The sequence below is a fragment of the Lathyrus oleraceus genome, chromosome 3, assembly GCF_024323335.1.
Source record: "Lathyrus oleraceus cultivar Zhongwan6 chromosome 3, CAAS_Psat_ZW6_1.0, whole genome shotgun sequence".
Classification (NCBI taxonomy): Eukaryota; Viridiplantae; Streptophyta; class Magnoliopsida; order Fabales; family Fabaceae; genus Lathyrus; species Lathyrus oleraceus.
In genome coordinates this window covers 382,166,180-382,238,268 of record NC_066581.1, presented here as the reverse complement: position 1 = coordinate 382,238,268, position 72,089 = coordinate 382,166,180, and the positions used below count along the sequence as shown (strand labels likewise).

At 34.7% G+C, this 72,089-nt stretch overlaps 2 protein-coding genes across 2 annotated transcripts; both read left to right on the top strand.

The window, feature by feature from the left end:
- Positions 1–20,822: 20,822 nt before the first annotated feature.
- On the top strand, positions 20,823–62,431 carry LOC127131369 (uncharacterized). The gene is made up of 5 exons (XM_051060296.1): positions 20,823–20,926; positions 38,382–39,063; positions 39,368–39,593; positions 39,693–39,763; positions 62,252–62,431. The coding sequence occupies exons 1-5, from the start codon at positions 20,823–20,825 to the stop codon at positions 62,429–62,431; spliced, it is 1,263 nt and encodes a 420-aa protein (XP_050916253.1).
- A 690-nt stretch (positions 62,432–63,121) lies between these two features.
- LOC127129294 (protein NRT1/ PTR FAMILY 4.2-like) lies at positions 63,122–65,185 on the top strand. Its single transcript, XM_051058523.1, has 4 exons — positions 63,122–63,333; positions 63,436–63,855; positions 63,987–64,093; positions 64,316–65,185. The coding sequence occupies exons 1-4, from the start codon at positions 63,127–63,129 to the stop codon at positions 65,055–65,057; spliced, it is 1,476 nt and encodes a 491-aa protein (XP_050914480.1). The 5' UTR covers positions 63,122–63,126; the 3' UTR covers positions 65,058–65,185.
- Positions 65,186–72,089: the final 6,904 nt, after the last annotated feature.

Genomic DNA, 72,089 nt, shown 5'->3' with positions numbered 1-72,089 from the left:
TACATGGAAGCTCCAACAAAAACTCACTTCAAGGAGGAAAAGAGAATCCTTTGATACATCAAAGATACAACAAACTTTGGCTTGCACTATTACTCTTCTAACAATTATGAGATTGATGTCTATAGTGATAACAATTGGAGTAGAGACTAGGATGATAGAACAAACACTACTGGTTTTTTGTTCTTTATGAGAGATACTGCTTTTAATTCGATTTCAAAGAAGCAATCAATAGTCACACTGTCAACTTGTGAAATTGAGTATGTCATAGCCCTATCATGCATTTGTCATGCAATTTAGTTAAGGAACTTGTTGAAAGAGTTAAAAAGTTCACAAGAAGATCCTATGATAATATGTGTTGACAATAAATCAACACTTTATTTAGCAAATAATCACATCTTTCATGAAATAAGTAAGAATATTGACACCAATTACCATTTCATAAGAGAATTCATCAAGAAGAAGGAGTAGAAGCTGAAGTCTGTAATGTATCAAGATCAAACTACTGACATTTTCACAAAGCCACTCATGTTGGAAACTTTCGTGAAGCTAAGGAGTATGCTTATAGTCACAAATCAAGTTTAAAGGGGGATGTTGAAATATTAAATTTGATTTGAGCCTAACCTTATTATTTTTATTTTTACCTTTTGGGTTTAGGTAATTTTGGATAATGTTTCTAGAAAACTCTTGTAGTGTTTGGAGTGTCTAAATATTTCTTATTGTTGTAATATTTTTTAGAATACTCTTGGGATTTTTAGATTTAAGAACTCTCTAGAATTAATGTGTATAGAGTTCTCCCTATAGTACTATAAATAGGGATGTAATCCTACACTTTTGCATCAAGCAAAAATAAAAAGTTCGCTCTTCCACAAAGAATTATCCTAAACACTTTCTATAAACACAAAAGGCTTTATTTCAACCATGGAGTTCCATCATGTAATGTGAGTTTTATAGTGGCTGAAAAGCGGTGTAGGAGATGGTTTATATCTTTCGATATCGAAACCATAAAGATTGTCTCAAATATTCTTATGTTTAGATGACAGAAAACCAGATCTAGTAGGAGTAAGTTCAACACCCAATAAATAGTGAGGAGTACCCATGTTCTTCAATGATAACTTATTATAGAAATAATTATAAAATGTTTATTTTTTTTATGACTTCCAATGATGATCAAGTCATCAATATACACAAGAAAGCATGCCTTAATCAAATTGCTTCATGGTGAAGAAAGGTTATTGCACTTAGCGAGAGTGGGTTGGGCTAATCAAATTGCATCATAGTATATATACCATTAAAAACATCAAAATGAAGATCTTTTTACCACATGCTACATATTTTACTAATTTTTCAAAGACATAAAAACTTGCTTGAGGAGAAAAATCCAGATTTGGAAGAATTGAAGGTGGATTCGCAAAAATCATCGAGAAATCAAGACTGATGCTCATCCATCTCTATTCTTCTCACTTATACCAAGCTACCACGAGTAGCTAAATCCTTTCTTGGTCGGATTAGACATGGTTAACCGTTATCGTGTGTATCTTTTCTGATCATTGTTGTATGAACTAGTTATGAATCAATATTGATGTTATCTTGATTTACATGTTACTTCTATGGATTTGAATCATTATTGAGAAATACTTTTCAAATCCCGACATCAGATAGTCATCTATTAAAAAATAAATTCTAGAAATAGATTTGGATTTAATATTCACTCCTTATATCGATTCTTAATACTACCATATTGATTAATATGCTTAGAGGTCGTCGATTAAACAATTCGGTAGAACCCACACCATTGTTTAGACATTAACGATGTTGTTAAGCGATAAGTGATAATAGCAATTAATAACTAGGATTCATATAACCAATCACGAGAGTACATGTGATATAGGTGAATGAAATTTAATCCCGACAAGCTTATCTATCTGTTCATTTTCTCAAACATTTACTGTTTTACATTCCTTTACTTTCCGCAATCAAATGTATTGTAAACCCTTCACTTAAAACCCTATTAACCGTTGAACGACAATGATATCACACTAGTCCTTGTGGATACAATACAAACAATACTTACTTTTGATTCTACACATTAAAATGGCGTTGTTGTCGGAAACCGGCGTTAAGATATTACAAGCATATAGACATTTTATATTGTCTTAAGCAATTTTGCAATTGTTAACATTGTGCGAGTGTGCATCTCTCTCTCTCTCTCTCTCTCTCTCTATATATATATATATATATATATATATATATATATATATATATATATATATATAAATATATATATATATATATATATATATATATATATATATATATATATATATATATATATACACACAGTTGCTCATTTGTGTTGTTTAGGTTTGTGAATTCTGTTTATGTGAGGTAAAACACCGACATATCAAATTCTTTTTAATCCCGAGATCAAAAGAAATGCCTGAAGAAACAATAATGAAACCAAAAAATGCAAACAACTAGCCAAGCAAAGGAATCAACAAGAGGGAACTTCTACTTCAATTTCTTCCACATTTACTAAATGAGAGAAAGTTATGGCTGAACACGTTGTGGTTGACCTGTTGGAGAATTGTCATCCAAGGCACAACGGAATTTAAAAAATTTCTCCATTTAGTGATCCTTACGAATGGGCATGATCAGTGATAGAATCGTTACCTCTTGTGGCGATTCAAACCTTTGGTGCAGATTTCTGATAATGATCAAAACCTTTGATACATATCCACGGGGCGATCATGACAGTTGAACGATGACAACGTCTCTACTCAGTCCACACGAACGGATTCCTTCAATCGCAGTGCTAGCTGTTATGAATGAAGGCTTTGAGTGAGAGAGAGATACGAAATTCCAACTCTTCAGTTGTGTTTTTTGTCTCAGTTAGTTCCCATGCTTCTACCCAAGGGGTTCTATTTATAGAACCACTTGTGTGGGCTTCAAGCCAAAAAGCCCACTTAAGTGCGTTTTGGCCCATATCTCATAATATGCCAAAATCACTTAAGTATTTGGTACCTTACCATATTTCGTATTCTACTTAAGTACACCGTACCTTACGATGTTCCTTAATTATTCTATCTCACTGCTACCCAAGTCACGAAAATGTCATGTGATCTAACAAAACCTCCTGTGATAATAATTATGTGTATAATTACCCCTTTGCCCTTATTTCTATATTGAACACAAGGTATAGACCGTGTCACCCTTGTCCAGTTCAATATTGGGCCCATAAACATTTATCCTGTTACGCAGGATGGGAAAATTCCATCTAGGACACTCATGTCCCTCAGCATGCTTTGTGGAGTACCCATCAACTGTCTTTATGGCTATCCAGTTACGGACAACGTTGGATCAGCAACAAAGCACTCGACTCTACATCTAGGATCCATAGTGGTTTCAGGTCGAAGAGTGGTATACACTATTATCACCATGAGAATAACTTATGACACTTTGCATAACTTTCTATATAGTATTCTCATAGCGGGTCAATTCGGTATAAATATTACTCCTAATATTCATACCTATGTTTAAGACTTGATAACTCTTTATCCATGATCCCTGAGATGTGATCATCAGTCTACAAACATAATAGTCTTAATGCTTTAATGTTATCCCACTTCACACTAAAGCTTGACTACGGATACTTTAAGAATAGTGCCCTTATGTTTAATGTGTTCTCATGATTAAGTCACACTTAATACATTAAACGGACTATCTATTCTAGGGACTTTATTAATCAACCATAATAAAGAAAATGCCTTTTATTATTAATAAATAATTCGATACAAGTACCAAAAGTATTGGCCTCTAGGGCTTACACCAACAATCTCCCACTAGCACTAGAGCCAATCAGGCATACCCCGTATGCCCATTGATCTAGTATGGCCATCATGCTTCTGCTGCGCAAGAGGCTTTGTCAGTGGGTCAGCTATATTGTCAAGTGTAGGTACTTTACATATTTTCGCACAACGCCTAAGTATGTGTTTGGATCGTTGGTGAGATCTAGGCTCCTTAGCTTGTGCGATAACACCATTGTTATCATAATAGAGACCAATGGGATCCACAATGCTAGGGACTTTGCCAAGTTTATTGATCCAAACAGCTTCCTTTGCTGCACTTAAGGCAGCAATATACTCGGCCTCAGTTGTAGAGTCAGCAATTGTATCTTACGTTGAACTTTTCAAGCTCACAGTGTCACCATTTAAGCAAAACACATAACCAGATTGGAATCATTCATATTAAAGCGTCTCAGCACTTTGTCTATGTATGTACTCTGACTTAGGCCAAGCAGTTTTGTGATCTATCTCTATAGATTCTGATTCCTAATATATAGGTTGCTTCACCTAAGTCCTTCATAGAAAAGCATTTCCCCAACCAAGACTTTACTTGTTGCAGGGTAGGGATATCGATTCCTATGAGTAATATGTCATCTACATATAATACCAGAAATACGATCATGCTCCCACTAACCTTCTTGTAGACACAAGTCTCATCTTCGTTCTTGATGAATCCATACAGTTTTACTGTTTCATCAAAACGAAGATTCCATGAGTAGGTCACAGGCTCATCTTGATCCATGAGTAATACATCACCTTGATTAGATATCCATATATCTCAGGTAGGTGACGTATCCTGCCTGACCTACGCTGGTCTTGTTCAATTTGAGCAGGTTGCTCTTACATAACTACTTCTGTTTCCTGCTCTAATTCCTCCATAGGTGTATCGATACTTTGTGATTCTTGAATTTCTTCAAGTTTTACTTTCCTCCCACTGATTCCTTTGGAAATAAAATCCCTTTCTAGGAAAACTCAAGTTCGAGCGACAAACACTTTGCCCTCAGAAGGATTGTAGAAATAATATCCTCTTGTTTCTTTAGGATACCCCACAAATAAGCATTTGTCAGATTTGGGCTCAAGCTTAGTTGAAATTTGTCGTTTCACATAAACTTCGCAACCCCAAATCTTCATGTAAGACATATGTGGTCTCTTACCACTCCATATCTCATATGGTGTCTTTTCAACCTTTTGGATGGAACACGGTTAAGTGTGTAAGCTGATGTCAATGGTGTATGTCCTCAAAAGGAGTTTGGAAGATTGGTGTGACTCATCATGGATCGGACCATGTCCAACAGGGTTCGATTTCTTCTCTCTGATACACCCTTCCATTGGGATGTGCCAGGAGGAGTAAGTTGGGATAGGATCCCACACTCTTTCAGATGGTCATCAAACTCTAGGATTAAATACTCACCATTTCGATCTGATCGAAGAGTTTTAATATTCTTACCTAGTTGGTTTTAACTCGTTAGGTTTCACCCTTTTGTATTAATGTTATTAATAGGCATTTCAAGATCAAGGACATATAGTCCATTGTTCATTTGTGCAGTAGCATAGAATATATCATTCAAATAAATTGAGCAACAATTTTTCTTTATTATAAATGAAAAACCAAACTTGTCCAAACAAGCAATGGAAATAATATTCCTGCTAATTGCAGGTACATAATAACAGTTCTCTAACTGAATTATTAAACCACTAGGTAAAGTCAATACAAAAGTTCCTACGGCTAAAGCAGCAACCTTTGCTCCATAGCCAACTCGTAGGTCGACTTCACCTTTTGCCAAATCTCTACTCCTTTTTAGTTCCTGCACATTTGTACAAATGTGAGAAATGCATCCAGTATCTAATACCCATGATGAAGAAGTAGATAAATTAATAACAAAAATACCTGAAGTTGAAGTCTCTACTCCATTCTTCTTATCTTCCAGGTACTTTGGGCAGTTCCTCTTCCAGTGTCCGGTCTTACCGCAATGGAAGCAGGTGCCTTCTTTTGCTATGCCTCCACTAGGCTTCAAAGCAGCAGTGGATCTGGGATTGACAACTTCCTTGCCCTTCCCCTTATCACTCTGCTTAGTGGGCCTTTTGTTCTGTCTCTTTCCATTTCCGATCATCATAATGGACTTCCCTTTTGACTTTAGATTCTGCTCGACAGTTCTTAACATGGCGAGCAGTTCAGGAAGAGATTTGTCCATATCAATCATATTGAAATTTAGGACAAATTGACTGAAACTATCTGGCAACGATTGCAAGATCAAATCAGTTGCAAGTTCCTTTTCGAGGGGAAAACCCAATCTCTCAAGGTTTTCCACATACCCAATCATCTTGAGTACATGGGGACTTACAGGGGCTCCCTCATCTAACTTGCTTTGAAAAAGGGCTTTTGAAACTTCAAATCTCTCATGCCTTGCTTGCTCTTGATAGAGCAACTTCAGGTGTTCGATCATATCGAACACTGACATGTTCTCATGTTGCTTTTGCAATTCTGAGTTCATGGTAGCCAGCATGAGACAAGCAGTTTCATTGGCATCTTCGACATGCTTCTTATAAGCATCTCTTTCTGCCTTAGGTGCAAAACTAGGAGGTTCCTCTTTAGGAACAGGTGTCTCCAAGACATACAGCTTTTTATCATGTTTGAGGACAATCCTCAGGTTTCGGTGCCAATCCAGAAAATTTGTCCCAGACAATTTTTCCTTATCAAGGATTGATCCCAGGATGTTGTTAGAGGTGTTTGCTGTCATGGTAATCTACATAAGGATTAATGAAAATATAAGTATCATTGACATATTCAATTAGGCCTTTAATTGAACATGCTCCCACTATTTTACTCAAAACAAATGACCCTCATCATTTGATTCAGAAAATCCCGTTGGAAGATTTTCTAGTGGGTCGAGATCCATATTTCACTTCGTTCTAAGTCCGCGTAGGCGGATTACACAAAACTAGGTTATTTAGGTAGGAACTCCTTCCAATTGTATCTCATACAACTCTCGAAAATTTCAATTGGGTGAATAACTCCTTATTCCAATCCATCATATGGATCATTCCCAACTCTTGCTTCTAAACATATATATAATCTTATTATAATTTGTTTAGTTAAGTTTGACCCATTGTTTTAACCGTTGGATATTACAATTATCCCATCGCACCTTACTGATATAGAACGTGCACCTTGCGTAGGCGAAACCTACATTATTCGATACTAGTCTTGATGAGTGTTAAAACTTGGAAAGCTTAAAACTTAATATTTATTTTGAGGGAATTGCAATTTTTCTGATCTCACCGGCTTGTTTATCATATAAACCGTCTCTCACATACATCAACATACATTCACATGCATCAACATACATACAAACATAATGAAACAGTTATGGCCCCTAGCGCAATTGTTCTCCCAAGCCAATGAGAGAACCTAAGCTAACCTACAACGATCTAAACTTCTCCAAGCAAGATCTTCAAGGTTGTCCTCCTTTGGCACTGACTTCTTTGATTTCTTCATATCATTACATTACATGAAAGAAACTCGTTTTACATACGAGGGAGTGAGATGAGAAAAGAAGTTACATTTGGGAGATTAAGAGAGAGGCACGACACGCAGGTCGTATTTTAAAAACCCAAAACAAAACAAAGGAAAACTAAGGCCATAACCGATCACCACAAGACAATAATAAACACTTTATTATTATTATTATTAATTCCTTTAATTAATTAAAATCAAATTAAATTTCGACGACCGATCACACTACGCAGAGTTAGCCGGGGGTCCGCTGCCCGGTCAAGGGGGCAGCGCCCCTGCTCGAAAATTTTAATGAACAATTCATTTAAAATTGACGTCGTTTTTCGTATCAACACTTGATACTTCAAAGCACTTTTTCTAGCTGAACGGGTGAATTTTTCCTTGCGTTAACCGGTTAACCATATGCGTTAACCGATTAACACTGTTTGAAAACTTTTAGAAAATTCTTTTCTGCCTTGCGTTAACCGGTTAACCATATGCGTTAACCGGTTAACACTGTTTGAAAATGTCTTGGAAAACTGTTTTCCGCCTTGCGTTAACCGGTTAACGCATATGGTTAACCGGTTAACACTGTTTGAAAATCTCAAAAAAATTATTTCGCATTGCGTTAACCGGTTAACCATATGCGTTAACCGGTTAACACTGTTCCAAAAATGTTTAGAAGGTTGTATTCAGTTTCTCGTTAACCGGTTAACCATACGCATTAACCGGTTAACACTGTTCGGAAAAGTGTTTAGAACGCATAACTCTTGTGCAGTCAAACCCCAATCGCATAACTCTCTAACAACACAACCCTTGTGCCGTCACTAACCCTGATGCACCAATTTCAGACCGTCAAACACATCTCGATTGTTAATTCAGTATGATTGATCAACACGTCATTGCTTCACCATACTAATGTCGGATCCAGAAGCAAACGACCATTGATCGCTCAAAGGAAAACAATCATCGAGGGTTTGAATGAACGAAACGAGAACACTATATCATATATAATGTATTTTGCATCAGGATTACATATATCACATATATGTAACTTGATCGATCTCAATTTAACCTTTGATTCATTCTGTCTTTAATCATATTATTACAAAACAAAAACAGTTATCAGATTCATGGTTTCGTAAGTGGCTCTGATACCACGGTTGCAGAATTGCCATCCAAGGCGCAGCGGAATTTAAAAAATTTCTCCATTTAGTGATCCTTACGAATGGGCATGATCAGTGATAGAATTGTTACCTCTTGTGGCGATTCAAACCTTTGGTGCAGATTTCTGATAATGATCAAAACCTTTGATACAGATCCACGGGGCGATCACGAACGTTGAACGATGACAACGTCTCTACTCAGTCCACACGAACGGATTCCTTCAATCGCAGTGCTAGCTGTTATGAATGAAGGCTTTGAGTGAGAGAGAGATACGAAATTCCAACTCTTCAGTTGTGTTTTCTGTCTCAGTTAGTTCCCATGCTTCAACCCAAGGGGTTCTATTTATAGAACCACTTGTGTGGGCTACAAGCCAAAAAGCCCACTTAAGTGCATTTTGGCCCATATCTCATAATATTCCAAAATCACTTAAGTATTTGGTACCTTACCATATTTCGTAATCTACTTAAGTACACCGTACCTTATGATGTTCCTTAATTATTCTATCTCTCATCAATCTGTCCTTTGTGTGTGACCCTATAGGTTTTCGCGGCGTTGGCAGTTATATTAAATCACGCATTTAACATAATAAACAGTGAGCGGTATCTAGCAACACATCACTGCTACCCAAGTCACGAAAATGTCATGTGATCTGACAAAACCTCCTGTGATAATAATTATGTGTATAATTACCACTTTTCCCTTATGTCTATATTGAACACAAGGTATAGACCGTGTCACCCTTGTCCAGTTCAATATTGGGCCCATAGACATTTATCCTGTTACGCAGGATGGGCAAATTCCATCTAGGACACTCATGTCCCTCAGCATGCTTTGTGGAGTACCCATCAACTGTCTTTATGGTTATCCAGTTATGGACAACGTTGGATCAGCAGCAAAGCACTCGACTCTACATCTAGGATCCATAGTGGTTTCAGGTCGAAGAGTGGTATACACTATTATCACCATGAGAATAACTTATGACACTTTGCATAACTTTCTATATAGTATTCTCATAGCGGGTCAATCCGGTATAAATATTACTCCTAATATTCATACCTATGTTTAAGACTTGATAACTCTTTATCCATGATCCATGAGATGTGATCATCAGTCTACAAACATAATAGTCTTAATGCTTTAATGTTATGCCACTTCACATTAAAGCTCGACTACGGATACTTTAAGAATAGTGCCCTTATGTTTAATGTGTTCTCATGATTAAGTCACACTTAATACATTAAACGGACTATCTATTCTAGGGACTTTATTAATCAACCATAATAAAGAAAATGCCTTTTATTATTAATAAATAATTCGATACAAGTACCAAAAGTATTGGCCTCTAGGGCTTACACCAACATGACCAAGTTGTGGCTGAACAAGTTAGGGCTGAACAGGAAAGGCTAATTTATGCCACCACAACCCAAAACAGTTGGCGCATATTGTTAGATCTCTAATCAATACTGTGATACCCCAATTTTGTCCGGATAAGGAAAATCTTCAACCAACATTTACTACCCAATGTTATAAGACATGGATTGTATCTTAAAGACACGAGTTCTATTTTAAGGTTTCTCAGCCCTTGGTGGCATCAAGTCTTCAATGACATTTTCATCTGTCGAGATCCTTAAGAAGATATCTGATGCATTTGTCTTTTACTGAAGCATGGGAAGGTATGTGCATTTTTGGTTAGCAAGGCCCATTTTGGTTTATCCATGAGAACTTTTTGTTTAAAAAAGGGGTTCATTCACATGATTAATATTGTAAAGTGTGGTGTGAATCTTTTACATTACTAATCCAAAATTCATTTGATTATTAATAAGTATTAAGAGTCATGGGTATTTTCTATAATCATTTGTTATTAAGCATTTCCACATGTTTATGAACTCAAGTTGAATTTTTTAACATGTGTTTTGTTTTAAGCTAAGATGGATCATTGGAAAAGACTAGGGTGATGAATAATATTTTAAACTCACTTTGAAATTGTTTTTTTATGGCTTATGATGCACATTTCTTGCTGCTCATTTAAGTTAACAATAAACATAATTAGAGGAGACCAAATTGAAAATCCAAATTTGATTAATGTGGCCAAATCCATTTTTAATTTGGATTAGATTTTAAGCATTTTAAATAACTCACACAAATGAGATATTAGAATAAATCTTAGAATGTTTCTTTTAAAAGGGATTAATTGCATATTTAATTGTTACAAATAATTCAAAAAGGGGGGGGGGGGGGGGGGGGGGGGCAGTACATGATACAGGAGGTTATACGTTTCAACCCCAATTTTCATATTCAAAGTTCTAATTAAATCCAAATGTTACAAATTACTCCAAAAAAGGCCAAGGCATAATCAAAAGAGTTTAAAATATGCAGATCTTACAAATAATTCAACAGAGGTTACATGATTAGTCCCTAAGGTTACAATCCAAAAGATTTGTTACAGCTAAATAAATTTGAAGAAAAATTGAACAAGTTGAGTATCCAACAGATTGAAGCAGCTTCCAAGACTTTTCCAAAAGCTCTTTTGGAAGCTCCAACGCCCCAATCCCAAGCTGGCACCGCTTCCTTTCCTAATCAACATCACTTCACCTGCAAAAAAAACAATTCAAAGAAAAAGCTTATCAAATAAGCACTTAAAATAAACTGGAAAATAAATGATTAAATAAACAGGTAAGTATGTTGCACGATGAATCAAAGAAAACGCCCAAAAAAACACATTCCAATATCCAAATAAACAACCTTAAATCCACAAAGCAAACATCCCATAAAATCTGGAAACAAGATCCAACAAGTTATCTCACAGAAACCAACATTCATATATAACAAAATCAATTAACAATGAGAGGACACGTTTTTGAGATCCAACAGAACAAGCAAGATATATTTTCTCAAAACCCTAAACAAGAACAACAGAGCAATTCATTTTTTCAAACCCAAACAACAGAGCAATATTTTCTGAAAGTCCTATTAAGTTAACAGCAAAACACACAACAGCAAAGTACAACAGCAAGAACAACAACAACAAGATTTCGAAAAAAAACCCAAAAAACCAAATAGCAAACATCAAACATTTTTTAGAAATCCCAGAGATTAAGAACATCAAATTTCCGAAAAAGCCAGCAAACCATAACACACAAAAAAACTGAAACAGATTTGCCATTTAATCATCAGACGAAACAGACAAAGAAGAAAAGTTGAGGAAGGAAACTTATCCGGAACTGTGACGGGTTGCCGGCGACGGACTCAGATCAAAGCACTCTTCTCCGCCTGAAATCGCCTTTCCATCTCCTCTGTCGTGGTAAGTGAAACAAAATCCCCATTAATTCTCTTAAATCGCCACATGCAAGAACTTAGATTTCGCGGTAAGGGTTTAGAGATCTAGAAGGTTCGAGCATGGTTTAGGAAATTTTGGGTTCAGATTCGACCTCAGAAGGTCGTGTTTAGTAAGCTAGATGGTGTTTTGGGGTAGGGTGACCGGAGAAGGAAGGAGGCGCCGCCTTCGGCCGTCTTCTCCGGGAGAATTTTTTTTAGGGTTTACAGACCCCTTTTTGCGAACGGTTGAAACTAAAGAGAGAGAAAGAATGGGTAAAATGCTGATGTGTTTCCCAAGTTTTCATTTGTTAATAACCGTGTTTGGTTTGGTGAGGTGGCGGTGACAAGTGTCACCAACCCTGGACACTTGTCACCGTTTAAAAGATGAAGCCTCCTGGGTCAACAAGTTTCACCAGACCCTTCATGGGTTTTCCTTTGCTTTTAGGCCCATATTCGTTTTACTGATAACACCCTCAGTTTAGAATAGAATAATGTCTTGATTTATTTATTTTTATTTTCGAAATTATAATTATACCATTGTTAATATTATTTTATTTTATTTTCGAAATTATAATTATACTATTGTTAATATTATTTTATTTTATTTTCGAAACTATAATTATACTATTGTTAATATTATTTTATTTTATTTTCGAATTTTTAATTATACTATTGTTAATATTTTTTTTATATATATACATAGTAAATATGTAATTATATTACTATTATTATTATTATTTTTTAAAAGTAAATACACAATTATATGGTTGTTATCATCATTAATATTTAATTATTTAGTTATATTCATTTTTTTATATTATTACTACTTATTATTTAATTAAAATAAAATAATTTGTTAAACATTCAATTAATTAATTGGTTATAGAATCACAAGTGACCTTCATAACTTAGATGTTTATTTATCTTAAGGAGTGTATGTGCATGATTATTCTTTATCTATTTGTTTATATTGAACCTTGAGTGTACACGAAATGATATGTTATAATTGTGACAAAATCACGTCGCTTTCATTGATTTTAAAATAATCCGAGACGATTTCAAAATAAATCACATACTTCTCGATTCAAAGTCGAGCCCATTTTCAAAATACCTCTGTAAGTCGATCGCTTGTAAAAGCATCGCCATCAACCTCACATGGCTTACTCTTGGGCCTTCTTACAATGAGACCTATTCGGTTTTAATTAGTCGATTAGATGGATTATTCACTAAATAAATTCAATTCATTCACAAGAATGCAATTTTTTTAAACCTCGATCCGACATCGAAAGTCAAATTAAAATACTTAATCACATCTAAACAACACTTCATTTGAAAATGAAAAGGGGGATGGTTTTGAGTTTTCAACTCCTCTCCTCGATTATTTGAATGCGAGTTTTCTTACTCGGTTAGTCAACTGGTCGTCATTTCTAATTCATTTAAGTACAAACAAATCAAATCCTTTTATAACAAGAAACCAAAAGGGAGATAACTTTGAGTCTTCAATTTTTCTCCTCAACTATTTGAATACAAGTTCTCTTACTTGGTTAGTCAAATATTTGTCGTTCCTATACCAACTTCCAAACTCCGATTAAATCTAAATATTTTCACCATAAACTAAATGAAAAGGGAGTTGACTTTGAGTTTTCAACTTCACTCCTCAATTGTTTGAATACAAGTTTTCTTACTCGGTCAGTCAAACAATTGTCATTTTTTACCAACTCATACTTAAATCGAAATATTTTCACAATAAGCTAAATGAAAAAGGAGTTGACTTTGAGTTTTCAATTTCACTCCCCAATTGTTTGAATACGAGTTCTCTTACTCGGTCAGTCGAACAATTGTCATTTTTTACAAACATACCACTTAATCAAATCATTTTCATAACAAACTGTACGAAAAGGGAGATGGTCTTGAGTTTTCAACTCCTCTCCTCAAATGCTTGGATATGAATTGTTTTACTCAGCCATTCAAGTACTTGTCGTTTATTCTAAAAAATACATCAACTATATACAACCTTATTTTCATAAATATTCAAATGAAACAGAAAGTGGTATAGAGTCTTCTATTCCCATTCTCGATTATTAGGATACGAGTTGTCTTACTCGATTATCCGAGTATTCGTCATCCATTCAAAACACCTTAATTATTACCAAATCCTTCAAAAGGATGAAAAGAAGGTGGTCTAGAGTCTTCTATTCCCTTTCCCGATTATTAGGATACGAGTTGTCTTACTCGACTATCCGAGTAATTGTCATCCAACAAAAATGTCTCAACACATCAAATTTATCTGTCCTCGCCCTCGTGCGATCGAAACCAGTTAAACAAAATATCCAACATATTAATCCAGCTTGTCACCCTCGCGTGATCAAAACTCCTTTCAAAAAGAACACTATTTAATCCTTTCTAATGCGCATAACAAACCAGTGCTTAAGCCTCCGCCGAGAGTAGACAAGCCAATGTTTAACCTTTAGGATGCGATCTAAACAGTTGTTCATTAAAAAACACCAACCAACCGTAGTTCCCCGAACTACGAATGCTCTGATTTCCTTATTATACCATAAGGATACGTAGGCAGGAGATTGTTGTATCTTCGCGAGCACACTAATAAAAAACCTCCCCTTTCCCTTTCTGAGGTTCTCATCCATTTCTATTTTTAATAATTTTATAACCCAAAGATAACAAACAAACATAAATTAACACACGAAATTCACATTAGAACTAAAAGGTTCCCGTTGAGTACAACGGACGTAAGGGGTGCTAATACCTTCCCCTTACGTAATCCACTCCCGAACCCGAATATGGTTGCGACGACCATTATTCCATTTCCTAAAGGTTTTATCGATATTTTCCTATCCTTCATTGGGATAAATAAAGTTCGGTGGCGACTCTGTTCGAACAACATTTTTTCGCGACCATCGCGAGGAATCGTATTTTTCGAGATGCGACAGATGGTGACTCTGTTGGGGACTAGTTCCAAGCAAAAGAGAGTGAAGCCTAATTTAGTTCAGTTTCTGTATTGTGTGTTAATCTTGTTTGTTTGTCTGTTATTTTTCTATTATGCTATTATTATTCTGTCATAATTATTATATTGTGATTTATGGACTATGTCTTATTGGGGGTGCTCTGGTTGATGGTACTTTGTGAGATAGGCTCTCCACCCGAGTCTGAGAAAAACCATAAGATTAAGTTGGTGGTTGTGTAGTGGGCGCCCACAAGGAGTCTTCCTTGTTGAGAAGAAACAAAGACCCCGCCTAGAGGAGATTCTCTTGAAATATTATTGCCCGACGAGTTTTCATCACGACGATAGTATTCTCAAGTTGGATCAATGACTCTAGGGACCTTTTAACCTATTATATCTGGTGGTTATGTAGTATTTACCTGAAAAGTCTCAGACTTATTAGGTTAATACGAAAGCCCCAATCAGATGAGATCCCTTGGGCATATTACTACCTTACAGTGGTAATCCCAACCTCGATCTATGACTCTGAGAACCTTATTAGAACCTTGGACTCGAGAGTTGTGTAGTATGGACCCACTAGGAGTTTTCCTCTTTGGGACTATACGAAGGCCTCACCCAAACGAGACTCTGTTTAGGGATGTTATTAGCGGATGAGTTTTCATCATGACAATAACTTTCTCAAACATTGATTGATGACTTTGGGAACTTCTTACCTTTAGCATTCTACCAAAAGGGTTTTGTTTAGAAACCAAGAATACCCGCTCTCATAACCTGTATATCAACCTACATGTGACACGCATAACATCATTCATAGCATAGCATTCATATTATTTTATTTCCAAGGAATCTGAGTATCATGAGTTGCAGGAATTCAAGAAACATGGAATCAAGCAAAAGGAACATTTACTCATTCAAGTTCAAAGATCCCGATCTAAGGAGCTTACGTAGCCTGGTCTCTCAGATGCACTCTGTATACAGAATCAACTTTGGAAAGAACTATGGCAATTTTCTCAGCATCCTCAGTCAACAAGTGGACCATACAGCCTTGATCACTTTAGCCCAATTTTATGACTTACCTTTAAGATGCTTCACATTCCAAGACTTCCAGCTAGCACCAACGTTGGAAGAATTCGAGCGTCTTGTTAGGATCCCTATGAAGGACAAGTCATTATTTGAAGGGACAAATGAATCTTTTCCCCTCGAGGACATTGCTAGTACGCTACACATGGATGAAAAAGAAGCAAAAGACAATTTAGAGACCAAAGGAAATACCAAAGGGTTTTCACTAAGTTTTCTTTTGGAAAGAGCTCATACCCTATTGAAGGCAGAAATTTGGGATGCTTGTTACTCTGCTATTGCATTGGCTATCTATGGCATCGTCCTGTTCCCTAATATGGATGGTTTCGTAGACATGACTGCCATTTGTGTTTTCCTTACTAGGAACCCAGTACCCACTTTGTTAGCCGATGTGTATTATCACATAAGTCATAGGTATACTAAGAAGAAGGGATTGATTGCTTGTTGTGCTCCTTTATTGTATCAGTGGTTTCTAGAACATCTTCCGAAGACAGGTGCTTGGGTTGAACAGTCAGATGTTAGTTGGCCTCAGAGATTGGGATCACTCCGATCTGAAGATCTCTCTTGGTACTCCAAAGAATATATCAACGTAGACATCATATCCAGTTGTGGAGATTTCCCAAATCTACCGTTCATTGGAACTCAAGGATGTGTAAATGCTAATCCAGTTCTATCGCTCAGACAACTTGGCTACCCAATGGAAGGCCCTCCAGAGGCAAATTCTTTGGAAGCTTTCTTGTTACTTGACTTTGGGGTTGAGAATCCTAGCTTATTCCAGCGAATCAAAGAAGCTTGGAAGAATATCAATCGAAAAGGGAAAGCTGAGTTAGGGAGAGCAAATGGGATTACAAAAGAACCATATTTTCAGTGGGTAAAGGAAAGGGTGCAAATAATTAAAATGCCATTTGTCATTCGGACACCTATACCTCTTCCTGAACCTAAGCTCACCCATGTCCCTATTGAAGAAATGGAGGAACTCAAGGCCACCATGGCAAAGCTAGAAAAAGAGAATGAAGAGCTTCAGACAAAACTCCAACAAACCATCAATGAGAAAAATAATATGAAGTGGGAGCTTGAGAGAAAAGAAGCGCAACTTCAAGCTCACGTGGAAAAGTTCAACAAGGAAGAGCATAAGAGAAAGAAGATCAAAGTGGGATTAGAACAGGCTGATCATTGTTTGGATACTCTTAAGGGTCAACTACGACAAGCTTAGAAAGAATGTCAAGACAATGAGCGTTGGTGGCATCTAGCCACAAAGGAGAACAAGACAATAAGGGATGCACTTGGGGCTCAGATAAAGGAACTCACCAATCATGTTCGTCATGCAAAAGCTGAAGTAGATCAGGAGCGCCGACTCAAGAAACTAGCCATTGAAGCTTCTAGGGTGTCACCCATGGTATGGGAGGAGAAGTGTCGAGAAGTAAGAGATGCTAGGGAGTCTGTAAGTTATTGGAAGAACCAGCTAGAGTCATTACGCCAAGACAGCTCCATATGGCTGAAAGAGCGAGACTATGTGATTGAAGATTATGAATCCTTTAAGAAGACCATAGACTTCTTACAAGGGGACAGGGATAAGTTTTGTGCAAAACTCGATGGGCTAGTAGGATTCTGTAATTGGGCAGCTAAAGAATTGCCATGGAGGTTGAGAGACGCAGTCGAAGAGTTGAAAGAAGATAGCACTCCTCCAGCCATAATCAATTTCGTTCTGCTCTACAAAGGGTTATTGAAGAGATTCAATGAAGAACTAGAAGAGCTTCAGGCCAGAAAGCCGGTTGTTTAATTTGCTTATGTCTTGTATTTTGTTCCTTTAACAAATGTACTTTTGAACTATGACTTTTTGGACCTCTATGTTATGTATGGGAATGAATGACGTTTAAAAATTACTCCGTTATTGATATTATAAGTATTTTTTTTTGTTTCTTCGAATTACTAACAACTAATGAAACTCGAATGACTCCCTGGAAGTAAAATATGCATAACATTTGCATCTTCATTATGCATCACACTTCATAAAAAACTTACCCAACCTTTTTACCCTTTATCCAGCCACACTGACTAATCGACACCGGTACGAGACGCGAAGCAAATACAAGATGACATTAGAACAAGTGGAGGCCAACCAGGTTACCATGAGGACAGACATCAATACGATCCAGGAGAAGACGGATCAGCTGTTGGAGACGATGCTTGCAATCGCTCAGAGAGAGAGGAGCGAGGAGGAAGAAGCCAGGGAAAAAAGGAATGATGGCACGCCAGGTCCGAATCCCCAAGACGAAAGTTACATCCCCACCAAGAAGAGATTGGTTCAGATACCAGTAGGAGGCAAAGGAGATGGAGACCGTGCAGAACCTTCTGATACGTCTACTCATCATGGATCCGAAATTGGAGATGACCAGTATGATGCATTCTACATGCCCGATCAACCAAAGCCCAAGATACTTTCAGATCCTGCTGCAGATAGGCTTCGTTCCCTGGAAAAGAAAATCAAAGCCATAGAAGGAAACAACATCTTCGGTGCTTCTGCCATGAACATGCGTTTGGTATCGAATTTAGTCATCCTAGCTAAATTTAAAACCCCTGATTTCGAGAAATACAAAGGACAAACTTGTCCAAGAAGTCACTTGGTGATGTATTTCAGGAAAATGGCTGCTCATACCGAAAATGACAAACTACTCGTACACTGTTTCCAAGACAATTTGAGTGGAGCATCTCTGAGATGGTATATGAGTTTAGAACAGGGCCGAATTCAAAGTTGGGAGGATTTGGCTGACGCATTTCTCCGTCAGTACAAATACAACTTAGATATGGCACCCGACCGAATGCAGTTGCAGGGGATGGCTATGAAGGAGAGTGATTCATTCAAAGAATATTCCCAGCGGTGGAGAGAGTTGGCTGCTCAGGTAGAGCCACCATTGTCTGAGAAGGAAATGACCGGTATATTTGTGGACACCTTGAAGGACCCATTCTTTGATCGATTAGTGAGCAGTGCCGCATCTGACTTCGCACATCTCGTCACGATTGGAGACCGCATAGAGAAGGGGTTGAGGGATGGAAAAATTCCTAGAGCAGTGACAGCATCTAGCGCACCAAAGAAATATTCTGGAGGCTTCCCAAAGAAAAGAGAAGGTGAAACAAACGCCATATCCAGGAACTACAAAGGGAAGCAACAAGCTTCATATGGTCAAGTCGCCGTCGTGGTACCTATACCCTATCAACAGCCGACGCAGCAACAACAAATGTATCAACCACAACATCAACAACATCATCATCAGCAAAATACCGCACCACCAAGACAGTTTAAGCCAAGAGCTCCAAGAAGACAACTTGACCCTCTACTAGTACCTTATAGTCAGATATTCCCGTATCTGCAAAAGGAGGGCCTTCTAACATTGAGGGAATTAAAACCAGCTGTCTTTCCGTATCCACCTGGATACGACGCTAATGCCCATTGTGAATTTCACATGGGAGCACCTGGTCATACTTTGGAAAACTGTTTCGCATTTCAGAATCGAGTACAAGACTTGATCGAAGCCAAGGTCGTTTCTTTCACTCCAAGACGCCCGAACGTGAATACCAACCCTATGCCGACACATAAGGATGCTTCCTCAGTGCCATTGAGGAGGGTGATGAAGGCAAACTGATTCGTAAGGTTGAAGAGATTCAAACCCCTATCACCATGATAGGAGCACAATTGCTGAAGAGTGGTCTAACCCTGGAAGAGCTGGTGGAGGAAGAGAATAATGAAGGGTTGAGGAGTTTTATACAACAAATGTTGGATCGAGGCGAGTTACAGATAAATTACCGTGTCAAGAGCAAGCGTCAGGAAGAGATAGTCGTGGTAGATATCCCCTATGATGAGGTCAAAGTAGAAATACCCATAATCCCGTTGGTGATAGAGTTCCCAGCACCATTCGAATATAAAGATGAGAAGGCAGTCCCATGGATATACCAGCCCAGAGCTTTTAAGCAGGGGCAGGAAGATAAACCTTTAATGATTAACGAACCAAATGTCACTTCAATTATGGGGCCAGCAGGAATGACGCGCAGTGGCCGAGTGTTCGCACCAAGAACTGCTGATACGTCTGAGAGAGCTAAAGGGAAGGAGGCTGCTATCCAGACCCCCATTCCTAATTAGGGAATGCAAGACATGCACCTGTCTCCTAAAGCTAGTGTCACTCGTGAGGAGGCTGAGGAGTTTTTGAAAATAATCAAGAAAAGCGATTACAAGGTGGTGGACCAGCTAAACCAAACACCTTCCAAAATTTCCATGTTATCTCTCCTACTTAACTCCGAAGCACACAGGAATTCCCTGTTGAAGGTATTAAGCGCCGCTCATATCACCAAAGACATAACAGTAGAACAGTTTGATGACGTGATAGCTTGTGTGACTACTGGAAATTTCTTGGGTTTTAATGATGATGAACTACCGATTGAAGGAAAGAACCATAACAAGGCTCTCCACATCTCCTTGAAGTGCATGTATACTATACTGTCAAGGGTGTTGGTAGACACGGGTTCCTCTTTGAACGTCATGCCAAAGACGACCTTGATAAAACTTCCAGTGGAAGGGATAAGTATGAAGCCCAGCACCTTAATCATAAAAGCATTTGATGGCTCAAGGTGAGCAGTGATAGGAGAGGTTGACTTACCAACCAAGATAGGTCCAACAGTTTTTAATATTACATTCCAGGTCATGGATATACATCCTGGCTACAGTTGCTTACTCAGGAGACCCTGGATTCACTCTGCAGGTGCTGTCACCTCCACTCTGCATCAAAAACTAAAATTCATCACAAATGAAAAAATGATTGTGGTTGGAGGAGAAGAAGATATCTTGGTCAGTCACTTAACATCTTTTCGATATATCGAGGTGGATGGCGAAATCACTGAGACACCCTTCCAATCCTTGGAAGTAGTGAACATGATGGCCATTCAACAGACCTTGGAAGTCCCGAAATCAGGACCATCCATGGCCTCATGGCAGGGAGCAAAAGCTGTTATGGAAAGTGAAGATGCACAAGACTGGGGCAAAGTGGTGGAAGTGAAAGAGAAACGAGACAAGTTTGGCCTGGGGTATGACCTATCATCAGACAAAGCTGGTAGCCAATATGACAAAGAGAAGATTCCTTCTGTGGAGAAAACGATCACCAGCGCTGGCCACATCTTTGGCAAGCAGGTGGCAATGATCAGTGAAGAAGACCGCAAGGAGGGGGTGTCCAGCTGGACGCGTCAAGCCGCACCTAATGAAGAACTAACAAACTGGAAGGCTGTGGAAGTTCCCCAAATATTTCAAAAGTAATTTTATCATTTTTAGACAAAACCCTGTGCTCTGCCCAAGGCACAGTGGCATGTTGTAGGGCCTCCTTTATCTTTTTCAAGAATTTTTATCATTAATGAAATGACGTTTTGCATTCAAATTTTTGTTCCTTTTCTTTCGTTTTGATCTATTTACGAAAATGGAAATCAATTTTTTATGCACACACATTCTAAATAAACTGCATAAATCATAACATGCAGAAACACCACCGAGACTATTGATAACGACACTGCTATGGTCAAATATGACTTTGATTGTCCAATCTACCAAGCTGAAGACGAAGTGGGGGAAGATTGCGGACTCCCTGAAGAATTGGCCAGATTACTCAGACAAGAAGAAAACGTTATTCAACCACACCAGGAAGACGTTGAAGTTATCAATCTGGGGACAAAAGAAGATAAGAGAGAAGTAAGGGTAGGCGCAACGCTTCAAGATACAGTAAAGACAAGACTAATAGAGCTCCTCCACGAATATGACGACGTATTTGCTTGGTCATACCAAGACATGCCCGGATTAGACACTGACATCGTGACCCACAAGCTTCCCCTTAAAGAAGAATGCCCTGCTGTCAAACAAAAGCTAAGAAGGACACGACCTGATATGACTCTCAAGATCAGAGAAGAGGTGAGAAAGCAGTTTGACGATGGTTTCCTGGAAGTCGCTAAATACCCACAATGGGTTGCCAACATTGTACCGGTGTCGAAGAAAGATGGAAAAGTCCGCATGTGCGTAAACTACCGAGACTTAAACCAAGCTAGTCCCAAAGACGATTTCCCGTTACCTCACATTGATGTACTGGTGGACAACACAGCTCAGTTCTCCGTGTTTTCCTTCATGGATGGTTTCTCAGGGTACAACCAAATTAAAATGGATCCCGAAGACATGGAGAAGACCACGTTCATTACTCCTTGGGGCACCTTTTGTTACAAAGTAATGGCATTTGGTTTAAAAAACGCTGGGGCAACATATCAACGTGCCATGGTGACTCTCTTTCATGACATGATCCATGAAGAGATTGAGGTGTATGTCGATGACATGATTGCCAAATCCCAAACAGAAGAGGAGCACATCACCAACCTGGAGAAACTATTCACTCGTTTGAGGAAGTTTAGGTTGAGACTTAATCCTAATAAATGCACATTTGAGGTTCGATCTGGGAAGCTTTTAGGCTTTATTGTAAGCCAAAAGGGAATTGAAGTAGATGCTGACAAGGTTCGAGCCATTCAGAACATGCCTGCACCAAAGACTGAGAAGGAGGTTCGTGGTTTCTTAGGGAGACTAAATTACATCGCCAGGTTTATTTCTCACCTCACTGCAACATGCAAACCAATATTCAAGCTTCTGAGGAAAAATCAAGGCGTGGAGTAGAATGAGGATTGTCAGATAGCCTTTGATAAAATCAAGGAATACTTGCAAGAGCCACCGATTCTAATGCCCCCTGCCGAAGGAAGACCTCTCATCATGTACGTAACCGTGCTCGATGAATCCATGGGTTGTGTATTGGGGCAACAAGATGAGACCGGTAGAAAAGAGCATGCCATCTATTATCTGAGCAAGAAATTAAATGATTGTGAGACCAGATATTCACTACTCGAGAAGACTTGTTGTGCACTCACATGGGCTGCTAAGCGTCTCAGGCAGTACATGCTAACTCACACAACTTGGCTGGTATCTAAAATGGATCCCATCAAGTACATATTCGAGAAACCAGCTCTCACTGGTAGGATTGCTCGATGGCAGATGTTGTTGTCAGAATATGATATCCAACATGTTACACAAAAAGCGATCAAGGGAAGCATACTAGCAAACCATCTTGCTCATCAACCACTGGGGGATTACCAATCTTTGAAATTTGACTTTCCAGATGAGGACATCATGGCTGTTAAGGATGTTGAAGACTCCGAACTAGAGAAAAGCCTCGAGCCAAGAGCAGGTTGGACGCTCATGTTTGATGGCGCCTCAAATGCAATAGGCCATGGAATTGGGGCAGTGTTGATGTCTCCCAAGAATTTCCATCTACCATTCACCGCAAAGCTCTGTTTTACCTGCACAAATAACATGGCCGAGTATGAAGCTTGCATACTAGGGTTGGAAGAAGCTATTGAGTTGAAGATCAAGATACTAGAAGTATTCGGGGACTCCGCTCTAGTCATACATCAGATCAGAGGCGATTGGGAAACAAGACATGCTAACCTAATTCCATACCGGGATTATGTGCTGAAGCTACTCCCCAAGTTTGACGAAATCACTTTCTCTCATATTCCTCGAGAAGAGAATCAGATGGCAGATGCCTTAGCAACTCTGGCCTCCATGTACAAATTGATATGGCCCAACCATCAGCCTCATATTGAAATTAGGCGTTTCGATGAACCTGCTCATTGCCTGACGACAACAGAAGAGCCAGATGGTAAACCTTGGTTCTTTGATATCAAACAGTATCTAGAGAAGCAGGAATATCCGGCAGAGGCTTCCAGTCTTGACAAAAGGACCCTCCGGAGGTTGGCATCAAAATTCTTCTTGAATGGAGAGGTATTGTACAAGCAAAACTACGACATGGTTTTGTTAAGGTGTGTGGACAAACATGAAGCATATCAACTTATGAGGGACATACACGAAGGTTCTTTCGGTACGCACGCCAATGGGCATGCCATGGCCAAGAAAATTCTAAGGGCAGGTTACTACTGGTTGACAATGGAAACTGACTGTTATCATTACACCAAAACATGCCACAAGTGCCAAATTTATGCTGACAAAATACATGTACCGCCTACCCCGCTGAATGTCATAGCATCACCTTGGCCTTTCTCTATGTGGGGCATCGACATGATTGGGATGATAGAACCCAAAGCATCAAATGGACACAGATTTATCTTGGTGGCCATAGATTACTTTACCAAATGGGTGGAAGTCGCGTCTTATGCGAACGTCACGAAGCACGTAGTCGCCCGTTTCTTGAAAAATAACATCATATGTCGATATGGTATTCCCAACAAAATCATCACTGATAATGGGTCCAATCTCAACAACAAGACCATGGATGAGTTATGCGCAACATTCAGGATCGAGCATCACAACTCATCACCCTATCGACCTAAGATGAATGGGGCTGTTGAGGCTGCAAATAAAAATATCAAGAAAATCATCCAAAAGATGGTTGTTACGTACAAGGATTGGCACGAGATGTTACCTTTTGCGTTGCATGGCTATCACACGTCGATACGAACTTCAACAGGGGCAACTCCTTATTCCTTGGTATACGGTATGGAAGCAGTTCTCCCTATAGAAGTAGAGATCCCCTCGATGAGAGTCCTGATGGAGGCTAAGCTAGACGAGGTGGAATGGGTTCAATCAAGGTATGACGAGCTCAACCTTATTGAGGAGAAACGCTTGAAAGCGTTAGGTCACGATCAACTCTATCAGAGGCGTCTTAAAAAGGCATTCGACAAGAAAGTTCGTCCCAGGGTGTTTCAAGAGGGAAATTTAGTACTGAAGAAAATCTTGCTCATTCACAAAGACTCTAGAGGGAAATGGACACCAAATTATGAAGGCCCATTTGTGGTGGTTAGAGCCTTTTCCGGAGGCGCTCTAATTCTAGCAACTATGGACGGTGATGAGTTGCCGCTTCCCACCAACGCTGATGCTGTTAAAAAGTACTTCGCCTAAAAAAGTGGAATAATAAAAGCCGCTAAATCGAAAACCTGAAAGGGTGATTTAGGCAAAAAAATGGCTATCCCGGTGGATCGAAAACCCGAAAGGGCGATCCAGGCAAAATTAGGGATAAAAATAAAAGAATTTGACCCGCTGAGTTGAAAACCCGAAAGGGCAACTCAAGCAAAAATGGGTATCCCGGTGGATCGAAAACCCGAAAGGGTGGTCCAGGAAAAAGTTAGGGATTAATTCCAAGGCAAAGAGTTGTACTTACAGACATCTGACATACCCTCGAAGACAAAGAATCGATCTACCTCACTTTTCAAAAGCAAAGTGCTCGGGCTATCGAAGACATAAGGATCATAGCAGTGTGGAAACTCAATAAGAACTCAATTCTCATTGCCATTTTGTTTTCTATGCACAACAATTACCTCATTAAGGAATTGCGTCTTTATGTACAATCACCAATTTAAGGGTCAAATCAATAAAAGAGAATTTTTCTCAACAAAGTGTGCCCAAATCATTTTTTTATTTATCTGTTTGTTTGCAAAGAACCTTTTATTTTTGATAAACATTACTTTTAAAAACAACTATTGGAGAAAATGAAATGCATGTTTGAATAAAGTGGTAAAATTGCTTTTGAAACAGTAAGCGGACGAATCCTTTAGTCCCCAAGATTCACTCTTGTCTTTCATAAAGGTGCGGGACTGATTGCAGACAATTATGTTTCTTTCAACTACTGATTCATACCTCTCATAAATGTACTCATGGTATAGCTAGACCAGGGCTAGGCTCCATCACATTTCCAACAGAAACATTGATAAATCATGGACGGAGTATCGCGTGTCGAAAAGTCTGAACCTTTCAATGACTCGGAACAACCCAAATATATTCCCAAAACCACCTAGCAGGGGCATTAAAATTTGATTTCCATTTATATCCCCAATGATAAAAAATCTATGTTGTTGGCATCATACCTCAAAGCGAAATGTCCTAACCAGGGCATATCCAATTACCCAGTTGCATTCCAACATGCATCACATGCATCATTTCATGCATAATTTCCTGCCAAACAAGGGAATTAAAAAAAACAGTCATATCAATCGTCAACATACTCATGCATAACACTCCCACAAAATGGGAATTTCAGCAAAATAAAAATCATTCGCATTCCTACAGCCAAATATCCCCAGCAAAATTGCATACTTGCATACATCCCATGCATTATCCCATGCATGGAATTCCCACCTAAACTGGGACATTATACAAAAATCAAATAACAAAATACCAGGATCCGAGGTTATTCATGCGTATCTTGGACATTCCTCATTTCTAAATGAAGTTATTTCCCTGCATGTGCTCGTAGAATTATTTCTCAGCAAATCTTTTTTCAACTTTATGATTAATAATGATATTCCCAACTTTTTTTTCTTTACAATCATTGCTCCCCAAAGCAGAGGTTACCCTAAAAAGCCTCTTATGAGCTTTTCCCCTTGCAGAGCATTTCTAGTAAATCTCCCTCAAAAGGAGTCCTTTCTTAAAAAGTTCCCCCAACAGACGAATATTCGAGATACTGCTTCATTTATCTGAAGAATCTCATTTCTGTGTTTGAGATACTGCTCTAAGTATCCTCGGAGAGTCTTAGATTCAATTAAGGTATTTTTCCCTTGCTGGAACATCTTAATTCTATCATATAAGATGCTGCTTCGACCCGATACAGAGAATCTCATTTTTTACTGTTTGAGATGCTGCTTCATCAATATGAAGAGTCTCATTTCAAATTTCTTTTAGAGATACTGCTCTAATATCCTCGAAGAGTCTTATATTCAATTAAGGTATTTTTCCCTTGTTGGAACATCTTAATTCTATCATATAAGATGCTGCTTCGACCCAATACAGAGAATCTCACTTTTACTGTTTGAGATGCTGCTTCATCAATATGAAGAGTCTCATTTCAGATTTGTTTTTAGAGATACTGCTCTAAGTATCCTCGAAGAGTCTTAGATTCAATTAAGGTATTTTTCCCTTGCTGGAACATCTTAATTCTATCATATAAGATGCTGCTTCGACCCGATACAGAGAATCTCATTTTTACTATTTGAGATACTGCTTCATCAATACGAAGAGTCTCATTTCAGATTTTTAGAGATACTGCTCTAATATCCTCAGAGAGTCTTAGATTCAATTAAGGTATCTTTCCCTTGCTGGAACATCTTAATTCTATCATATAAGATGCTGCTTCGACTCGATACAGAGAATCTCACTTTTACTGTTGAGATGCTACTTCATCAATATGAAGAGTCTCATGCCAGATTTTCTTTATACTGCTCTAGCATCCTAGAAAATTCTCGAGATTTAGCTAGGGATGTCATTCCATTGCTAACGTATCTCGACTGTGACGTCCAAGATACTGTTCTAACGACTCCTAAAAAAGTCTTGACTGTTCCTTTTTACTGTAGGATAATCTCTTTTACTATTTCTCACTACATTTTCTTCCCGTATTTTCTTCCTTGCATTTCCTAGGACAAAATTTGGGTCTTTTTTGTATTTAATTATCTCCCACCGCGAATACACAAAGACTGCCGTCATTCTCACTTTCCGGTTGGAGGTAATTAAATAGGGGCAGCTGTGATACCCCAATTTTGTCCGGATAAGGAAAATCTTCAACCAGCATTCACTACCCAATGTTATAAGACATGGATTGTATCTTAAAGACACGGGTTCTATTTTAAGGTTTCTCAGCCCTTGGTGGCATCAAGTCTTCAATGACATTTTCATCTGTCGAGATCCTTAAGAAGATATCTGCTGCATTTGTCTTTTACTGAAGCATGGGAAGGTATATGCATTTTTGGTTAGCAAGGCCCATTTTGGTTTATCCATGAGAACTTTTTGTTTAAAAAAGGGGTTCATTCACATGATTAATATTGTAAAGCATGGTGTGAATCTTTTACATTACTAATCCAAAATTCATTTGATTATTAGTAAGTATTAAGAGTCATGGATATTTTCTATAATCATTTGTTATTAAGCATTTCCACATGTTTATGAACTCAAGTTGAATTTTTTAGCATGTGTTTTGTTTTAAGCTAAGATGGATCATTGGAAAAGACTAGGGTGATGAATAATATTTTAAACTCACTTTGAAATTGTTTTTGTATGGCTTATGATGCACATTTCTTGTTGCTCATTTAAGTTAACAATAAACATAATTAGAGGAGACCAAATTGAAAATCCAAATTTGATTAATGTGGCCAAATCCATTTTTAATTTGGATTAGATTTTAAGCATTTTAAATAACTCACACAAATGAGATATTAGAATAAATCTTAGAATGTTTCTTTTAAAAGGGATTAATTGCATATTTAATTGTTATAAATAATTCAAAAAAGGGGGGGGGGGGGGCAATACATGATACAGGAGGTTATACGTTTCAACCCCAATTTTCATATTCAAAGTTCTAATTAAATCCAAATGTTACAAATTACTCCAAAAAAGGCCAAGGCATAATCAAAAGAGTTTAAAATATGCAGATCTTACAAATAATTCAACAGAGGTTACATGATTAGTCCCTAAGGTTACAATCCAAAAGATTTGTTACAGCTAAATAAATTTGAAGAAAAATTGAACAAGTTTAGTATCCAACAGATTGAAGCAGCTTCCAAGACTTTTCAAAAGCTCTTTTGGAAGCTCCAACGCCCCAATCCCAAGCTGGCGCCGCCTCCTTTCCTAATCAACATCACTTCACCTGCAAAAAAAACAATTCAAAGAAAAAGCTTATCAAATAAGCACTTAAAACAATTTGGAAAATAAATGATTAAATAAACAGGTAAGTATGTTGCACGATGAATCAAAGAAAACGCCCAAAAAAACACATTCCAATATCCAAATAAACAACCTTAAATCCACAAAGCAAACATCCCATAAAATCTGGAAACAAGATCCAACAAGTTATCTTACAGAAACCAACATTCATATATAACAAAATCAATTAACAGTGAGAGGACACGTTTTTGAGATCCAACAGAACAAGCAAGATATATTTTCTCAAAACCCTAAACAAGAACAACAGAGCAATTCATTTTTTCAAACCCAAACAACAGAGCAATATTTTCTGAAAGTCCTATTAAGTTAACAGCAAAACACACAACAGCAAAGTACAACAGCAAGAACAACAACAACAAGATTTCGAAAAAAAACCCAAAAAACCAAACAGCAAACATCAAACATTTTTTAGAAATCCCAGAGATTAAGAACATCAAATTTCCGAAAAAGCCAGCAAACCATAACACAAAAAAAAACTGAAACAGATTTGCCATTTTATCATCAGACGAAACAGACAAAGAAGAAAAGTTGAGGAAGGAAACTTATCCGGAACTGTGACGGGTTGTCGGCGACGGACTCGGATCAAAGCACTCTTCTCCGCCTGAAATCGCCTTTCCATCTCCTTTGCCGTGGTAAGTGAAACAAAATCCCCATTATTTCTCTTAAATCGCCACATGTAAGAACTTAGATTTCGCGGTAAGGGTTTAGAGATCTAGAAGGTTCGAGCATGGTTTAGGAAATTTTGGGTTCAGATTCGACCTCAGAAGGTCGTGTTTAGTAAGCTAGATGGTGTTTTGGGGTAGGGTGACCGGAGAAGGAAGGAGGCGCTGCCTTCGGCCGTCTTCTCTGGGAGAATTTTTTTTAGGGTTTACAGACCCCTTTTTGCGAACAGTTGAAACTAAAGAGAGAGAAAGAATGGGTAAAATGCTGATGTGTTTCCCAAGTTTTCATTTGTTAATAACCGTGTTTGGTTTGGTGAGGTGGCGGTGACAAGTGTCACCAACCCTGGACACTTGTCACCGTTTAAAAGATGAAGCCTCCTGGGTCAACAAGTTTGACCAGACCCTTCATGGGTTTTCCTTTGCTTTTAGGCCCATATTCGTTTTACTGATAACACCCTCAGTTTAGAATAGAATAATGTCTTGATTTATTTATTTTTATTTTCGAAATTATAATTATACCATTGTTAATATTATTTTATTTTATTTTCGAAACTATAATTATACTATTGTTAATATTATTTTATTTTATTTTCGAATTTTTAATTATGCGTATGTTAATATTATTTTATTTTATTTTCGAAATTTTAATTATACTATTGTTAATATTATTTTATTTTATTTTTGAAATTATAATTATACCATTGTTAATATTATTTTATTTTATTTTCGAAATTATAATTATACTGTTATTAATATTATTTTATTTTATTTTCGAAATTTTAATTATACTATTGTTAATATTGTTTTATTTTATTTTCGAAACTATAATTATACCATTGTTAATATTATTTTATTTTATTTTCGAAATTATAATTATACTATTGTTAATATTATTTTATTTTATTTTCGAAACTATAATTATACTATTGTTAATATTATTTTATTTTATTTTCGAATTTTTAATTATACTATTGTTAATATTTTTTTTATATATATACATAGTAAATATGTAATTATATTACTATTATTATTATTATTTTTTAAAAGTAAATACACAATTATATGGTTGTTATCATCATTAATATTTAATTTTTTAGTTATATTCATTTTTTTATATTATTACTACTTATTATTTAATTAAAATAAAACAATTCGTTAAACATTCAATTAATTAATTGGTTATAGAATCACAAGTGACCTTCATAATTTAGATGTTTATTTATCTTAAGGAGTGTATGTGCATGATTATTCTTTATCTATTTGTTTATATTGAACCTTGAGTGTACACGAAATGATTTGTTATAATTGTGACAAAATCACGTCGCTTTCATCGATTTTAAAATAATCCGAGCCGATTTCAAAATAAATCACATACTTCTCGATTCAAAGTCGAGCCCATTTTCAAAATACCTCTGTAAGTCGATCGCTTGTAAAAGCATCGCCATCAACCTCACATGGCTTACTCTTGGGCCTTCTTACAATGAGACCTATTCGGTTTTAATTAGTCGATTAGATGGATTATTCACTAAATAAATTCAATTCATTCACAAGAATGCAATTTTTTTAAACCTCGATCCGACATCGAAAGTCAAATTAAAATACTTAATCACATCTAAACAACACTTCATTTGAAAATGAAAAGGGGGATGGTTTTGAGTTTTCAACTCCTCTCCTCGATTATTTGAATACGAGTTTTCTTACTCGGTTAGTCAACTGGTCGTCATTTCTAATTCATTTAAGTACAAACAAATCAAATCCTTTTATAACAAGAAACCAAAAGGGAGATAACTTTGAGTCTTCAATTTTTCTCCTCAACTATTTGAATACAAGTTCTCTTACTTGGTTAGTCAAATATTTGTCGTTCCTATACCAACTTCCAAACTCCGATTAAATCTAACTATTTTCACCATAAACTAAATGAAAAGGGAGTTGACTTTGAGTTTTCAACTTCACTCCTCAATTGTTTGAATACAAGTTTTCTTACTCGGTCAGTCAAACAATTGTCATTTTTTACCAACTCATACTTAAATCGAAATATTTTCACAATAAGCTAAATGAAAAAGGAGTTGACTTTGAGTTTTCAATTTCACTCCCCAATTGTTTGAATACGAGTTCTCTTACTCGGTCAGTCGAACAATTGTCATTTTTTACAAACATACCACTTAATCAAATCATTTTCATAACAAACTGTACGAAAAGGGAGATGGTCTTGAGTTTTCAACTCCTCTCCTCAAATGCTTGGATATGAATTGTTTTACTCAGCCATTCAAGTACTTGTCGTTTATTCTAAAAAATACATCAACTATATACAACCTTATTTTCATAAATATTCAAATGAAACAGAAAGTGGTCTAGAGTCTTCTATTCCCTTTCTCGATTATTAGGATACGAGTTGTCTTACTCGATTATCCGAGTATTCGTCATCCATTCAAAACACCTTAATTATTACCAAATCCTTCAAAAGGATGAAAAGAAGGTGGTCTAGAGTCTTCTATTCCCTTTCCCGATTTTTAGGATACGAGTTGTCTTACTCGACTATCCGAGTAATTGTCATCCAACAAAAATGTCTCAACACATCAAATTTATTTGTCCTCGCCCTCGTGCGATCGAAACCAGTTAAACAAAATATCCAACATATTAATCCAGCTTGTCACCCTCGCGTGATCAAAACTCCTTTCAAAAAGAACACTATTTAATCCTTTCTAATGCGCATAACAAACCAGTGCTTAAGCCTCCGCCGAGAGTAGACAAGCCAATGTTTAACCTTTAGGATGCGATCTAAACAGTTGTTCATTAAAAAACACCAACCAACCGTAGTTCCCCGAACTACGAATGCTCTGATTTCCTTATTATACCATAAGGATACGTAGGCAGGAGATTGCTGTATCTTCGCGAGCACACTAATAAAAAACCTCCCCTTTCCCTTTCTGAGGTTCTCATCCATTTCTATTTTTAATAATTTTATAACCCAAAGATAACAAACAAACATAAATTAACACACGAAATGCACATTAGAACTAAAAGGTTCCCGTTGAGTACAACGGACGTAAGGGGTGTTAATACCTTCCCCTTACGTAATCCACTCCCGAACCTGAATATGGTTGCGACGACCATTATTCCATTTCCTAAAGGTTTTATCGATATTTTCCTATCCTTCATTGGGATAAATAAAGTTCGGTGGCGACTCTGTTCGAACAACATTTTTCCGCGACCATCGCGAGGAATCGTATTTTTCGAGATGCGACAAATACCAAACAAACCGAGATAAAAACTAGATTGCTTCAAACCTTCTATGTGAGTCCTTTTGTTGGACTTTACCATGACGATCAATATACTCATCTTACCAAGTTCTATGAGTTTACCAGTACACTTGAAACATCTAAAACAGAAGAATATGTTGTGTTTATGACATTATTTCCTCATTCCTTGACCGGTAAAGTAAAAGATTGGTATGTAGACCAACCGTTTCAGACTATGACCAATTGAAATTTACTTGAGGAGAAGTTTCTTAACATGCTCTTCCGACATAACCAATTCACGGATACCAAAACAATTATTACCGTCCTCGCTTAGGGTTCAACATAAACACTTTATGAAACATGGAAGCGTTACAAGTTCATGTTAAGGAAATGTCCAAATCAAGGTTTCGATGATCTCACACGTTTATATATATATATATATATATATATATATATATATATATATATATATATATATATATATATATATATATATAAACAAATCTGAGAGAACACATACCAAATTTCTTCCCATTCTGAATCACTAAAGGCATCGACTCCCCTTTATTATCAAGGATCAACAATATCTATGTATATTATGTTAATCTCTCTTCAATATTCATCTCTTGTTTTATAAGCTAGTTCTTAAGACTTTCTTTTAACAATTTAAATTTCTCCTTCACAGCTTACACACCCCATCCAATTAGACGGGGGAGAACGCCACTTTTAAGGTAAAAAAACTCTTTATAACCCATGAAACTTTACCAACATTTCAATATGTGTAAATATTTAGGACTCTATTTCACGTCGTCGACATAAAGAAAAATACGAAGATGATCAAATAGACACAAAGTCAAGGCATGTTGTACATAACTTGGCCACGACAAACAACACATACGTGAGAGAACAAACATATTCAACTAACGCATTGACACCCCATCACCTTGAAACTAAGTGAAGTGCCTCAATCAAATAAGTAACTAAACTAGCACAAAATTATCAACCAAACAGTTGAAGTTTCCAACATCTTCTTTTATAACTAATCCATCTATATCCTTCCTCTCTGACTATAATACGAATAGAGTTTAAAAAATTCACACACATACACCACAATAGGCTTCTTTGACTATGAATAAATTACTTAACTTGTCCCATAAAAAATAATTACCTCTATTCTCACAAAAACCATAAAATTAAGCCACATAAAATATAGGTTCAATATCTATTTTCTCTACCATTTGGACAAAATTCTAAAAACACTTCTGAAAAAAATTGGATTCCCTCGTTTTTCTTATAAAGATTTTGTCTATTTTAGCCTCTTACTAATCTCAGTTACTAGAAAAAAATGGTGTATCATACTATTTTTTAAATTTTAAATTTTGTTTTAATACTAGAAGAAAATGGTGTATCATAACTTTTTTTTTTCATTTTTTTAAAATCCACCTAAGCATTTTTTATTTTTATTTTTATTTTTTAATCTTTGATATATTAAAATATAAAAAAACCAAAAATATTGATCTCCAAGAGGATTCGAACACAAGTTCATCACCTCAATGGTACAGGTGCCTAGCCACATTGTTCATTTTTTAAATATCCATCTTTAACTTTTTATTTTTTTATTTTTTAAGCTTTGATATATTAAACTTAAAAAAACCAAAATTTTGGTTTCAAAAGCATTTGAACACAGGCTCATCACCTCAGCGGTACATATCTTCATCATCTTCATCTTCTCTTTTCATCATCTTCTCTATTTACTTCTCTGTTTTGCTTTATCTTTTATAACAGTTTATCATTTAGTTACTTCAGATTTGGCATCCTGTTATGCTTATACAAGATTTTATATTTAATACTATAAAGTTTTATCTCCATCATGGGAAGATTTTATCATTTCTCGAAGTGAATTGGTTTGTGGGATTTCTTGGAAAGGTAATAATGTTTAAGTCTATTTGGGTTTCGAAGAAGAACAGAGATATCAATGCAACAGGTCAGCTTACAAACTAATGAGATCAAACAGGTTTTTAATTTCCCTCTGTTCTATTTATACTTTTGGGTTCATATTGATAGAGTAAAAGCAACACTGCAGCTAATTTGCACAATGTGTGGCCAATAAATCTATGTAACTAAGTTTAGATTTATTTTTGTCACCGAAACAGAATTATCCAGATCCACCAGCATGCATAATTAATTCAAAAGCTATTGGAGATTAAGAAAACAAGTTTACATCCAAAGACAAGGTGACTGATAGGACACCTAGGTTATTCTAGAATAAGATGGGGCCAATAGAAGTTAGTTAGTGACCCCATGAAGTACTTTAGATAAATGTGGATAGATAGGTTACCTTCTTGCTTCAGATAAGTTATTATAAAAGATAAAGAAAAATAAGTTTATGATATGACACCTAGGTTATTCTAGAATAAGATGGGGTCAATAGAAGTCAGTTAGTGACCCATGAAGTACTTTAGATGAATGTGGATAGTGTTGAATTGTAATTTCTTGTGTTGAAGCAGATTGTTTGACAGAGTAAGAAAGTGTCGAACCACCTAGGCCTATTTTAGTAGTGTTAGCTATTTTGGACTTTTATAGTTTTGGGTTTTGCCTTGAGGTCCAAGTTAACCTAAATCTATAAATAGAGAGAGTAACCCTTATTTTGTACTGAGGTGAATAGAGTATTCACAACAATTGTAATTCACAGTATTTTGCAGTTGTAAAGTGAATCAGAAGTTTTTCACAGTTTGTGGACAGAGAGAAACTCTGCAGAATTTTATTACTCTTCTCCTTCATTGTTCTTTACACTCTTTCTTTCTCCATTGTTCTTCTCTTTTCATTGTTATTGTGTGGGTAATAACAATTTTGTTCATCAAGATTGATTGAAATTCTCTATAGGTTTTGGAGGATTTCCAACATTTGGTATCAAGAGCTCCGGTTTAATCAATTCGTGGGAAGAAAATCACCATGGCAACGAATCATCCAAACGGGAATTTTCCAGGAAATCTTCCGGTTCTCAAGAACAACAATTATGAGAATTGGTGCAACCAGATAAAGGTTGTGTTCTGTTATCAAGATCTTTGGGATCTTGTGAAGGAAAGGAGTAACAACGCTTGCAGAAGCCGCGACGGATCTAGAAAAGGCTTCACATAAAAAATTGAAGAAGAAAGATTATAAAGCTCTCTTTATAATCCATCAATGTGTTGATGCAGATAACTTTGAAAATGTTAGTGATGCAGAGTCAGCGAAAGAAGCATGGGAAATTCTGAAGAAATCGTTTGGAGGCGCAGAGAAGGTGAAAGATGTGAGGTTACAAACTCACAAAAGAAAGTATGAATTGCTTTATATGGAAGACAATGAAAGCATAACTGATTTTTTCACCAAGGTTACGAAACTGGTGAATCAAATCAAGGTATGTGGAGAAGTGTTAACATCAAGATCTATTGTTGGAAAGATGTTGAGGTCGTTGGCTCCAAAGTTCGACCATGTGGTAGTAGCCATAGAAGAGTTGAAAGATTTGTCAAAACTGACAAAGGAAGAGCTTCAAGGGACGCTTGAATCTTATGAACAAATAATGGCTGAAAGAGCTGCAGGAAAGTCGAAGAGTGATATGGCTTTGCAGGCTCAATCAGCAAAAGAAAGAAAAGGTAAAGGAAGGTGGAATGGCAACAAAGACAGAGGAGGTTACAACAATTCGAGTGGTCGAAATCAACAAGAAGGAAATTGGTCAAATCAGAGAAAACCCTAGAACCAAGGCAACCAAAGAGGTGGTGTTGCAGGTAGAGGAAGAGGTGGTGGTCAAAATCCAGACAAGAGTCACATTCAGTGTTACAATTGTCAAAGGTATGGTCACTATTATAGTGATTGTCCATAAAAGAAGAAGAATCAAGAAACATATGCAAAGCTGGCGAAACACGAAGAAGAAGAGACGTTGTTGATGGTTACAACAAGAAATGAAGAGAGATTCAAGAACCAGTGGTACTTGGACTCAGGATGCTCATCACACATGTCTGGAAGAAAATATTGGTTTGTCAACATAAAGCCCTCAATGAAGAACATGGTGAAATTTGCAAATGACAACACTCTAGCAGCTGAAGGTGTTGGTGATGTTCTGATTATAAGGAAAGATGGTAAGAGGTCGGTAATTTCAAATGTGTTGTACATACCAGGCATGAAGAGTAATTTGCTCAGCATAGGAAAGTTGGTCGAAAAGAACTACAAGGTGTCGATCAAAGACAAGATGATGAGAGTTCTCGACTCAAATGGAAGGTTGATCGTAAAGGCTCAAATATCTCTAGATAGAACCTTCAAGATTGAATTAAATGTGATTGAGCATAAGTGTCTTGCAACAGAAGCCAACAGAGATGAATGGATATGGCATTACAGACTTGGCAATCTCAATTTCAAAGACATCAAAGATTTGGAGAGAAGAAATATGGTTTCAGGACTACCAGAAATCGACATTCCAAATGAAGTATGTGAAGAATGTGTGAAGGCGAAGCAACATAAGAACAACTTCAGTATGGATGCATGAAGCAGGTCGAATGCAATTCTTGAAGTCATATACTCTGATGTATGTGGCCATCTCCATGTGGATTCGATTGGAGGTAACAAATACTTTGTTACATTCATAGATGATTTCAGTCGAAAAATGTGGTCTTACCTGATCAAGAAGAAAAGTGAAGTGATAGAGGGATTTGCCAAGTTTAAATCTATGGTCGAAAGACAGAGCGGTTGAAAGATTAAGATTTTGAGGACTGATGATGGTGGAGAATATGTGTCGAAAGATTTCGATGCATTATGTGTGAAAGAAGGGATTGTGCGTGAGGTGGTGCCACCCTACACTCCACAGCAGAATGGAGTCGCAGGAAGGAAGAATAGAACCATTATGAATATGGTTAGAAGTATGTTGAAAGGAAAGCATTTACCCAAAGAATCATGGGTAGAAGTTGTGTCGACTGTGACATATATCCTGAACAGATGTCCAACGAAGAAGCTAGAAGGAATCACGCCAGAAGAATGTTGGTCTGGTGTCAAGCCTAGCTTGAGTCGTCTGAGGGTGTTTGTATCTATAGCACATAGACATGTGCCAGATCTGTTGAGAAAAAAACTTGATGACAAGTCAAGTCAGATGATCCTGATTGGATATCATTCGACTGGAGGATACAAGTTGTTCGACCCAGTGAATAAGCAAGTGGTGATCATCAGGGACGTGATCATAGATGAGCTTAAGGAGTGGGATTGGACTGAGAATTTCAAGAAAGATTCAGTAAGAATCTTTTGTGATGAACCAGCTAATGAAGTCGAAAGAGAAGTTTGACAGGAAGAAGTCAGAGGTGAAGCAAGTACAAGCAGACCTCAAAGAACAAGACACATGCCTACAAGGTTGCAAGAATGTATGATTACATCAGATGATGTGGTCGATGAAGAAGGTGAGCTGGTACATTATGCTTTCTACCCAGATGTCGAACCTGTCAATGCAGCTGAGGCATTGAAAGATTCGAAGTGGATGAAAGCAATGGACGAAGAATCGATGATAAGTCGGAAATCGATACAATATATTAGCTTATTTATCAATTTTGATTTTACCTTTAATAATCATCAATTTAAGTTTTGAACCTTAAAACACCCCCTTATTTTCATTCGTTTGGTTATAACATTTAAGAGTCCTTGTGATACAATATTCGAGTATCACTTCCGTTTTACTACACTTTTAAACTCGTTTTTGACCCGTGTGCGACAGCGGATCAAATTGGCGTCGTTGCCGAGGAATCTTGTAGATCTTAACCATTATTATAATTTTAGGTATTGTGTTTTAGCATTTTTTTTCTCTAAACTTCTTGTGTCTTGGACAGGAACATTCTTGATGCTGCTAGTGGTGGAGCATTAGTCGATAAAAGTCCAGCTGCTGCCAAAGCCCTTATTGAAAATATGTCTCTTAATTCTCAACAGTTCACCACTAGAGACAATTCTGTGCAAAGCAAAGGCATGAGTCAAATTCAAGTTTGTTCCAACAAAGCTTTAAAGACCAGAATTGACGAACTCACTGCCTTAGTCAAACAGCTGGCAGTAGCAAAACCTCAAACAACAACTTTGTGTGGCATTTGTACTTCTCCTGAGCACCCGACCGATACTTGTCCTATTCTGAGAGATGAGTCCATTACTGAGCTGCCACAAGCTTATGCAGCCAACCTTTACAATCGAAACAGGTACAACAACACTCCTGACCTGTCCACCAACAAATACCATCCCAATTGGAGGAACCATCCCAACCTTCAATATGGAAACCCGCAAACCAGCCAACAACAGAACTCACCTCAAGTGGATGCCCCTACACCTTCCGGACCATCCTTGGAGGATCTTGTTAAGCAAATGGTCGTGAACAACCTCCAGTTCCAACAAAGGACCAATGCTAGCATTCAGACCTTGAACACACAGATGAGACAACTTGCTACTCAAATAAATAACATGCAAGCTCAAGGTTCGAACCAACTTCCAGCCCAGACAGTTGTCAATCCGAATGGTCCTAATGCTAATGTGAGCGCAATTTCTTTGAGATCCGGAAAAGTTACAGAACCATCCCCTGAAAAAAATAAAAAAAATCATTGAGGTAACTTCTGAACTTTCTCCTTCTGAGCCTCACCCAGCTAAACTTTCTTCTCCTTCTTCTGTTGTGGTCGAAAATGAAAAAATTAAAGAAAAGGAGTATGGGCCACCGGTCCCATTCCCACATAGAGTTCTGAAAAATAAAAGAATTGAGGAGGGAGACAAAGAAAGAGAGATACTGGATGTTTTCCGAAAGGTTGCGGTAAACATTCCGCTATTTGATATTATTAAGTAGGTTCCTAAGTATACAAAGTTTCTGAAAGATTTGTGTACCAACAAGAGGAGGATTAAGGGAAGTGAAAGAGTAAACTTAGGACGGAATATTTCTTCCTTTTTTCAGCCCAAACAATCATCCAAACAGATTGTAGGCGAGCAAAATGTTTCAGCCCTCACTACTCAAGTTCTGCCACAAAAGCAGAAGGATCCGGGAACATTTGATATTCCTTGTGCCATCGGGGATAGTAAATTTGATAATTGCATGCTTGATTTGGGAGTGGGCATTAATGTTATGCCTACTTCTGTTTATAATAACCTTTGTCTTGGTCCTTTGCAACATACAGGTTTAATCATTCAATTGGCAAACAGGAGCAACGCTCGACCCGCCGGGGTAGTCGAAGATGTTCTTGTTCAAGTTAACGATTTGATTTTTCCTGCAGATTTCTATATTCTAGACATGGAAGGAGAAACCAAGACAAGCAGAGCTCCCATCATTTTAGGCAGACCGTTCATGAAAACGGCGAAGACAAAAATTGATGTTGACGATGGAACCATGTCCATGGAATTTGGTGACATTGTCGTAAAATTTAACATTTTCGATGCCATGAAACATCCCTTGGAGGAGAATTATATTTTTCATATTGAATTGGTCTCTAAGTTGGTTGATGACACCTTTTCTAAATTGTTTTCACTTGATTTTCCATCTCTATCTGAGTTTGATGATGTTTATTCATGTGATGATTGTACTGACACTAACCTTTATGTTGTTTGTGTTGAGATTGATGCTGCCTTGCAGGGTGATAGTATAAACGAAGTTGTTTATTTGGATGAAGCTCTTGACATTCCGGCTGCCCCAAACATACCATGCATTGAACAACCACATTCTTTAGAGCCTAAACCACTTCCCGAGGATTCATATTAATCATCAAAGCTTCAATTTAATCAGAAATATAAGAAGGGAATTGGATGGACCTTGGCTGGCACTCGTGATATTAGCTCATCCATATGTATGCATAGAATCTCACTTAAAGATGAAACAAAAGTAGTGAGGCAGCCTCATAATCCTTTAATTCTTGATGTTGTAAAAAAGGAGATCACTTTCACGTGTCCATTCAACACTTTTACTTATCGAAGATACTTTTTTGATCCTGGAATACAAGGCAAATGCACTAATCAAAATTTTAAGGTCAATGGACACTATCCAAAGCTACTCCATGAGAACCCGACTTTGGAAGAAAAGACTGGAGAAGAGCTCTCTTTGGGAAACGCTGCTTATGCAATCACTTATCCGCCTTGACTCCTCGGGTGTGTTCATTCCTTTCTCTCACTCTTATTTTATATTTATGCTCTTTCATTGAGGACAATGTATGTTTTAAGTGTGGGGGAGGGAACCATTTATTTATTTGTTTTCTTTATTTTATTTTTCTCTGTTTTTGGTTCAAATTTAAAATAAAAAAATGCATCTTCTTGAAAGTTTTAGGCTATAGACTGACTAATTTGAGATTAGTTTGCGGAGACATGGGAAAAATTCACAAGATCGATATTGTTTTAACACCGTAAGTCTCCTGCATATGGAAATTGAGTTGAATTTTTATTATGTTTTAGCCTTACATTCTCATCCTCTGACAACTCTTGAGTAGTTTATTTCAGCAGTCAGCACCATCTCACACACACTCTATGCAGGGAAGTCGATGAATATAAGTGAGTGTTCCGAAAAAAATAAATAATAATAAAGGAATGCACCTTCTAAGTTTGGTGACCCTCACCCGGTCACTTAACCCAACGGTTGTGGAACCTTAAAAAAAGTTGGAAATAAGATTCTTTTGTAGTTGGTTCAGTGGTTTCTGGTGCTGAACTTGGTAGGGCGGATTACGGTCTGATCCCCCGCAACTACAATTGAGTAAGCAAAGGGTTATGCCACTTAAGTACCAGAACCCCGTGCAGAAAAGGATCAGAGTCACTAACCGGTCTCCTTGCTATGAGTGTGTGGAGATAACGGGCTTAATGTGATTGCGCCTGAATGAAAAAGAGCCAAAGAAGGATGAGTAAGTTAGACTTTAATATAATAACATGATTCGAGTTGATTTGTGTATTCAGGAGGTTTATGTCTGCATAACTGTGGATTAATGTTCTTACAATGTCCTTAGTGTGCAAGATTAGTACCTATCGAAGCAAACTTAACCGAAGATGACTTGTAGCCTAGAATGAGTAACCGTTGATGTGTTTGTGTTTTGTTTTGTTTTTCATTTTGCTCAGAGTGCAAAAGTTCAAGTGTGGGGGAATTTGATCAGTGCATTTTGATGCACGTTCTTCCATGTTTGTACTTAAGCATTTCTTCGGTTTGCTTTGATTATTTTTATGTTTTAATGTGTTTTCATAATTTATTTTATTTTTGCACTTATTTAATTTTCGTATTTAATTTTCAGCATTAGCAGCTTTCGGAGAAAAATCATATCTTGAGCTAGGAGTATCGGATTGAGACGTGCTACTAGTCGATGGAAAGCTAAGAAAAAGATTTATAACTTTTGTTCAGAAGTCGAGAGCTGAATCAGAGTGTAGCAGGGCCAGAAATTTCGTTGAAGCTGCTGCATTATTTTTATATTTTGTTTGGATTAGTTGTATTAGGCCAGTTTTTGTAATTTTCGGGTTGGATCCTATAAGGGCCCGAATTTACCTTTTATTATATTAGGTCTTTTACTACTATAGAAATGCTAATTCTGAATTTTGATGAGACATTATTGCTTAGAAGATTTCATGGAGAGCTAATTCCCAAAGAGCTGATCTGTTGTATTCGAATTCCACTTTGAGGTTTTTAAATAATTTCACTTTAATTTCGATTTCTTTTCAATTCTTCCTATAAACTCGTTTGCTTAATTCGATTACTTTCGTTTGCTTAATTCAATTGTTTCTTATAGGATAGAGTTGATTAAATTTGATTGTTTGTATGATCCTTAACTATAATCACGTTAACGTAGCTTTTTCGTTATCGTGTTTGATTAAGTCGTGTTTGCTTAATTCGCGTCTGCTTAAATCCGTTTGCTTAATTCGGAAATTAGGAACATACATCATATAATACCAATTTGCGCTTGTCAGTGGATATTGTAATCGAATGTGATTGAATCCGCTAGGGAATTGAAATTATAAGAATCGATGATAAGTCGGAAATCGATACAATAGATTAGCTTATTTATCAATTTTGATTTTACCTTTAATAATCATCGATTTAAGTTTTGAACCTTAAACCCCCCCTTATTTTCATTCGTTTGGTTATAACATTTAAGAGTCCTTGTGATACGATATTCGAGTGCCGCTTCCGTTTTACTACACTTTTAAACTCGTTTTTGACCCGTGTGCGACAGCGGATCAGATGTTGAGGATCGAAAATCCACAACTGGTTATGTGTTTATGCTAGGTGGTGCACCAATTGCTTGGAGTTCGAGAAAACATCCAGTAGTGGCATTATCGTCATGCGAAGCAGAATACATAGTTGTTTCTCTTTGTGCATGTCAAGCAACATGGATGATGAATCTGGTTGAAGAGATAACAGCGAAGAGTCATGGAGCAATTACCATGAAGATGGACAACATGTCAACTATCAATCTGGCGAAGAATCCGATAGCACATGGTCGAAGCAAGCACATCGAGATGAGGTTCCATTATCTTTGAAAGCAGGTAGCAGATGGGAAGATGAATGTGGAACACTGCAGAACTGAGAATCAGATTGCACACATCATGACGAAGGGAGTGCAAGTCGAAGTGTTCAGAACGCTAAGAGTTATGATGAATGTCGATAGCTTATACACAATGAATTAGGTGGTGTGTTGAATTGTAATTCCTTTTGTCTAAGCAGGTTGCTCGACAGAGTAAGGAAGTGTCGAACCACCTATGCTTATTTTAGTAGTGTTAGCTATTTTGGGCTTTTAAAGTTTTGGATTTTGGCTTGAGGTCCAAGTTAACCTAAATCTATAAATAGAGGGAGTAACCCTTATTTTGTAATGAGGTGAATAGAGTATTCATAACACTTGTAATTCACAGTATTTTGCAGTTGCAAAGTGAATCAGAAGTTTTCCATAGTTTATGGACAGAGAGAAACTCTGTTGAATTTTATTACTCTTCTCCTTCATCGTTCTTTAGACTCTTTCTTTCTCCATTATTCTTCTCTTTTCATTGCTATTGTGTGGTTAATAACAATCTTGTTCATCAAGATTGATTGAAATTCTCCATAGATTTTGGGGGATTTCCAACAGATAGATAGGTTACCTTCGTGCTTCAGATAAGTTATTATTAAAGATAAATAAAAATAAAAAAGTAAAGAGAGAAGCTGAATATGAAAATGGTGATATGAGAAGATGAAGATGATGAAGATATATAATAAGCATATTTCATATGAATGTTTATTAAAGTGAATTTCCTAACCCCAATTAATGGCCAAGTTAAGGTTATGAACTTGTATTTGAATCATCTTGGGACTAAACTTTTGGTTTTTGATATTTTAATATATCATAGATTAAAAAACCAGGGAGGATTTAAAAAAAGAAAATGAAAAGAAAAAGCCAAATTGGAATTCCACATCAATAAAACAAAAAAAAACCTGACATGTCATTTTTTCTGATAACAGGATTTAATGAGGGGTCGAAATAGAGAAATATTTTTAAGCCATAGAAAAAATATAGATTCCCAGGGAATATTTATAATCAGAGTGAAGAGCAGATGATGGAGAATTCTCAAGGATGTCGACCTAGTTGAGATGTCTGTGTATTTTTTCTTTTATATTTTTCTCTCTTTTGCTTAAAAAAAACAGAGGAGATAAACTTTTTTTTTACTATTTTTAAAATTTTGCTCAAAGAAGAGAATAGGTATAAATATATGTTCTTCTTTCTTAAAATATAAGCTCACAATCAACAAATGGTCAAAGTTGGCCAAAAGACCACCTCCATCAAAATGGAATCCCATGAAGTTAGAACTTCCCTAACACTTTGACTAAAGGCTTATAAGAAAAATAAATCTCTGAATTACACCACAACAACGTAACCTCTATAAACTCTTCTACAATTTCTAATTTTGTCTTTTGAATACACACAATGTTAAGCCCCGTGCCTTTAATTAAACTAACGTTTTCCTTCAATTAGTCGCACCCATAAACCTCTATAAATATAACTAACTATCTTCGTTTCACCCTTACAACACCCCTACCATCCCACCCTTACTTAATTCCATCTCTACTACCCCCACCCGTTTTTTCCCTATAATATTTACCTATTTTAACTCCACTAATAACTTACAGTGTTGTATTTTTTATCACCTTTAAAGTTAAAACCAATATGATCAGTTGACACCTCAAAAATATTTTATTAATACCTCTTCGTCTCCGTGGATCTTCATACAATTGTTCCAATCTTCAATATTTGGAAAATAAATTAACTTAGGTAATCGAGCCAACTTTCCCTTACTTACTATTTTTTATTTACTTTATCTATAACTGAAAGTGCAATTTTAAAGATAAATTATTGGAACGAGGTGGAAGGGTACCACAAGTTCATCGAAGAAAAATGGAAAAGTTTTAATATTCAAGGTTGGGGCGAATGCATTCTAAAAGAAAAATTTAAAGTAATCAAACACCATATAATGAATTTGACACAAGAAGCATATTGCAAATATGATTTGAAGAATTTAAGATTTTAAAATGGAACTTAATTAATTAGAAAAGAATGGAGAAGACATGGCACAATTGGAATTCGAAGTCACACGTAAAAGAGTGGTTACTACTTAAATGTCCAACCTTACCAAATTAAATTGTAGCTTTATGTGTCAAAAATCCTGGCTGAAGTGGATAAAGGAAGGGGATGCTAACTCGAAATTATTTCATCAGTGAGTGCTTAACAGAAGAAGGGTGAATGAAATAAAGTGCACCAAAGTTAATGAACTCAAGTTGTCAGAGGTTAAAGAGATTAAATTTGAAATCTTTGAGTATTACAAAGATAGATTTAGATCGACCAACGCCTTAAGGCCTCAATTTCATCTTTCTAAATTTAATCAAATAGGAGAATATGATAACAAAAGGCTGATTGCAAAATTTACAGAGGTATTGATAAAAAGAGCAGTTTGAGATTACGAGAGTTCGGGCCTGGATTGTGTGAAATTGGGATTACAGTCAAAGGTGATTTCCACATATTCCTAGCGGAACTCCATGCCAACGGGAAAATTGTATGTGGCGCCAATGACACTTTCATTGTGTTAGTCTCGAAACATGATAATTCGGTCAGAATGAATGATTTTCGACCGATATCTCTTATAGGTTGTCTGATCACAACTTATGAGTCAATCAGATTATATAACTGCAAGTATACAGTCTATCTTATAGTTTTTAAAGATATCGAACCCATAAGGACTAATAATCAATCTAGTGTTATCAATTTATGCAATGTAAAGCTAAAGCTATTGATTACTTAATCCGGACGTAATTAAAAACTAGAATTGGAATAGGATTTAGGAAAATATCAAGAAAGAGGGGCAAGAATGTGGATTACGTGCACCTCAGGGACTCTGCAACTCATTGGTGTTTGTTTTATGTTAAGCTGCTTTCAGTAGGAAATACTAGTTTAAAAGCTCTATCTCACACTCTCGCGCTATTGATTAAAGCTACACCCTCTAACCATGAGATTTTCTCTCGCTCACAAATTTCAATTAAGAAGCATTTTTTGAAAACTAAATAAGTCCTAATTCATGCCTAAAGCGCTCTCGTTGTATTTATGATCAATGCCCAGTTTGCACTAACCGGTTCAACTCTCACACTCTCGCGCTATCAGCTCGACCCTTAATTGTTTTTCACTATCGTGCAAAAACATTTGAATTAGACTTGAAAACTAAAATTAGAAAACTAGTTTAAGAAAAGTGTACGCCAAATTCATTACTAAGTCCTGTCGGAAGGACGGTCCTCAGATACCGGACTCAAAGACGTTTAGATAGACATGTAATTAAACTTAAACAAACTAAACATGGTAATTGAAATTAAAGACAACATGGTAATCAAATTAAAGTGCAATAAATGGAAATATAAAACAATAACGTAAAAACATGAAAACTTGAATTAAATTGCAAAAAACTTCAAATAACACGAATAGAAATAACTGACTTCAATTATGCTGGCAGACTTGTGATCCAAGAGTACGGAAAATTAAACTAAACATGTGATGTGATAACCTCTCGATGTGAGCGGTTATCACTTTGAATGTAATATCTTCCTAAAACAAAAAACAACAGAGCTTTCGCGCAATACTTCGATCCCTAAAACTCTTGAAAACAATGTCTTATATAGAGGCTTATGTTGCAGAACCCTTTTGAAACGTGTAGAATTTCGTTGAGAGAATGTAGGAAGGTGAAAAAGAATAAGTCAAGTTGGTTTTTTCACTTTCTGTTACTGTGCATGTATGGAGGCCGTCATTAGGTTCATGGCGAACACCATGAACTTAAGTTGGAGGATGACGTGGCTGAGTGCATGGCGAACGCCATACGGTAATTGTGAATGCCATGCACCAGAAACTTGATTTTTCTGCATTTTTCTCCCTTTTCTTCCTCATTTTCCGGTTTATGCGCGTGGACATTCTATAATTGACAAGTACCTGAAATGAAAACAAAACACGCCATAGAAAGAATAAAACATGATAAAACGACACTAAATAGCATGTGAATCAGGTCGAAATATATGATACACTTTTGCGTTATCAAACTCCCCCACACTTAGATCATTCCTTGTCCTCAGGCAATCAACCAACACAGTAAAACAAAATAAGCTCGGCTCGAAAAAAGGCACAACGAAACTCTAATCATACGTGGTTGCTAGGCTATGGTTAGATCGATAGGTACTAGATATCAATACCAAAGATACAGTAATGACACATATTCACATCTCACGGTCGAAACCCCCATTCCCTTTATGCGAATTAATCTGAGTCAAGCCACTATACCCGACCTAGATCCCTTATTCTTTTTCACTCCATTTCATTCAAGCGCAATCATATTAAGCCTGTTATCCTTGCACGTACATGGTAAGTAAACTTGTTGGTGATCAATTATCTCATTGTTATTTCATTTTTCTCTTTTCTTTTTCTTTTTCATTGTTTGACAAAGAGTTTGCACCATTGGGCTAAATGATCGGGAAAGGATCACCTAACTTAGAGGGGACATATCTTATCATCCATTTTTTTCATTTTTTTCTTTTCTTTTCATTCGAGATCAGAGGTCATACACTTATTTGCATCGGTTTCTTACTTAGTGTGTGTTTTAGGATGGTGTTGACTGCTAAAATAAACTATTAAGGAGTTACTTAAAGATTAAGCTTAAGGTCTCGACATAGTGGGTACTCAAATTGATCTCGCAAAATTAGGGAGTTCAGGGTGTCGGGACGATATCTATGTTATCGAAACATTCTCAAGTCTCTCTAGCATAACCTAACAACCTATATACTCTCGGAGTGTCATGCCATGAATCAAAACATATTTTTTTTGTTAGGGGTCAAAGTTTATGGAAAATGTGATGAACAACCAAAAACCACGCATAAAGACTCGACAACATATGCAATGACTCAACAAATTCCAAAAACAAACAAGATTCTAAAAACAAGAAATAAACTAGAAAGCGATAAAATTCCTCCCCCACACTTAAACCAAATATTGTCCCTAATATTTTGATAAAAGGTGGAAAAGGAATGAAAAACCTGTATGATGGATACTGACGGCCTCGGCCTCGTGCTCGTCCCTTTCCACCTCTACCAAACTGTGGAGGCGGCACTCCCACATGGTGCATATACCCAAGCAAACCCTCCACACCTACTCACAACTCTGCCATCTCATAAATCATGCCCTACATGTTATGCTCGGTCCTTCCCACATAGTCATGCTAGTGCTCTTGTAACGGTTGGATGTGCGTCATCATGTCAACCTGGTGACTGTGCATATCTCTAATCAGCTGATCACGTTCGGCATCTAAGGTGTTACGGTGCTGCAATTCACTGAGGACATCGCCTATTGCGGTCCTGATTGAGGCATAGCCATTCCCATCACGGGATTGGTGTCCGGAGGACGTACCTACAAAAGTATCAGTGGTGTCGTGTGTGGTGTGAGTGTGTGGAAGGCTCAGGAGCATCATGCCTCATATCATCAATATCATCATCAGTGGAATTACCCTCATTACCTTAGATGTTAATGTTATGGCCATGCTTTGGGGCATTCGAATTATAGGACCAATTGTTTTTATCTTGCACATGAGTGCGTGCAGAATTAGGTAAAATAATACTATTAACAATGTGATTCCCAGCCATCAAATGGTACCTACCATTTTATTTGTTCTTAATCAAGCGCACGCTACGGCAGCCGTCCATGTCTAGGAAAGGTGTATCAAGGGGTGCTAGTATAGCTAATTCATCATTCAGGTTCAGTTCACGGGCTATAGATGTAATCAGCCCTCCAATGCAAATGGGACAAAAGACCATAACGCTAATAGACTGTAAGTGCGCGAGCATGAATGGAGTCAGATTAACTCGTGTATGCGTGAGTGCATAATACAAAAAGTATAACTCATTTGAATTTACCTTTCTGTTTTTCACCTGACCAAATAAGGTGTAAGCTAGAATACGGTGCACGTAACGAATGGTCGGGTTATGGATGAAGGTGGATTTTAGGCTTTCCCAATCATCGGGGGCCTCACCAGTGAGACTTCACCAAAAGCGGAGAGCATCTACCTCCCAGACCCCTTTTATGGGTCCTTCACATGCCAAACCATCCCTATGCGGGAATGGTAGCAAGTTGACATGATGGTCCTGGCTAAACTCATAATTTCTATTGAACATCCTAAACCTAACAGTGGCCGTGGTATGTTGACATCCTACCGACGTTCGGTAACTGAATGAACTCGATAACTCATAAGTGAGCCTAACGTAGGTAGGACTAGTTAAAGTGCAGAAATGTGACATTCCTAGGTTCCCTAGCATCCAGTAACACTACTTGTCATGCCTAAGTTACGCAGAATAGATTGATCGGCGTACCTGGTCCGCGTAACTTCACGGCTGAACAACTTGACATATTTTGTTATTTGCGCCTCACCCTCTATAGCTTCTCCAAAAACGATTCCCAGGTAGTCTATTACTCTTTGTCTCACTGCTCTTGGAGGCATGGTGGAGAGAAAATGGAAGGAAATCAGATACGTAGATGAGAGGGATTTGAAGGTTATGAGGTAGTGGAAAGAGTAAGTTAAGAGAGTAATGGGGAGTAATAGATTTCGGAAGGTTAAAGGTTTTAAAAATCGTGCGAAAGGGAGTTAAATCATGCTACTACCAGTTACTGTAAATGGCGAACACCATTAGCTTTAAATGCGCTTTTTCCAAGTATTGATGCTCATGGTGAACGCCATGAGCCTCTTGGAGAATGTCGTTGGCCTTGGACATGCAAAAATTAAATTTAAGGCACTTAAAAGTGATGATGTAAGTAAATGAATAGAGAAATTCGGTCGAGCTATAAATCAAAAGCAAAATATAACAAAAATAAAAATGAATAGAAAAATGAGAGTTTCAATAATTAATGGAGAAAATAAAAAATTTGCATTACAAAAAAAATGTAAAAATAACAAGAAAGCAAGGAAAAATACTTCCTCTCCCACACTTTAAACGGTGCAGTGACCTCAACGTCTAAGCGTAAGGTAGGAAATATGGTAGTATCGAATAGAATCAACAATTACGACGTTGGATAGGTTGGAAATGTCTTCTGATGGAGTGAAATTCTTGGAAAATATGACCGAATTGTTCATTAGTTACATCCATGAAGCCTTGGAAATCCACATGTAAGATGGTGAACTCTCCTCTAAAGAAACAACTTTTATCCTTAGGGTGTCAATTGCACCCGTGTAATTTGTGAGAGGTACGACATGAACAACAGAGGAGGGTGAAACAACATTAGAGAGAGGAGCTGGGATGTTTTCATAGGCATGAGGTGTATCAGGCGGAGTTGGTGACTCATTTTCCCCTTCCAAGTCATAAAGCCAGTTATCTCTATTGTGCACACTGGTCCTCTCATTATTAGGTAATATAAAATTATGTACCACCTAATTATCAATCAGTGAATCAAACTTGTATGGTCCTAGGTTCCTTATAAGGCCTCGGTTAAAATAGAAATTAAGGTGCGTGGTTCAGATACCTCCTAAAGGGGGTTAAACAGGTAAGTGGGTATCTAAGTCCAATTGCCAAAGAAGTCATGGTAACTAGGCCTCCTATCAGGACAGGTCCATTAATATCTTGTGCAATTTGATCTAGGTTAACTAGCATGAAGGTAGCAACATTAATAGGTCTAGACTAGAATGCATAAAATATAATAAATAGTTCATCTCTGAATATAGAGGTGATGTTCCACTCTTTCCCAAAAAGGGTATGGGCTAGGATTTTATGGAAATAACATATGGAAGGGTTACGGATGTTGTCGGAGTACATGGAATTTGGTTCAAGATGATGGTTTCTAGCAATACTACCCTAAGAGAAATCTAGTTCAAGCTCCATAAACACATCTTCTTGGGCTTCAGTGAATACATTCGGGCCATTGGGGAATCCTAAAAGGTTAGCCATCTCAAGATGGGTAAAATTAATTAGTCCCGAACAATCTAAAGGTAGACAGGCCTCTATTAAACCCTGACCCCCTGTTAGGGTCATAGAAGAAAGAACATAGAAATTTGAGGGTTAGCCTACATATGTGCTATATCTTCTCCCCAAAGCAAAATTTTCCCAACCAATCTAGTTAAGCATATACATGAAATTATCTCTAATTCCTAAAGTGGTCATGGTAAGTCCATCAGGGTATATGGATAGTTCCATCTCTCTCTGAGCAAGAACCTCAAAACGCCGCCTTTGGGCTTCATTTTTGAAAGTAATCTCCATGTTATCTACCGGCAGTATCTCTAAAGTTAGTATGAAATTTTAGCCTATGCTAAGTAGCCTGAAAGTAGACATGAATCAAGTTAGTAGTGATCAAAATAATTGAATATACTGTGAATAATATTTGGGGGGAAAACTGTAGGTTGCCTCCCAAGCAGCGCTTCATTTAATATCGGTAACTCAACACTTTTCAATGAAACTATTCTTGTGAAAGAGAAGGAACCTCTTCTAATTTGTAATTGGTGTAGTAATCTCCATTTTCTACACAGTGATAGTGTTTAAGTCACTTCCCGTACACAACAAACGTCTCCTTTGATTTACTTTTTATTTCAACAGCTCCGCTTTGGAATACTTTTGTAACTTCAAAAGGTCCAGACCATCTAGAATGAAGTTTTCCTGGAGACAGTTTTAGTTGAGAGTTGAAGAGAAGTACTACATCACCTTCATTAAACTCTCTTCTTGTTATGTGTTTATCGTGCCACTGTTTAGTCATTTCCTTATAAATACGAGCATTTTCATAGGCATCTAACCTAAGTTCTTCTAATTTATGGATGTCAAGAATTCATTTTTCTCCTGCGGCCGTATAATTCATATTTAGGGTCTTAATGGCCCAATTGACTTTATGTTCTAATTCAACAGGTAGGTGACAGGATTTACCATAAACTAGTTTAAATGAAGTGGTTCCTTTCTAGAGATTGCAACAATTTTCTCTAATATTTTCTTAATTTCCCTATTGGAAATTTCAACCTGTCGGATTCCGTACTTGAGCAACAGTGTTTCAAATCTATCTGAAATAAAGTGAGATCCAACGTAACTAATGACGAGTATCGGCACTCCAAATCTAGAAAAAATAGTATTCTTGCATATTTTAATCATGACTCGTGCATCCCTAACCATGGGATTTTGCTCTCGCTCGTCCATTTCAATTAGGAAGAATTTTTTGAAAACTAAATAAGTCCTAATTGATGCCCAAAGCGCTCTCGCTGTATTTAGGATCAATGCCCAGTTTCCACTATCCGGTTGAACTCTCACACTCTCGCGCTATCGACTCAAACCTTAATTATTTTTTACTCTCGTGCAAAAAAGTTTGAATTAGACTTGAAAACTAAAGCCAGCAAATAGTTTAAGAAAAGTTTACGCCAAATTCATTACCGAGTCTCGTCGGAACGACAATCCTCACATACCGGACTCAAAGACGTTTAGCTAGAAATGGAATTAAACTTAAGCAAACTAAACATGGTAATTGAATTAAAGACAACATGGTAATCGAATTAAGGTGCGATAAACGTAAATATAAAGAAATAACATAAAAACCTGAAAACTTGAATTAAATTACGAGAAACTTCAAATAACACGAATGGAAATAAATGGCTTCAATTATGTTGGCAGACTTGTGATCCAAGAGAAAAGAAAATTAAACTAAAGCTGCAATAACCTCTCGATATGAGAGGTTACCAATTTGAATGTAATATCTACCTAAAACTAAAAACAACATAGCTTTCGCGCAATACTTCGATCCCAAAGCTCTTGAAAATAATGTCTTATAATCTTTTTAAAATTGATAAAAATTATAGTTGAATAAATATTTTTGTAAATTTGATAAGTTTTGTCAATAATATCTATTATAACTTTTTATATGGTCATAAATATATAAAAAAACTACACAAAATAAAATAAAACTAGAAATTTAAGATTTTATGCAATTGAGTGGGATATCTTTCATATTTTTTATAGGAAAAAATAAAAATTACAAATTTACTAAAATTATATTAAGTACAAAATATTTTTTATAATGTGAAGATTTCTCTTACTAATACGAAGATGTTTTAGAAAAATTAGAAAATATTTTTTACAAAGTAAAAATAAAAATGAAATTATAAAAATAAAAGTTTTTACTTTTGACTGATATGAATTTTTTTTACAATATAAAAACACCACTCTTTTTATTTAATACTTAAAAAAATAATTTATTCAAAGAGCTAAATATAAGAGAACAAAAGTCATACTTAAACAAATATAAAATGAGAAAAGAGATAAATATAGTGTAAAATTTTTTTACACTCTCAGAGAATCACTTTTAAACCTACTAGCGTCAATGCAGGTACTCCGTGCCCGTTTGTCCGCTTTTTTTATTGCGCTAATGCGTGAAAATATTAACGGTGTCTAGGCATGACAACATAACCCATACCCGCGGGTATCCACCTGAATCCGCCCCGAAGTTGACGGGAAAAATCCACTTTGACTGGGTTTAGGTTTTCACCGATTATAAAATATGGGGACGGGTTGGATAATGGGGACATTAGTACCCACCTCGAACTCGCCCCCGAACCCACTCTGTTTATTTCATTATATTATTATTTATTTTTGATAATTTAGAATATTAAATATGTGGTCAATGCTTTGATATTTTCATTTGAATTTATTATTTAAAATATATGCATAGAATATTTTTAGATTGTTTTATTTTATTATTTGTAATGTAGTTTTATTTTGGAAAAAATAAATTTTTTTATTAAAAAAAATTGATTTTATTAAATGAATGGTGGCGGAGCATGGATACCCGAACCCAATCCAAACTTGTTTGGGACGGATTTGAGTTTTGATTCTCCTTCACCGTTTGAGTTTGAGACGGGGAACTGAGACTATTTGGGGCTTCAAATTTGGGTTTGGGGAGGTAAAAATCGTCCCGACCCGCCCCATTGTCATGCCTAACAGTGTCTCTTTTTATAAGTTTGATTATAATATAAACTATTTATATGACGATGAAACATATGGTATTTATTCAGATACATATTAAGCTTTGTTTGCAATATGTAATATTCTTTAAATTATAGTTTAAAACTAAGATTTTCAATAAAGCTTTAAATTATAGTTTTCACTTATTATATGCATAATCCATTCTTGCTCTCTTTTTTCAATTCAATTAAATGAAATAGTTTTCCATAACAATATTTTGTAAAAAACGGTATATTTGAGAGAGATACTATTGTTATATTTTAAAAATGATAAACAAAGATATTCAAAATTATATTAAAACATACAAAATATTATTGATATTGTGTAATCAATTAAACAACACACAAACGGGCACTGGACACATGTAGGAGAGAATTAAGTAGTAGAAAATGCATTAGAATATAAAAGTTTTTTTATTTAATTTTGCTCTTAATTTAAATTATTTGCGTAATAACTTTTGTGATATGTATTTGTCTTTAATAAATTAATTTTGTGATATGTATTTGTCTATAATAATTTAATGGCGTCGATAGTGATGAAATAATTTTTCTAATGTGCAGAGGCATCATAACCTAAACATATTTTTTATTTAATGTAGAAATTATTTATATAGTAAATTTTATGATATGTGCATTGAAACTTAATTTTTCATTAAATATATGATAAATAGACATAATTAATATATAATAATATAAAATAAGGATTTAATTGAAATACACTGACAGTGTAAAAAGATTTTACACTGTCAGTTAATCTTAGACGTTGAATATTAAAATAAATTTGACTTTTATTTTAAAAATCTATAAAATAATGCAAACGGGTGAAGGTGATGAATTGATAGTGTAAAATTTTTTACACTGACAATATATAGTAATTGATCTCATAAAATAAACATCAATAGTAGAAGAGAGAGAGATATTAATGGTAGTGCACTCTCAGTGTAAAAAAACATTACACATGCATCCAATCAAAATATTTTAAAGTGCCAAATTTTATAAATAATTTAAAATTTAATAGCTGATTTGGTGGAATACATTGATTGACAGTGTAAAAATAATTTACACGGTTAGTGCACCATCATTTTTCTTTTTATATATATATATATATATATATATATATATATATATATATATATATATATATATATATATATATATATATATATATATATATATATATATATATATATATATATATATATATATATATATATATTTGAAAAATTAAAATCTTTCAACAGTTTGCAAGTAAAATGTTAATCTGCATTTAAATAATAGATAACGATAATCATATTATAGCATCAACAAAAAATAATAGTTTTCTAATATAAGAGTTAATTATTATTTCATAAAATTACAGGGAAGTTATTATTCCCTTCTTGGATGTCTCTCATGAGTATCCCTGGTAAGTATAAATCTGACATTTTTCAAAATAAAACAATCAGCATAATTAAATTAAAAATTTAAAGAAAGAAATTGATGGTATAAAAAAAGAATTGAATGATATAATATACATAAACATACACCAATAAGTATAATAAGTGACAACCGAGATTTCATTTTAAAAGAGGAGAAGGATTATAAAAATTCTTTACAGAAGGTTCGAGAACTCAATGTCACAGTAGTGTTGGCCGCTTTTACTCTTCTCTAAGTAGGATTCGGCCTTGGCAAAATACAAATTAACATGAAATAAAATATCAGTATCAATTTTCTATCTAGTAGGAATAACTCTTTTCTTGCAATATAAACAACAATCAACCAATCAACTATGAAGGTGTGACTTCACTCAAACTATAAAGAAATAATAAATAGACAATATTAGAAATAAACAATATGGATGGAAGAAAAAAGAGAATAGAAGCATCATACATACCCATCATACAATTTTCCCATTTCTCCTATTTTTTCTTTGTTCGTGTCAATTTCATTTTTAGTTTGATCAAATATATTGTAGAAAAAGAGAAATGAGTGAGACAAAAATTTAGGGGAGGAAGTTAAGGAGATCTAGATTGAGAAACCGTGCAATTACCGTTACATCAAAAAATTAATGACAAACTTGTAATAACAACAAACTTGTAATAACAATTATTGATAAGGATAAGAATGGAAAAATAAAAGAGTCACACCAAAATCATGTATTCTCTTTATCTATTGTTATAGATAAAATAGATACATGATAAGGTAATAAAATAACTTTGTATTGAAGGATTTTATAGTGAGTGAGAAAACATGTATGTTTGTCAAATTGGGAGAGGAAGAATTATTTTGTAGGTGGATTGACAAAGTGAGAAAGTCATTTGTAAGATGATCGAAAAAGTAGATTAACAGTTTGCAAATGAGGGAGATAATTAATATGAAAGTGAAAGATGTGTGTGAGAAGGTATGTTATAGTTATCACTTAAATTGATGTAACTTGCAAGGGTAAATATGGAATGAAAATAAACCAACCCAAAATTTTGTATTCCCTTTATCTATAGTTATAGATCTATATAGTGAGAAATCAAACACACACATTTGTATTCTTTAAAACATGAAATAAAAAATATCTTAATTACAATTAGAATTAAAACTTGAATTATGCAAGAAATTACATCAAATGACATATTAGAACTTGATTTTGCAAAAAATACTTCAATATAAATGTCATAAGACATATCACTCTATGATACACAAAAAAAACAATTATGGTCTCAATTGACTCCATCGATCACATGTTGTCCATACTTTTCTTCCACCTTAATAATCCTCTTCCACCTCAATAATCCTCTTCTTCTCTCACTTGTTGCTCTCTATTTTTTCTCCTTCCTTTCTTCTTTATTTGGGTTAACTCTTAATTGCAAGTTAGTTTTTTTGGTGTGTAATTTTTAATAGCGGAGGTAATAAAAAATGTATTCAATAGATGAGTAATATGTGTTGGTTTTATGTAATTTTCATTTTGGTTTGTGTGATTGTAAATATAAACACCATTTACATTGACATTGAAAAAAAAATATTTTAACTTGGAAAACTAATAAAAATTCAATCAAAATAGAAAAAAAAAAACAATCTGAGTAATTGACATGTGAAACATACGACACCCTTATCCCATCTTCCTGTCTCTTCTCTTCTATATTACAATGACAAATCAAAAGTAGATAAACATGCATTTCATGCCTTTCACAATGCTTTAGAGAATAAAGTTCCTCCATCTTTCTCTCGTATTATCTTTTATAAAAATTTCAACAATTATCTCTTTTTACTCTTCGAATTACCTTTAATCTTTATTAACTGACTCTTTATTCCAACCATTGTTTACCTTTTTCTTTCTTGTAAAAAATATTGAGTATTGATTAAGAATGAGAATTTTGTTGATGCGGCGGTTTTAACAGATGTGCCGCAGTTGTAGGAGTGAGAGAATGAAACTGCCATGAGTAATGTATTAAATGAAATGTGAGTTAAAAAGGCCTTTTGTTTTAGAATAAAAACGGTTGGTGTTTAGATATAGCTGTTAGTATTTTGAAATTGCTATGGTGTTTGAAAAACGTTGGATGTTTTTATTTGTTTTGAACTGCTCTATAGGTTGTAAACACATCCAATGTTAAGGGTAATTGAAAAAAAAAGTAGGCTAACCCACAAACAAAAAACCTACATCCCTCTTTTATATATTGTTAGAGATAAAGATATGAAAGAGAAGATACCATACTTCTGAATAACTTCTTTCAATGATATCAATAAAAGAAACAAAAATAATAAAACAAAAGTAATGCAAGTATATAATATATTATATGAATGTGTGCGTAGCACATGTGAAATTCATTTCAACAATAAACGTGAACATATTGAGTGGCAGTTTTAATACTAATATATGAACGTGTAGATATATCAGTCGCATGCAACGCTTTGCAATTTTTTGGGGAGTTACATATGGGTAACTTTGGAATAAAGTGAATTTCATAAGGGTATGTTTGGAAAAGAAATAGGTCGGCCCAAAAACACTTATCCTCTTTATCTATAGATATAGATATAAAATATCTCACAAATATTAAAATGATATGATTTAATTTTATCATGTGTAAAAATTATTATATTTTATTTTATATAATTAAAAAATAATTTTTTAAACAAAAATATCTCTCTTCAAAGCCCAAAATAGTGTCTCGTGTCGTCTTCTCATCCAAACACTAAATTCCAAATTTTCAAATCCTAAATTTCAAATTGTTTCTTCTCACATGCAGCAAGGAAGACTAAGTTAATCGAAGAGTCAATCCTCTATGCTTTCGTCTTTCATATATTTCAAAAGAGGGTCAATTTCTCGTTCGTCTTTCATATATTTCAAAAGAGGGTCAATTTCTCGTAAGCTGCAAGGAAGTCAGAAAAGCAAACGAAATTATTATGTTGTTGTCTCTATCTCTTGTCATCTAAGATCTATAAGGGTTTCTGCACTATCACGGTCCATCTATTGAAGGTTAGATTCCTCCATCTTCAATCAACAATATTTTTCTTTTCAATCTATTTTTTTATGCTTTCGATTTTAATTGTTTGGTCTTGTATTCCCTATTTTGAATAAGTTATCTCTCTATTCAAGATGTAGAAATTTCTGAGATTAAGTAGGTTTATGGACCAAGAGAAAAATTTGACCAGTTGTTCTGACTTACAGTAGTCCTTTGTTGTCCCCTGGTTGAGTATTAAATTTCATAGGGGAAATTGAATCAAAAGGTTGTTTATGTGTTTCTCAGGGAAGTTGAACTTCTTCTTTGGGGCAAGACAATACTAAATAGCTATTGATACCTGGTCTCTGAGTTGTATAATGGGCGAACTATTGTCTAAGGAACCACTCTTTAATGAAAAAAATGGAATTTGATCAACTGTATAAATTTAATGCTAAGTGTCAATTAATTGGTAGAATGTATTATCTCATTTTTCTCTTGTAAATTTTGTTTTCTTGTGCCTAACCACTTGCCTGCTATATTGACGTTTGTTTTTTTTCCTTTTTGGATTTTAAAAATATTTTGGACTCCAAATGAAACAATTTGGTTGAACTTCTCAAAATTACCGAGAGTCAAGGTTAATTTTTTCAAGCACCTGTAAGTACTCATGAAGGCGTTGATTATTTTATTACACTATTATTATTTGTCTGCCATTGTTCTTCTGGGCTTCCAACTTAGAATGGTTGTTGTCTGAATAACTAGCCTCTCATTGTGACCTGTCTTGTTAATGAATTATTATTAAGGTTTTGATGCAATCTCACTGATTTTCTAGGACTCATTGGGTGTTATCCACATGTGAAGTGTGACCGGGAAATTTATTTAAGTGTTATAGTATTGTTGTTGATTGTTTTTGTATTGAGAAATACTTCTAATGTTATGTTGGAATTTTGATTGTAGGGACAATTTTTGCTTTTTCTATTGTAGGGACAATTTAAATTAAGGCTAAGATTGCGTATCCAAATGAAGCTGAGAGCTAAAGCACAAATATAACTATCTTGAAGTTGAGAGCTAAAGCACAAATATAACTATCTTTATATTTTTGTTTCATGATTTTTTTTACTCTATCATTATATATATAGAAATATAATAAACCTTAAGCAAAAAGAATTGGTGAATTGGTTAGAATTTAATGAATTAGGGTATTTGTTGTTGTATATTTAGCTTTATATTATAGTGGAATTTCTTTATGTAAATTTATCATCATTTTAACTTTTTTTTTTATTTTAACAATGGGATTTTTCAGTGAAATTTATCATTAATTTAACATATTTTATTTTGATAAAATTTGTAATTATTAAATTTAAACAGATATTTTTAATTAAAAAAAATAATTAAAATAATAAATGTTATGGTATGAAGACTAAGCAACCATTTTACAAATGTAGCTCATCAAAACTGTGGACTAAAGTTGGAAACAAACTGTGGTATATCTAATAGACTACGATTTTATTTATGTAGCTTAATCAAAACCGTGGTCTAACACTAGTTCAAAAACCGAGGCCTTTTCACATATTATAGGCAACGCTTTACATTTTAGTGGGCTAAAGTGAAAGAATCGTACTTTATTGGAATAGGCAACGACGACTTATTACATGTCTGGATAACCGTAGTCTAACGTCTTACGCTACAGTTTTCAGGTATATGGCCACGGTTTATGCTTGTTGCCTAAACTCATTTTTGTTGTAGTGGATGTAACTTTGTTCAAACAAATTATTGGATCATTGAGATATGTGTGCAACAGTCGACCTAATATAGGTTTCTCAATCAGATTAGTAAGCAAATACTTAAAAGGATCGATAAATTATGAAATTCTATTTCGACGAGACTCTGAAAGCAAATAAGCTATGGTTACTTGTTATTCAGATGTTAATTGGTGTGGCGATAAGGAAGATCAGAGAAGCACAACTGCTTATTTCTTTCAAGTATTTGTTTCCCCAATCACATGGTGCTCAAGAAAGTAACATGTGGTGACATTGTCATTGTGTGAGGCTAAACGTATAGCAGGATCCTATGATGCTTGTCAAACAATTTGGATCAGATATGTGCTTCAAGAAATGAAAGTCGAAGTAAATAAACCCCTGATGCTGCAGATCGACAACAAATCAGTCATAAATCTTGCGAAGAATCCAGTTTTACATGGAAAGAGTAAGCACATCAAAGCTAGATTTTATTTCTTAAGAGAGAAGGTAAATCGATGTGAACTTGAAGTAAGACATTGCTCAAGTGAAACATAGTTGACCGACATTTTCACCAAAGGATTAAAGATCGACAGATTCTTGAATATGAAAAAGAAATTAGGAATAATTCAGATCGACTATGATTAGCGTATGTTCGACAACTTGAATTATATTATATCTCAATAGTAAGTATACATAGATATACTTTTAATTTAACTAATATAATTATATATTTTTTAGTAATAATTATTAATTTAAATTTAAATTTAAAATTTATTTTTGATAAGTCATTAATTTTTAGGTTAAAATATAGTTTTGATCCTTCAACTGATCACTAAATTATTTCTACTATTTTAAATTTAAATAATTTTGATTCTCTCTCACGTTTTTCATAAAAAATTGAAAAAATATCATTTTTTAAATTTTACTTTTATTTTTTAAATTTCACAATTTTTTTTATGATTTATCATGTTTTACAGAAATATTTTCATTTAAAATAGAAAAAACCATTAATTTTAAATGCATAAGTATTAGGTTAAATAGAATGAAGAAAATTCTAATTAAACTTAAATTTTATCATTCGAAGGCCAATAATGTGATATAAGAAGAAGTGCAAATGAAATCACGTGGAAACAAATAAATGTTTTTTTCACACTACTGTCGATGTTAATATGTTATAAATCTCGTTTGAAATAATTAAACATATTTCACAATATAATAAGTATATATTTACTTTTTGAAGTGCCTACACCAAATAAACAGTAATAATTGCGGATACTATGTTATGAATTTTATGGAAGAGGTTATTCACGCAAATAAAATCTCAAATCCTCAAAACCCACATGATTTAATTTTTTTTGGTTATTTATAATTGTAAATAATTAATTCATTAATCAATTCTAAATTTAAATTATTTTCATATTTCTAATATTTTAATTAATATTAATGTGATACCTATTTAAAAAATTAATTAGGAGAAACAAATGAGAAATGGGTTAACTTTGATTTGGTGACAATGCAAGATTTTTCATAAAAATTATTATAGTGTAAAACTATTTTAAACTTATTTTCTACAGAAAAATAAAATAAAGGTGATAATATTTTTGAAATGCTTTTGAGATTATATTAAAAGGTAAAAATTTGAGATAATTTTGAGATTATATTAAAAGATAAAAATTCTAAATAAAAAATAACTCAATTAATAAGAAATTGATCGATTTCTGAGATCCATTCAACTCAAATCAATTTTTAATATTCAAAATATTTTTAAAGAAAAAGAGAGAGGAACTGGTTTGACTGATACAAGGGATTTTCTTTCTAAAAAGTTTGTCAAAAGTATTTTTCTTAATTATTTAAAGTCATCATTTTGCCATGCATCAATATATTATATATATGTTCAAATTAAAATGTTAATGTTATTAAGTCACTTGTTTTGATTAGTTCTTTCATAACAAAACACATATTGAGTGAAAACAATTATAATAATTTTTCATTGTTCCATGGTATGCTTCCCTTTTTCTGGCTTTTAAATTTTTACCTTAATTTCTTATCTTTTATTTTATTTTGTGAATATTTTGGCTATTTTCTTTGACTTAATTTCAAATATTTGTATAGGATTCAGAGCTTAGCAATATTGGAAGTGGTGAGTATATTGATTACAAAGGCAAGACAGCAGATCCAAGACAGCATGGTGGAATAAGAGCTGCTTCCCTTGCATGTGGTAAGCCACATTTTATTGATTTAAAAGTTAAGCTTAATTATAATTTTGTTATATTTTTGATATCTTATTTGTGAAATTTATCTTTCTATTTTAAGTTTATATATTTTTTATTCTCTTTTTACATTATAATTGTCAGAATATTTTAAACAGTTTTGAAAATATTTAAACTGAAATTAATCCATTTAAAATTACATAACAAAATAAAAATATTTTAGATATTTATTTAATGAGCCCTAATAGGCATTTTGAAAAATGGCAAAAATAGAATCCATTTATTTTTTAGTAAAATGCCATTTAAATTTCTATTATTTATTTTGTACAAAATCTATTCTTTTAATAAAATGGATAGGATTCATATAGACTCGTTTTATTTATGACCACACATATACGCACTTTTATTTAATTATAAATGACTTTGTAGATAGTTGAAATAATCTTTATTTTATATATGTATAAAAGCTTTAAATTTGTTTAAAGAGTGGTTTGTATACCAAGCTATAAAATATTTTAACGGTATATTCCTATTATTTATAATTAAAAAATGGATTTGAAAATAAAAAAAGAATGGAAAATTAAAATTTTATTGAAATTTATCAAAAATAACAAGATTAACGATTAAGTTTGGTCATAATAGACGTTAAGAAATAAAGAAAAATTACATATTATATTTTTTCACGAAATCAAATACTACTTAAACTATCAAAGTGCAATCATATCAACAATATTAACAAATCAAATGGCCATTTCTATATGTGCAGTTGTAGAGATAATGCAATGCTTGGTCATCACGTGCAATGCAGTAACTCTAGTTGACTACTTTTTAAAGTCAATGCATTATTCAGTTGCTCATTCTTCAAACATGGTTACCAATTTCATGGGAACAGCTTTTATGTTAACCCTTCTTTGGGGGTTTATTAGTGACTCTTACATAACAAGGTTCACTACATTCATACTTTCTAATGTCTTACAAATTTCGGTATGGAAATATCATTCTCTCTTTATAAATATATATATTTTTTGAAACATGCAAATATATTAAACCAAGCCTAATTTACATTTTGATTTCTTTAAAATGTAGGGACTACTCATGCTAACATACCAAGCACAAAACCCTAATTTACAACCACCAGAAAACAAAACACCATCCTATGTTCAAGCTCTTTTTCTTTACGTTGGACTTTATGTTATAGCCATAGGAGTTGGTGGAATCAGGTCTACTTTGGCTGCACATGGCGCAGATCAACTTGATCAAACTAACAAGAGCCTCATTTCCTCTTACTTCAGTTGGTATTTTTTTAGTTTATGTATAGGAGGTCTTTTGGCAACAAGTGTTATGGTTTCAATTGAACAAAAATATGGATGGAGTACAAGTTTCACGATAATGGTTTTTGTTTCGAGTTTAGCATTGTGCACTTTTGTATCTGGGTTTTCGTTGTATCAATATAAACGCCCTTCTGGAAGTTCCGTGACTCGAATCATTCAGGTGACATACATTTTTGCAAATTCTAATATAAAGTGGTGGAAGATTATTATATCGAATTAAAAAAATATGTTAGAAATAGTGTTAGGGTTAGTGTTCATGTGTTTTTCATAATGCTAAATTAAATTACTAGTATTTTGTATTTCAAGGTACTTGCTGCTTCAATAAGAAATGTAAAGGTTTCAACTGCTGGATGTTTGAATCATGATGTCATAGAACAATTGCTTCCTAGAGAGCAAACTCATGAAAAATTCAAGTAAGCTATTTAACTTTTAATCATCTTTTTAATTAAACAATTGAAATATTTCTAGTGTAACACATTTTATATTAGAATTGATAGTTATATAAATGATGATGTCAAAGTGAATTTTGAAATAATTTAAATTTTGTTTCAAAAATGATTGGTAAATAGATTATTAGTTATTTGTGTTTCTACATGTGCTTTATATAATAAAATAAAATATTTTATTTTTTCCAGGGTTTTGAACAAAGCGTTAATGGATGAAAATATTGATGTTGCTCAAGTTAAGGAAACAAAAATTTTCCTAGGACTTCTTCCTATTTTTCTCATAACAATCATGATGAACTGTAGTGTAGCACAAATCATGACATTCTCAGTACAACAAGGAAATCTTATGGATAGAAAACTACACAATTTCATAATCCCTGCACAATCTATAGCCGTTATTCCAATTATTATATCATTAACATTCATAATCTTATTTGAGCAATTCAAACACATGAATAAAAATAAAGGCAAAACAACAAACAATAAAATCTATCAACCACTTTTTAGGATGGGAATAGGATTAGCACTAGTATCAATTTCAATGTTTTTGGCTTCAATCGTTGAATCTAAGAGGCTTGAAGCATTCAAGGATGGGAATAAACTTTCTTTGTTTTGGTTACTATTCCAATACACTTTATTAGGATTATCTGATACACTTACATTGGGAGGAATGCTTGAATTTTTCTACTCAGAAGCACCTGAAAGTATGAGAAGCATTTGTACATCATTGTCTTGGTGTTCAAGCTCTATGGGGATGTTTGTGAGTTCTGTGTTGGTGACTATAAGTAATTCAATCAGTGGAAGATTTGGCATGGAATGGTTTGGTGGAAAAGATTTGAATCATTCTAGGTTGGACCTTTTTTATGCTCTTCTTTGTGGGATCAACCTTTTTAATTTTTCCATTTATGTTTACTTTGCCAAGAGGTACTAGATCTCTAGGTAAATATAAGTTAGGACTATGATGTTATTAAATAAAATATTTTAGTCACTTAACGACTGATTGAGGGTTGTACTGTTACATTACACTTATATATTTCTTATACAAATAGTTATCTATCATATTGATTCTCATTATATTGATTGTAAGTGAGTTATATCAATTTATATTTATACATTGAGTGTAATATATTTGCTATAGATTACAAATTATTATTTATTAAGTATATTTTTTTAATGACAATTGAATTTTATATATATATATATATATATATATATATATATATATATATATATATATATATATATATATATATATATATATATATATATATATATATATATATATATATATATATATATATATATATATAATGGACAATATACGGAGTTGAAAAAAGTTCTAAAAAAATCTACAACCCTATATAGTAGATGAAAACAAGATTCAAGAAAAATAAAAAATGGAAAAAATAAATATTGGTTAAAAAAACGACCCAAAACAAAATCGTAAATAGTTTATTAAAACAAAGAGGTTTAAAAAAAAAGAAGAAAACAAAGAGCTTATTAAGATTGAACTTTCAATAACATATTTTCTGATAGTGGATGCAACTATGATTTCTTGTAATGCCTTATCTTCTAGTATAAGAAATTTGAGAAGATGTCTTCTTATCGGACCAGACATGGATGGAATATAAATCATATTCTCATCAATAGCACGACCATACTCATTAATATTTGGAATATTGAGAAGAACAATGTCAGAGATATGTTTTCTTACAAACAACTTATGAGTAAAGATCAACAAACTAGGAGAATCAACTATCTCATCTTTAGTGGAAACAATATAAGACTTTTGAGTAATCAAAATCTGAAAAATTAGAGAAGGAAACGAATAAGAAGTTTTATGGTATAGGATTTTGCATGCTTAACAATAGGAAGTTTTATGGTATAGGATTTTGCATGATTAACAACTTGTTCGAACACATATTCACAAAAATCAAATGCATCCTTAGTCCCTATTTTCTATAACATGTTAAAATGTCTATGAGTGGTACGTGAACCATGATTGGAGGGTTCCTACTTGGCAACACCGATCTTATAAAGGATATCATATTTGACGCGAGATTTGGAGCAGTCTGCAAACCTATGGATGCCCAGTCATCATGAACGTTTCCAGTTATTTCTTAAGTAGTGATCTTTAGAGGAGGTACACGATCATCAATAATGATTTTTTTCTCCCCGCATATTCATTAATGATGGTAGTGCTTTTGGGTTTAGAACATACATTTTCTTCACATCTGATCTCATAGACTTTTTAGGAGTCTTATGAGCAGTCACAACTTCTTCAACAACTGGAATATCTTCTTCAACATCACCAATGGCATTGTCATTGTCAATGACATCAATATTACCATTATCCTAATCATCATCACTTACAAATTCTACATAAACGGTTGGGCCTTCAGGAAGGTCATTGACACCCTTATCCATATTATTTTGATATCTTGCAACAATAGATATATCATTTTTATTAAAAAAGTCATCAACCTGCTTAGTGACACCACCAATGTCATTGACATCTTTACTCACATCCTTACCAATATCCTATTTGGTCGCTTGGTTATTTTATTTCTCACTTCCTTAAGCATCATCAACAACTTCTTCTAACACATTATCATCAATAACTTCTTCTGATACATTATCATTAGCATCTTTTTCTGACAAACTTTACTCAATTTGAGGAATTTTATCCTCATTGTTACTAGTAACTTTACTGATATCATTGCCATCGTCTTAAATGGCTTATAATTCATCTTTACTATACTTTTCTTCATTTATCGCAACATCAAACATGTTCTTATTGAGATCACGAACATTCTCACAACTACATTAGGGTCATCTTCAATAGTGGTTTCATGTAAAGGTTTACTTGAACTAGTTTTATTACTAAGGATTTTATCAATGATATTCTCACTAGGTGGATCATTACAAGCATTAAGGGTTTCTATGGTTTGGTATATGTTATCAGGCTCTTTGTTCGTAGTTTTTTTAGTTTTAATATTATAGTTTGACACTAAAATACCATCTTTAGGAGCATAAATATTGGATGGTTCAGAAGGTTTATATGTATTACCTTTATCCTTGTTATGGTGAATCACTCTAAGAGGAACAAATTCCAATGGAACATCATATGGATGACTCTTGGCTTTTGCTTGAGGGTGAATAGAATACTTAGTATCGTTCTTTTCCTTTGTTTTATATATAGTTATTGATCCTTTACCTATTAAATCAATAGTCATAAGCGGAACCCAATCGCTAACCTTCTTTAGTTTCTTTCTTTTTAACTCCTTAGAAAGTTTGACAAGAGAGGGACTTATGTCCGAACCATCAGCCATTCCTTCAATAATAACGCCTTTCATGCGAACACCATGCGTGTTAACGACAACACCGTCTCCTTTATATATTTTCTTATGCTTCTTAACAGATTTCTCGTCCTTTATGAATTTGTTAGGGCCTTTCCTGGTACCCGCCAAGTTTGAAATAAATATGAGATCGAAAAAAGATAGTGGTTATGAGGGATGCAAGAAATATAATTGTATACTTGAGACTTAACTTTTTGAATATGAAAAGTTTTTGTTTCCGTATTTCGTTGTCAAAGTATGTTACACAAGTCTTGAAAAGGATGGAATAGATGGACAAAAATTACTCCTAATTAATTTTGAACCACTTATTAGCATCCTAATTATGTAATGTAAAAACAATACGAAGAGATCAAAGATTCGGGGGATTGGTTATACTAAGGGAAGGTATTAACATCCTAAGTATCTATAGTATCCTATAGGAACCTTTTGAAAGTATTTGTGTTATGTTGTTATTTGTTTGCTATTGTTTGGAAAAAAATTATTGGGAAGAACCTAAAGGTTTTATTAAGTTTGCTCTCCAAAACTTCGCGGTCATGTGCGTACGTATCCTTATAAGGATGGAGTCAGAGAAACTATAGTTCACCTAACTAAGGGTGAAAGAACACTTGATAGTGATCAAGGTTCCAAAGAGGGAAGTAGGTGTTCAAAACAAACACACTTACAAGAGTTACAAACTCTTACTTAAATCTAAGTTGAAAGTGAAAATGACTCTAACAAGGTCAAATGGGAACTAGGGATTTCTAAACTACCTATGACATTAAGTCAATAAAGAGTTCTTTCCCTTGGCTTTGGGAAAAAATATAAATAAAATATAAGGAAGATGTTCAAGCATGACATCCATAAAGATAAGCAAAATGATAAATAAAGATGTTCAAGCATGACATCAAAGGTAAACAAATGGTAAAGAAATATGTTCAAGCATGATATACACAATGATAAGCAAATGAAGAAGATGTTCATGTATGACATCCACAAATATAAGCACGTGATAAAGAAGATGTTCAAGCATGACATCAAAGGTAAAAAAATGTTAAAGAAAGATGTTCAAGCATGACATCCACAAAGATAAGAAAATGAAGAAGATATTCAAGCATGACATCAACAAAGACTAGAACATGGTAAAGAAGATGTTCAAGCATAACATCAACAAAGATAAACAAATGAATAAGATGTTCATACATGACATCAACAAAGATATGGAAGCAGGATCATAACAATATCAAGCATGGTATGTAAACACATATGTACAAATGTGAACATGAATAAAGATACAACAACATAAATCAAAGATGTATAAAGTTAACATGAATATGAATGACATAGATATATCATAATGAATAAGGAAATATGAATGACATAAAAATGCATAAACATGTATATGGATGTCATAATAAGTATTAATAAACATGTATATGCATGAAGTAAGACATGGTTTAGACATAACATCAACTTAATCATGAAAACAAGTTAAGGTATTCAAGACATGCATGTTAAGGTTCACTATGATCACAATCAAAGGTTCAACATCATACAAAAGGTTTGAACATGTAAGCATACAAGTCATACAAATACATGTTATCACAAGTTTAAAGCATTTGCAAACACATAAACAAAGACAAACACAAGAGCACACATGCACACAAGGGTTCAACAAGACATGAAATAATGACATGTGAATCATGGATCAATAGAAAAGTAAACACACAAAAGTTCATGGCATAGTAATAAAGTTCAAAGCACATAAACATGTAAACATACATTAAAGTAAGTTAAAATTAGGTCAAAAACCAATAGACACATATTAACAACATCAAACAAAGTTCATATATGATGCACGACATTCATACAAGTTATGGTGATCAAGAAAAATGAAAGTATCAACCAAAGAAGGTCATTTGAAACCCTAAAATAATCCTAAAAAGGTACCAACTTTGAACAAGCATAAGTATGTGAAAAATAAATCAATTCTATAATTTCTTTTCACCATCATAAAATAGACAAAATTATGAACACAACAAAAAGAGTGCCTCAAAACGGATTAGGGATCATCAAGTTATGAGCCTTTGAAGTTATGAAAAACAACAAAAATAAATAGGAAAAAAAATATAATGAATGAAATGGGTCTGGGGCGAGGTGGATTTGAACCCCATACCTTTTGCACACACACAATCTTAACACGCACACTTCAACCACTAGGGTGGTAATACATCTAATTATTGAATTGCATTCATTAATATATATTTTAAAACAAGACCTAAGATGACAAGGTCAGCGCCACGTCATCATCATTAACCTCACACAACAATAACTTGTTTCAATTCTTTTCATTTTTTCCTCAAACTTCCAACAACCATAACTCTCTCAATTTTTCATGAAATTAAAAACTGTAAGAACCTAAGATTCTCTATTTTTCTCAATAAATCTAATGGTATCATTATCGCATCCTAAAACTCAATGTACAAAGTGTGCCAAGGGAAAAACCAGAACTGCAGTTTTACTTTTCTAACAATAAAATCTCAATGTATGAGCATGGTATAATGCATACAGTAGCAAACATACAACAAACACATTATGTACTACATTTTTACTTCATTAAATATTCAAGAATGATGCATTCACAAGAGTTTTCAAGTGTAAATGCACTTACCTATTGAAGAAAGTCCAATGCCTATTCTACTTGTTACATATGAGAACTGATGATCTGGTGAGCTTGATTGGACCCTAGGGAATATTTTTGAATGCTTACCTGTGCTTGAGAACCCCTGGATTCTTCTGACCAACTTAACTTGCAAGTGTGCAAATTGAGAGTTGGAAAACGATGATGAAGGTGTTACAGTTGTGTTTTAGTGGTTTAAACAACTTCTATTTGATGTTTAGAAGGTGTTTTGATGGCTGGTTTGAAGAATTTTAAACATAAATGGAATTTGGAAGTTGTAATAATGGAGTTTTGGATGAAATTCTTGGTGTTTTGAGTTTTGAGGTTTGACCCTCTATTTATAAAGGCTCTAAAGGGCTCAGGTAACTTGAAGAAATTGATCTTAGTTCAATCTGAATGATGGTTTGGATGTTTGGTTTCATTTTGCACAAAAATGCATGTTGGCTTTATGATGAAAAGGTGGAGTGAATCAATGATCTTGGCCATGCTTTTCTGAAGTCTAGGAAGTCGCTTATAGCTTTAGACGTTAAGTGTGATCAGAGGAAATAATTTAGACGCTCAATGCAAGAGTGGTTCTCAAAAGCTTGCTTTATGCAAATGGATATCAAGCTTTAGGGTAAATGTTCCAAAAATGGCATGGTGAAATGGATAAAGGCTCAATTATTTGTGTACTACACCAAAGACTTGTGTAAACATCTGATTATGGAGAGATTTGTACCCCAAAGGACCTAGAATCAAGGGATTTTCATAATTGAAATGGTTTTCCTCCAAGAATTCATCATGAACATGACTTGAAATTCAAGTTTGGAACCCTTACTTCCCATTTTCGAAACTCATAGCTCATGTATGAGAAAAACATGTACTTGTACTTTTGGAAATCCCCAGACATGCTCTACAACTTTTGTGTTTTGAGTTTTTATCTTAATCAAAGTGGATCATAATGAAAACAGGCTCCAAAGTTTATTACTTTTTAGGGATCAAATCTGATTTGAAAATTTTCCAAGTGTTTCAATTTGGGACACCAACTTCATGGCCTCGTAACTCAAAACCTTGAACTTTTAGGGAAATAACCCTATATGACAAAGTTTAAGTATGGAACAAGAGATTTAATTTGTACTTTGGAGCAAAGAAAATGGATTCCTGGATTTTTAGTTATTGCTTTTGGAAGTTTTCCACTTTTGACATGAAATTTGGATACTTAGTGAAATTTTCAATGTCTTCAAGATTGCCCTTTTTGCAAGTAACCTTAATTCTCTTGATTTTTCTTGATAAAATTCATCAATTAAACACATATTCATGAAATTTAACTTGAGAAGTTCATATTTGATCATAAATCTCAAAAGTCAAAGGTTTGACATTATAGTGCATTGATTGTGTATCAGATGAATTTGAATTTCTTGATCTTCAATAAGTTCAAACTCTTGAGCCAATTGAACATCATGGATGGTCTCTAAGGATTTACTTGAGTGTTTTGAGTCATGTCTCAAGGCTTGAGATCATGTCTTAATCAAGATTCTCAGATAAAATTGAATGTTGTTGAGAAACCCTAATTGGTGAGCCAGATGAAAGTGAAGCTTTATGCACTTGTGATTAGGCCACAATACACTTATTTTTTGATGGAGAAAGATATCTTGAGTGTATGAGAACTTGATTTATTGATGATCAATCCAAAACTTTGACTAATCAATCCTTTGAGCTCTTTGAGGGAAACCATAATTCACAGATGAAACAAAACCAAACATATCTTGATCTTGAGGTTAGCTATGTATGAATGATGTCTAGGATGCAAATGATTATGAAATCTAGGGGTAAAATTTGGGGTGTGACAGTTTCCCCTATTTAAATAACTTTACCATATGGCATGAATGATGATAATACTCATGAAATCAGGGTGAAATGTATTTAAATATAGAAATAACCGGAAATTTTGCTCCTACATGTAATGGCA

Coding starts and splice junctions, on each gene's coding strand:
- LOC127131369 (XM_051060296.1), top strand. CDS start 20,823: ATGGCCTCATGGCAGGGAGCAAAAGCTGTTATGGAAAGTGAAGATGCA. Junction 20,927..38,381: donor CGAGACAAGTTTGGCCTGGG/GTATGACCTATC, acceptor TGTCTTGGACAG/GAACATTCTTGATGCTGCTA. Junction 39,594..39,692: donor TCCTTGTGCCATCGGGGATA/GTAAATTTGATA, acceptor TGCAACATACAG/GTTTAATCATTCAATTGGCA.
- LOC127129294 (XM_051058523.1), top strand. CDS start 63,127: ATGCAATGCTTGGTCATCACGTGCAATGCAGTAACTCTAGTTGACTAC. Junction 63,856..63,986: donor TTCAGGTGACATACATTTTT/GCAAATTCTAAT, acceptor TTGTATTTCAAG/GTACTTGCTGCTTCAATAAG. Junction 64,094..64,315: donor CAAACTCATGAAAAATTCAA/GTAAGCTATTTA, acceptor TATTTTTTCCAG/GGTTTTGAACAAAGCGTTAA.